At 35.9% G+C, this 72,089-nt stretch overlaps 5 protein-coding genes across 5 annotated transcripts in view; 2 read left to right on the top strand and 3 right to left on the bottom strand.

Moving 5' to 3' along the window:
• The window catches only part of LOC132554674 (contactin-like), a 17,559-nt gene extending 14,390 nt beyond the window's left edge, over positions 1-3,169 (bottom strand). Inside the window, exons 1-5 of the mRNA XM_060218985.1 lie at positions 3,034-3,169; positions 2,655-2,762; positions 1,893-2,228; positions 1,585-1,680; positions 1-173 (exon numbers count right to left, since the gene is read on the bottom strand). The exon at positions 1-173 is cut by the window's left edge and continues 61 nt beyond it. Of these exons, the coding sequence (XP_060074968.1) occupies positions 1-173; positions 1,585-1,680; positions 1,893-2,228; positions 2,655-2,762; positions 3,034-3,154 (834 nt within the window). The 5' untranslated portion in view covers positions 3,155-3,169. The remainder of the gene's footprint in view (positions 174-1,584; positions 1,681-1,892; positions 2,229-2,654; positions 2,763-3,033) is intronic.
• Positions 3,170-13,237: 10,068 nt separating this feature from the next.
• LOC132554645 (toll-like receptor 4) lies at positions 13,238-22,277 on the top strand. Its single transcript, XM_060218963.1, has 2 exons — positions 13,238-13,324; positions 19,096-22,277. Exon 2 carries the CDS (start codon positions 19,105-19,107, stop codon positions 21,688-21,690), a length of 2,586 nt encoding a protein of 861 aa, XP_060074946.1. The 5' UTR covers positions 13,238-13,324; positions 19,096-19,104; the 3' UTR covers positions 21,691-22,277.
• Positions 22,278-42,202: 19,925 nt separating this feature from the next.
• Positions 42,203-44,779, top strand: LOC132554673 (toll-like receptor 4). The gene has a single exon (XM_060218984.1). It carries the CDS (start codon positions 42,203-42,205, stop codon positions 44,777-44,779), a length of 2,577 nt encoding a protein of 858 aa, XP_060074967.1.
• A 4,337-nt stretch (positions 44,780-49,116) lies between these two features.
• LOC132554671 (toll-like receptor 4) lies at positions 49,117-51,666 on the bottom strand. The gene has a single exon (XM_060218983.1). The coding sequence runs from the start codon at positions 51,664-51,666 to the stop codon at positions 49,117-49,119; it is 2,550 nt and encodes an 849-aa protein (XP_060074966.1).
• Positions 51,667-55,433: 3,767 nt separating this feature from the next.
• On the bottom strand, positions 55,434-57,146 carry LOC132554670 (cysteine-rich, acidic integral membrane protein-like). The gene has a single exon (XM_060218982.1). The coding sequence runs from the start codon at positions 57,144-57,146 to the stop codon at positions 55,434-55,436; it is 1,713 nt and encodes a 570-aa protein (XP_060074965.1).
• Positions 57,147-72,089: the final 14,943 nt, after the last annotated feature.

Below are 72,089 nucleotides of genomic sequence, written 5' to 3'. Positions count from 1 at the left end.
GATTGCGGCGCCATTATTTGACGCCAATTCCACGATACAGAAGTATTCATCCTCGTCCTCTTTCGAAACGACCGAGAAGTACAGCTTACCATTCCTTGAGATGAAGATGTAGGGAGTTAGATCAGGTCGGACATACGACCCAGTCCTCCGCCTCAACCACTGGTAAGTTACCGCTGTAAAATATAATACAAGGATTTCTCCATGAAGATAACATACATTTTACCTATTCCATCCCTGAACAGATATATTGGATACAATGTCATATTTGTCATCAAAGGTCATCAAATACGCACTAAAACGTGAGGAATTTCCCCCGCCACTCATAATGCTTTTTGACAAGCAGTGCACACATGTACAAACTTTTAGGCAACTTACATATCAAACTTCAATTCTCCTCACAAAATTCGTAACAAGCTTGTGCTGATACCGAAAATCTGAAAAATCGTCCGTTCGATCACGATCCCTGATATCATGACTCCGCTCTTTATTCATTCTTTCTTATAATCAATACACATTTTAACTTATTCTAATAGAGAATTTCGTTTTGTTTGATTGCTTGTCGCAGAGACTGCTGACCAAACCTCTACATGGGTCTATTATCTCAGGTGGAAATCAAGGCAAACAATGAATAACGTGGTAGTGTCATAACATTCGTATATATTGTGTTATAGGCATGATAATTTGTCATCTCAGTGTTCAATGTACCGTGACGATTATAAATGATACATATACCGTGTTAAGGAGCAGTATTAGGCTATCAATATGTTATTTATTGACTGCACGTTTATCTGTAGTCAGTAGTCTTATATTTCTTAAATCAATGAAAGCAATTAACTAAAATAGGTGGTTCAGAGTAAACTCAACACTATACCTCTTACAATGCCACAAAAAATGACACTCTAAGAATGAAAGCATGTACATCAAAGTAGACGGAGAGGATTTCGAACCCACTGGACAAAAACTCCGATGAGGGTAAGAAATCACTATTTTGCTGGGATAAGACAGCCTGCACGCACAGGACATAAACACGTGCTAAACCGGAAGTTGTTAATTTGAGAAGTGATTGCTTGATGTTGGTAGTTTAAGATAAGTTTAATATTATTGTCAGACAGTACTTGATCATTATGGCTGAATCGTTACGTCTTTGTATAGTAGATAATGTATATTGCATATCGGTAAAAATATAGGTCGTTGTTTGCCTGATTTTTCCCTATTTGTCAGCATGTTTGTCTCGCTATTCTATTTATAGTATGTTGAAGAAAAGGGATTGAAAATGGATCATTTCCTAGTTTCACGGCAGGACAGAAAAGATTCTAGCCTCGGAGGAGATTCCCAGCAGCCTAACCCCTTGCAAAGCCTCGTATAAGCAGTCGTGAATCTCCTCCTCGAGTTGAGATTTATCTGTCCTATCCTCCACCTAGAATGCAAACGAAGTGCCTGTATTTGTGTGTGGAGGTATAGGATGGAGTTGGATGAACATTTGTGTGGATCTGAATTGCACATATCCATGTTACGTGCCTGGTGTGTGTGTATCACGGACCTGATTTATGAGCATGACGTGCGTGGTTTGTGTGTATGACATACCTGGTTTATGAATAGGTGCGGCGCAGTCGATCTGCGCACTCTCGTGAGACAGAGCGGTTACCGGTTCCCTGTCAACGTTTGAGAAGCTTCCTAGACCTGCGGATATTGATAGTAGCAAATGACAACAATGCAATACAACTTGATCATAGGTCGTCACTCTCCGTTATTATTTTCTTTTTATATAAATACCAACTATATTTCTCTATTTGATTTTAAAATTACAGAAAAAGTCGATTTTTCACTAAAAACATGCAAATAATGAAAGTCCACTGAAGAGAGAATTTGAATAAAGAAAGAATGTTACTTACTTCCAAAAGTAAAATACATTGTGTTTCCCAGGATAGCTCCGAACGTGTTTTCAGCGATACACTGGTATATTCCGGAATCATTACGCTCATTAGGATACTGTATGGTAACCTTTCCATTGGTTACTGTATACCTGGGGTCATTGTCAGGTGAAATTACAGTCTGTTTGTTTTCGTTGTCGATGAAGACAATGGTATAGGTTGGGGCAGGGTTCCCTGTTGCCACGCACTCGAAACTGGCACTTTCAGCTGTACCTACAGCAACCAGACTGGTGGGCTGGAGGATCATGTCTGGACCCCTTGGAGCCAACACGGGGTCAGTTAGGTCTGTCCCATAGGCTTTAACATAAATTATGTTCGATAGAGCTGTTACTGAGACTAATTAACAAGAAAGTAAATATTGGTCAGTTTTTGTTATGTGTATGCATGTCTTGATAATAATAACAGGGATGAAAACGGGATGTGTTAGAAATAGACATAGAGCTATAACATTGTCTCTCATATATACAGAGTGTGATTTAAATGGTTTTGTAGCTAAAGTGTTGATAATTAATAAGACAATAATCAAACTAAGCATCATCTCATATATAGTGTTGATGGACGAATACAAACAGAAAAATGTATCAAAACTGTGCCAGCTATAAATCGTTATATCATACATACAATACTTCAAACTCATTACCATTAGGTAGTACAGAGCAGACACGTGTTAACATATACATCTACATCCATACATTAATACGTGTTTGTTATATATATATTTACCGTAATCCCTGTGTGTTTGTACTATCCGATAAGCCTCGTTCATGTTGATTTCACAGATGTAAGGAAGTTCAGTGGATTCCACTTCGCGGCCCCAACGATATCCCAGAACTTGAAAATAGCAGACAAGATGACAATAGCACAACAACATTCATTTCTGCTCTAGCCATGATTTCAACATTTCATTTTCTTATAAATTGATTTTTTTTAATTCTTTTAACAAAAACACTCTTCTTTATGATTTCCACGATATCAAAAGTTTTAGACTTGGGCCAAAGAATTGATGCTTGTAGTGTGTTTACAGTCAGCTTGGAGCCAGATTACGTCTTGGGACTGATTTCTTTCTGTCTAGTCAGTCATAAGCAAATGGACAGATGATTACCAGCGTAAGTGTAGACGATGTGAAGACCAGGTTTAAACATCTCTTGGACGTTGAGCCAGTATTGGTCAGCCTGCTGAATTTTAGTTCCGTCTCCTTTCCACTGAAGATCTCCCATCGCCATGTCGTAGATGATGCCACTGGTGTACCAACGGTATCTACGCATGCCCAAACATATGATCAAGTCATATATTTGTATAATTAGTATTGAAGGGTGGTTTGCTATGTCAAGATCAATTAAGCTTTTTATGTGTTTTACGGAAACTTGGGATCTCGCTGTTTCCATACACACATATTTTTTCAATATGACCCAAACACTGGTGGATTTATTGAATTTAGAGGGAAATACCGTTGAAACACTGAGCATATGCTTTTTTCTTAACTTCATTTGAATTATCTGATATTACCATCTCTATGATGGATCATTATAACGACGACCTTTTCATAAAGTACAGCAGGAACTGCAGGTCTATGTCTGCATAGCATATATACTAACTTACTTAGTACAATACAGTTACATAAAGACCGAAATGTTCCGAAATGACTTCGAATTTACATATCAATTTTGATGTACGAAAGCTACATATGTGACGTCACATTCATACTCACGCGCCTACGTCATTGTTTTCAAGCCAGTTGCTGATGAAGTTGTGTTCTGTATTACTGTTAACGCTTAAGAGAGAGGCTCCGTCTACCTATCGTATAAAATATTAGTTTCCGTAGTAGACAAGAGAAATCCAACAGAGCTAGGCCCAGAAATGGAAGTTTTATATATACCTATATTAAACGGTTGTCCAACCTTTAATTTCCTACGAGAAACGATGTGATTATACAATACCGTGATACTTACAAAAAAGATGGAATTCTGAATGTTTATTTATTTGTTTATTTGTTCATTCATTTTTCATCAAAATGAACCGTACACTAAATTACATTAAGCGCTAGATTACATTGGTATACCTGTTTATCTGTATTTACGGTTTATCATAATTTTTTCGACTCAAACCTACCCCACACGCCTGTTTAGCACCGTCGTAATTCTGGTACGGATAAAACACGAACTTGTAACATTGCGTATCTAGGGGCACCCAAGGTTCCGGACAATCTGTAAAAGAATTGTTGTAAGAGTAACTATGACGTTAAGCAGATGGGGCGAGTAATATCCTTTACAAGCCTCCCATTGCACGACGAGAAGATGTAGGGACATTTCCTTGTCATAATAATTCCGTCAACATTGGTTTAACTAAATAATTCGATGACGTCACAATGCTAAGCATACATCGAACACCCCACTCCATCCCCGAATAGGTCTGCCTTCACAGCACATGCACGAAACATACTGTGAATTAACCGTCAGCATTCATTTCTCGAGACACAATATATATAACTACCTATATACTGATGATATATTACCAATAAGTCTCTACCGACAAACTGAAAAATACATGGAAAATTAAAGAGGAAATATATAGGTGTAGATGGCGTATTTCTTATCGTGGGTTGTATATAATCATTTGTATACTATTTAAGTGGTATACACACAGTTAAAGCAGTCGTCGAGATATGGTTAACATTACAGGAAAACGGAGTGACTAATGGTCTTTAGACCAATATAAAGTGAATCACCTGTTACTTCAGTGACACTAGATTTCAAGTGTTTCAAGATGTTAAAGGTCATTTTACTCTCCTCTTATGAGTGTGTCTAAGTATTTTATATACGTTTCGGATTTTAAATCACTTTTGTGAGAAAATTCAAGTTTTTACTTTAAACATATTCTCCACAGTGGTTTTGAAAGTAAAATCGTGTATTTTCGTGGCGATCAAGTTTCGTGGTTTCCAAAAAAAAAAAAAAAAATACACATGTTGGTAAGCACTGGATGTTGGGGTTACATCTTGCTCTCGAAATCCGCTAGAGGTATAATCTATATCAACTTTTATCCGCGTATTCTTTTATATGTAAATTCTTGGATTTTGAGTACCCACGTAATCAACGAAAATAAAATCCATCTCGAAAATCCATGACTTAACAGTATATCTGGTTGTTTTGACTAAAGTGACTGTTAAAATGGAGGTACAAATGTATTATTCGGAAGCTATCGACTTGGTGTGTTTATCAAGACTCGAACTGTGAAATATGATAAGGTTATCAAACATGTCGCACCCTACACTTCACTTATTTACATTACGTAAAATCACGAGGAACGTGGACTTCAGTGTTACTATGAGTCAGACGCTGTACGCAATAACAGTCTAAGTACTTATGGTGTATTTGTTCAACACTAAAAGGAGTCACAGGGACATATTAACGAAAACAAGAAAACCTGTTCACATAAGGAAAAAACGCGATCAACAAAGGCGATAAAAACGAGAGTCTGTAAACAAGAATGATACCTTTTAAAATCATCCGTACTTTTATTTAAATATTATCAATTTTTGTTTTAAATGTGCTATACTCGATTTGGCTCTCTAAATTAATGAAACAATGAAATGCAATAGAACATATTTTACCGTTTCTTGTCTCTAAAGTAACTAAACGTTCGAGGAGATATCCGATTATACAGACAATGGATTTCTTTCTATATCATATTTAATAATTAAGTTGTTTTTTGTATGTTATATATTTTTACGTTACCCCTGGATCAAAACATTTGTTACTCCGTGATTAATCATTCCAGATTTTAGTAACACAGTTTTATAAGCACAACATTTCATCGGATCACGTATTACTGAAGGTCATCTACATATAGACTGGTAGGAGGGATGAACTGAAGTGATGTATTTTCTCTGTTGGTACACAATCCCCCGGATCAGAAATGATATGCTGGAAGTGACAAAGGGATGTAAAACATTCTTTATTTGTTCACAAGATTCCGGATTCAGAAAGTTATGTCGAAAGTGACAAAATGATGTGATATAGTCGTTAATGGTACAAAATACTCCGGATCAGAAATTATAGCTATACATACAGCGATATTCCGTAGTCGATAACTGGAACAGGCAACTTAAAACAAAGAGGGCACGGGACATAGTGATTCAGTATCCGGATCTGTCGTCTGTAAATAAACATTGTGTAAAATGTTAAGTATTCATCGTGTGTAAAGCTCCTGACATATCTGACGACATTTAAAAGGGGGACAACTCATATAAAACAGCAAAGACAATGAAATCAAGATGGTGTCCTCATTATACTTATTGAAGTTAAAGTGCTGCATTTCAGCAGCTTGGGAGTATCATTGTGTGTCTGCAGCCATATGTTATAAAATTTATCTAAAACAGGTTCCGCAAATGAACTTGATAACTGACTCTATTAAATAGTCACCTGGTGATATATTGCTCGCGATATTCTAGATTTTGTTTTAAGAAGTAGGTACTAATCGCCAGATTGTATACCGATGTCCATGTTTTTTTTATCTCAATCATAAATCCTACGTGATTGATGGTAGATATTGGTGTAATTTAGACAGACAAATAATTTTTGTTCTATGTGTACAATCGTCGGAAAATATTATTCGAGTTGTGGAGATCCAGAAAAAAACTTCGAACTGTGGACATCCAGAACAACAAATAATATTTAAGTAACATAGCACTCTCTTTGTCTACACATCGTGATATTGTACTTTGGAGAATTTGTAAACATTACTTTAAACCCTTTCATTGTAATGGAATTTCGGTGAACAAACCAAGTTATTGTGATCCTATTTCATCTCATCTACTTACAGGTGAGGGAACTGTAGATGGTACATCAAAGCAGCAAAACTTAAAATTATGACATTAGAAATCTTACCTCTGTACTGCTAGTCTTGTGCAGTTTCAATGTCATTTCAGTATTTGCAAATGGCGAACGGTGTGTCCAATCATCAGCCGGAAGTAGCTGAGCGTTTCCATCTTTTATTGTTTTATAGCGCTATAAATGATCAATGCCTACATTTTATGATGTGCTCGATCAATAAGTTTTCCCACAGGATTTTACTGTCGTTATTTACAAGCGGAATGGATAATCACTCCAGCATACATGTATGTGTTACTACTGTTTTAACGCAATGAGAAGACATTTAGTTTAAACATATTTATTGCCAAAAGATAGACAAAGGATTAGGCACAAGTTATTGTGAAACAGGTGAAGTTAAAGAGCATCCCTACTTAATAAGTGTTTCAATTTCCTGACGACATTGATTTTTTTCAAAACCGAAGTGTAAATTTAATTAACATGATCCCCTCCACATTGCATTCGAATTAAAGGCTACACCTACATGCTTATGCTAGTCTGTAAGATTTAAAGCTTTCCCATCAATGTCTAAGTCTAAGTCTCCTTCGATATCAGTGGAATTTGAAACAAGTAGTTAAAGCCTCTAGGTCTCTATTTAACATTTCTTGAATTTCTAGACAAGATGAAGATGGATTAAGTAATGACGTATCGTCTGCAAAGAGGCGAGACCCGGATTCAAAAATTTTTGCTATTTCATTGATAAAAGTAGGAAATAAAAGTTGTCCTAGAATAGAGCCTTGCGGAACCCCTGCCTCAATGAGCCCTTCAGAGGAATATGAGCTGTTCAAAATATGTTTTAATATATATATAATTTTCTAGCAAAATAAGCATTTCGCATGAAATTCCGTACGATTTCAATTTCGCCAAAAGGCCTCTATGCCAGACCCTATCAAAGGCTTTGGATATATTGCAAAATACAATACATCTATGTTTTTTTCTGCAAGTGCAATACAAATTAGGTGGTAAATATCAATGAGTTGATGCACTGTCGAATGACCATGCATAAAACCAGACTAATATCTGTAAAACAAAGAATTTTCTATAAAATAGATGTAAAAATGTTTCAAAATCACTCTTTCAAAAACTTTACCAACAGTTGACAGCAAGGACATTGTTCTATAATTGGAAGGATAATGTCTGTCACCGATTTTAAACAACAGTATGATATTAGCTAAATTCCATTTGTTTGGATAAACCCCTGCTGATAAAGACATATTAAATAACATTTTGAACGGATTACAAATAGTATGGGCAGTAATTTTCAACATGTGGTGGCTGATTCCATCCACACCCGGGGCCTTGCCGAGCCTCAATATCCGTACAACATCGCGTATTTCTATCAAATTTAATCTAATTGAAATACTTTGTTTGTCAATGATAGGCTCCATAATTGGAACATCAGTGTTACTATCCTCAACTCTAACGATACCACAAAATATTTATTTAATAATTCAGCCTTATCTTCATCTCTAGTAGCTATGTCATTGGTAACAGGATATATAAGGGAAGGTATAGGTTGAGAAGTATCAGACGTTTTGATTAACCTTTTGATTAATTTCTAATAAGACTTTGGATCCGAAGACGAGTATCCGTCAACGATATCAAAGACATTTTCATAAGAAGTAACACGTGCATGCTCTTTCATGTTATTAACTTCGTTTCGCTGTGATTGAAATTTATGAATAATTACCAAACGTTTAGTTGACCTCGCTATTTTTTGCAGTCTATCCTTAATTCATGTGTTTTTCCTGAGTTCAGAGGTCATCCATGGCTTGTCATCAGGGTGTATATTTACTGCTTTACAGGGAATACATCTATTAGTAATGGACAGAAATATGTCCGTTAAACGATCACATGCAGCATTAACCGAGTCACAATTATAAGAAATGTCTATATATTTATAATTAGATATAAGTTCGTTGAATTTTGCAAAATTCGTCCTCTCGTACTGCCAAAATTTACGTTTATTGTTCGATTTAAAAAGACAAGGTAGATTAATTGAAGCCGTACAACCATCATGGTCACTAACTGATTTATATTTAGAAACTACAGAAGAGTCAATACAGGAAATGGAATCAGCAGTAAAGTAAGCTAGATCTAGTACGTCCAATACGAGTAAGTTAGTTAATGACAAGGAGTTAATAATATCAAACAGCACGTGATTATTTGAAGCAATGAGGAAGTCAATATTTAAATCCCCAGTTACTATAACATGAGGAGATATATTGAGAGCATTATTTACAGATAACCTGAAAATTGTCCAAAATGGTTAGTCAGAGTTTTCTGGTCTATAAGCCGTTCCAATAATGTAAATAGAGTGAGGAAGGGTAATTGTGGTCCATATTATCTCATAACCAGGATATTCTCATTCAGGCAAACGATCAACTTTCAAAAGGCTATTTATATAAACCAAAACACCACCCCCGCGAACATTTCTATCGAGTCTAAAAGGAGAATACAAACCTTCAATTAACATAACAAAATCATTGAAAATTCAAAATTTCGGAAACAATAAAACATAATATTAAAATGATAAATCAACGAAAATAGAATGCTATGCAATCGATGAAGCAATATAAAAAAAAGAGTTTACAGCAAAACAAAAATTATAAATGACGTCATCAAACATCTTCATAGACCTTAGAATAAAAGGTACCGATCGCTATACACAAAAAGTGATAAATGACGTCATCCAACATCTTCATAGACCTTAGAATAAAAGGTACCGATCGCTATACACAAAAAGTGATAAATGACGTCATCAAACATCTTCATAGACCTTAGAATAAAAGGTACCGATCGCTATACACAAAAAAGAATTACCCATTTTCAAATGTGAAACTTAAGCATGAAGTAGAATAGCGGATCGGTATCTTGAATATCATGAAAAAATCATAGTGTTCAAACCAGCATTTGAAACTGACAAGACTTATAGAAATACACTTAAACGAATAAACGGGACCTGTCATGTAAAAAAAACCCCACTGAATTGGCAAAAAAGAGCAAAGTGACGTGAAGCAATAATAAGACCAACATGAAGCAAGTCGATACAGTAAAACAATTTTACGGTTGTGATCGTGTGGTGACTGTACATATATTTGACACAAACTATGTAAATTAATCAAGGAAAAATACAGGGCATAAATAAATCATTTATAATTCATACTTGAAATTCAATCACTGGTAAGATTTGCTCATAATCAACGTAAAATGACTATATAACCTGACATAATGACCAATGTCTTGGACAGAACGCTAAAAAAACATGGGTTTGTACCTTATCTTGTTAGCGTGTGCCGGCAAATACCACTTCGTGTATACACATAATACGGTTTTGTTGTGAATACAGAAGAAAAAAATAATGATAAAACAAGAGTGCCGAAATAGGCAAGCACTAAGGACGGACGAACGGACGGACAATACCATATCTTAATACGGCATGATTTACGATGGGCTTATAAAATATTTAAAAATAGCAAGGTGTGAAGACTTTCACTGTGCTAGTGTCCCCTTACCCAGACGGCACAGGTAGCAATACTATACAGACACTCATATTCCTTCAACAATCAGATGTCCTGCACTCCCGTGCCATGATAATCTTCCACCTGTCCTTCTAATCCTTCTTGTAAGACATTGCCATCTACGTTTGGGGACCCCAGCACAGAGACAAAATGTCATTGTTTTGAAAACAAAATTAAGAGAAATAAAAGTATAGTATTTGATGAATAGACACAGCCATCCACTGGAGTCCCGACATTAGGTACACATGAATGTTAGCACTTAATTGCACGACAACATAGGATATAAATATTACACTTAAATACTACATAAAATACTCTAATCACTGATTTCATCAACACAAAGAATATATATACATATGTAGCATACATGGAATATACACGCATACATGCATACACGTACCGACCAACTCTTAACTCCACACCTGCACACACACACACATACACCGCAACCACACCACACACAACCACACACACACATACACCACCACCACACCACACCCAACCACACACATACCCACACACACACAAACACACATACACCGCCACCACACCACACACAACCACACACACACACACACACACACACACACATACACCGCTACCACACCACACACAACCACACACACACATACACCACCACACCACACACAACCACACACACACACCCACACATACACCGCCACCACACCACACACAACCACACACACACATACACCACCACCACACCACACAACCACACACATACCCACACACCCACATATACACCGCCACCACACCACACACAATCACACACACACACACACAACCACCACACCACAAACAAACAAACACACACACACATACACCGCCACCACACCACATACAACCACACACACACACATACACCGCCACAACACCACATACAACCACACACACACACACACACATACACCGCCACCACACCACACACAACCACACACACATACACCATCACTACACCACACACAACACACATCACATAGAATAGCGTGTATATTTACATATTAAGTTCATACCCAGCATACATACAGGTATGATGTAACGGATACTGTTTAACTCGTGTGGAATATATGTTCACCTAGCAACATGTTTAATATATATCATATGAGAATATACGTGCATTACGATAACTGCGCACACTCATTCCGTGTACGACTATCCATTGTACGTGTTCTATCAGTTTATTTACGAATAACCACTAGTGGTTATATTTGAATTAAAACCATAACTTCAAACTGAGACGTACCAATTTTCTGTAAATTGTAAACAAAGCTCATATAACTGATTTTCCATGGATTGTACAAAAGTACAGCTTATATAAAAACTCACTCACAATACCATACCCACTCGTTTCCATGTACATATATCATCCATACAATGATACCAAATGTGTTAGAAATAGAATTCTGACGCACACAAAGTATATATATTAACTCACACATATATACATACTTTGACATAGATGACGGGAGGGACTCATTTGTTGACAATAGTCTGTCGGTACGGAGTGAGGCTCTCAGTTATGAATGTTCTGTTCGGGTTGTTCTTAAGGTTCGACTTAGCATTAGCATCAGTATACCTCAGGACATGAACGGTAACTTTGTTGTTCCGAACTTTACCAAGGATGTGGCTTCTGAACAAGTCCCCCTCTGACAAAGAAACCCCAATCCCCCGACATGTATCCAGAACAGCCCGGTTGGTATCGAACTACCGAAAATGACCTGATATTGGAACATTGTGGAACCCGAGAACTGTGCGCCTCGAGTACTGCTGCTAATCATCACAATCAACTAATAGTTTGTCAACGCCTCTTCTACTCTACTGTTCACAGCTGAGTTAAGGTCAGAACTATCCGAGAGGGCCTGAGCGACAGTACTTTCAATAACTGGTCAGTTGTGATAAAGGACGTGGAGGGGTGGGGGGGGGGGGCTTTTCTTTTCCGTATTTAACCCATCGGTAGGGGAAAGTGGACTGCTTATCGTTTTTCCTTTGTGAAATAAAGATATTCCTGCTGTCTTCAAATCAGAAATACATATGACATCAAAATGTAGAAATGTAAAATATATAACACATGTTAAAAACAAATACTTGGGTAATAAATAAAGAAATTCCAAACCTGTTAATAGTATTGTCACATATTTGAGGTTGAGTAGCTCATCTGATCCATTCATCGCAACAACTTCACCGTATACGATGCATAGTGTTAATTCATTGATATTTTGGATGTTGCTTTAGATGGTGAGTTCTTCCTTCCTCAGTTGTGTTAAAATGTCAAAGATATATATGTCTGAATTGAGGCCAGGTGGACCATATGGACTAACATGTTTGTAAATTAAGAAATGTCGCATCATATGAAACCCGTTACAGTAAAAACAATTTGTGATATTCTAATTAAGATATTTTATATGTTAAAAGGTGTCAGCATTCTGTTTTTTAATCAAAATAAATAAATCTGTTGATTATTTAGTATTTGTCAGAATGATCCTTTGTAACTTAAGACAATAAAATTATTATAAATATATACAATACAATGATCGAAATACAGATGCATGAATTATATATAAAAATACAACCATTACTTCAGTCAATATAATGTTATTTCGACCTTCATGGTAGAACAAACATATTGACCGCAGGATCTTTTCGATAAATATACTTTGTTTACATGACGCAACATATCTTCCCTCAGATTCACAGACGAGACATGGCTGAACTTTGCATTAACTATCTCCTTCCTGAGTATAATGACTCCAGGATACACGTGGGAGTCTGTGTCTATACTGATTCAGATACGGAAGGTCATACATGTTAACCTTTCAAATCCGGTTAAAGAAAACACATGCAAAAGTTTCATGTTGCTATTTTAAAAGCTTTCCTGCTGCGAATCTGTACATTAATATGCATCAGTATATATCTACATGTACAAGTACTGCCGGCGTACATTTAAGCGATGTTTCAACATTGACACGAAGAAGACTTGACCAGCATTGTAAGTATTATCATCTGGTGGCTTCCCGAGTTATAGTATGCAGTATGTAACATATTTGTTTATTTATCAATCTATTCATTTAATATTCACAACTTATCCCTGTATGAAACCCACTAGTTGCCTACATATGTTACAAACACTATGTTTTTATTTCATTTTTGCTGCATAGTCTAACAGTCAGGTAAGTGTCACGATCATGTACCTGATCAGCAAGCGAGGCCCTACTTGAATGGGTAGCCGTTAGATTTCCGTTTTACTCTCGGGACACGGTACTTTTGGTGTCACCGACCTGGCCTGATGTCCCATTAGGTGTATCTAAACAACATGGTGAAGGACAGTTACACACAGACTTGCCTAGGGCTTGGGAGATGTCTTGTCCTGAGGGGACAGCACTATAACAACAAGAGGGACAGTTGTGTCTGCTGAGGCTACCAGTAGAACCCATAAGAGTTTAGGGAGGAAGCTCATCGACGAAGGCCGTCATGTTACGGTTAATAGATAATGGCATTTCTTGCGTAGCTATGTTTGAGTGCCATGCTCATATGTCGAAGTGATGATGGACCGCTCCGCTGTACTCTTAAAGTACTAACCTTCTATTGCAAATACTCTATCACCATTTACGTATTCCTTAGTGAATTATTAAAAGTTAATATGCAACAACCAATGTCATTTCAGTTCCCCAATATATCCCATTAATTTAAGTAAACATGGTATTGTTGCCTTGTTTACAGACAATAAGTTAAACATAAATAAATATTGTGTTATTATTGTACTTCCTGGTCTTCTTTTAGCGTATCATATTACTGATGGCTCATGGGTCATTACATCTAACATGGACATACGTTTTTCCGTGGTATGTCACGATACAGGCAAAATTTTGCATCTAATTGTTAAACCACCTCTTCATTTACTACTTGTGCCTAGTTCATGTTCAGCATCCAGTGACCACCTTTCATTATCAGCTTCTTTTGAAAAATCTGCTGGTACTGAAATACAACCATTACAGCCATTGATGCCACCAATGTATCCAGCACAGCTCTATCCACGGTTGCAGAACTTCCACCTCCAAAACTTGAAGAAGAACAAGAATAAATTAGTACATTCAACGTGTTGACATTTTCATATTTTTTGCAGAATTTCGTCGAATTGTCACTACTTTAATTGTAATTATTATCATTTTTATTTCACAAGTTTTTTTTACACTATGGAGAGGTTTACCTCAACACGGAGTGACCATTGTTGTTATAAACTCTACCATAATGTGTTGGAGACAGAGTTAGTGATGTGGTTTAACACACACAATAATAAATAATTCTCTATATCTCATACGGCACATAAAGTAGAACTCTTGAACATTTCGAAGGACAGGAAACCTCCGATGCAGTTCAATGCCGGATTTACAGAAGAAGTCTTTGTTTCCTGGTCCCTATCGTATCCATTGTCACCCTACCTAGTAAAGAAATCATCATTATAATTAACTTTTTTGTCTTAGTCTTTTGTGCAAGATATCACGTAGTACGTCAACCAAGAACTTTAAATCATTTTCGTACCTACATACTCATCATTTGATGAACATTACATTCATCTTCTGCCTTCTTCAAGAATTCCGATTTCGTATCTACGCCGTGTGGAACCATCAACTGTGGAATAGCTTAACTGTACTATCCATTTATTAACTGTACTAACCATTTATTATAACATTTCTTTTCCAAACTTTTCATTAATACGAAATACTTTTATTTTCATTGTATTGTAGATATTGTAAATGTTTTACATGTAATCCGTTCTATCTAAATAGTATATTTAACCCTTACAATGTCTATGTAAGTTACATTTTAAGTAGTACTTTGTATTTGTGTTCATCATTAATAAGTAAATATTTCTTAATCGGTTATGATAATAATCCATCTTTAATATCTAACAAAATATTCGTAATTACTAGTTTTATCTGGTTACAATGATCTAATTATGTATTTTTAAAATACTATCTTGAAATATTTAAAATTGCGCTGTTTTATATATCACTATCCTCAGAGAGTTCCAAATCAGTTTTGAATTTCAACATGTTCACACACAAACATTATTCACTCATTATATGGAGAATTTCACCCACGTGATATTACACGGGGATTTGAATGTTGAAACTCTACCATTTTATGTCAAAGTCGAAGTCAGTGACGTGGCTGTACACACAAAATATTTATATGAAAGACTTTGTTACCCCTAAGACATATTTACATATAACACAAATACATACTTCTATTCGGATGAAACTTTCCCGAAACATTTATATATATTTATAAATAAATGAGTAGGAACTTTCTTACTTTATTCCATTATCTCATTTATTGTACTAGTCATAGCCTTATAGTGAGCGTGACGTCATGGCTTAGTATAACAGACGGTGGTACGTCGTAACTAAGTATATTTATTCATTTTTTATTAAGTAATTGTAACACAGCACGATTAAATTTTTTCTTGATTATTGAAATTTACCAAAGTTAAACGATAGCTTTGCTATCCAGTTGATTTTTTTATCAAATTGTACATCTTTACCAATCACAAATATGTTCCATGGTTATAATTATAAAGGGACGTAATGAAGTACATAAATTTTCATAGATGATGTCAAATTGTAACTAATTTGAAATAAATTTTATACAAAGGGACGAATAAACTATTAAAAGTTAATATGTAAGATTAAATTATTCAAAATCGTGCTAGACATAAGTCAGATGTTTCATCCTAATGTATTTGCCTTTGTTAATTTATTGCTGCCATCTACTGTGAACAATTATATATATACCAGTGACCAGAGGTATTCTGTCGTTGCTGATCGACTACACATGTTCATGTATTAGTTCGTTCCCTGATTACATTAGTCATTACCTAAGGCCTATCTAAGCAGTCTGTATTAAGGTCAATGTAACCTTATATTGTTGTAAACAGCCGCATCTATTGTCATTTATGTGTGCAAGACCATGTCAATAACTCATATATAGTTCAATCCATGTTTACCTGTTAGGAAATGTGTATTAGTGCTTTATCAGTTAATTAACATGGCTAGTATAAATACGACCACCTTTCTAGCCAGAGTGTATCGGTACCTGAAGGCATATTTCCATAGCCTGAAGGCATATTTCTCAATAAACCTTCAACACCCGAACAGCGTTTGGACTTCTTCATCTCCACTTATCACCACACGAAACAAAGTATTATTTTATTATGTCAAAGGTCAATACACTTTATATGTTTTGCACTACCGAATAGATTTTGATCCTATGGTTATTTCTTAAATGCTTATACAACTTTGGTCAAATGTTTCTTAGGCATTCAGTTAAGCCGCTTATGTATACAGCACTTACTTGTTCGTTTCTGATTTGAAAGTGTATATTTCGTAAATAGAATAGAAATTCCCCTTGTTCGGCCCCTCAGAGTAGATTCTGCTTTCATGTTTATACATAGTTAAACACAGAAAAAAGTTATAATTAATTGATTAAAATTCATCCACTCATTGATAAACACAGCCATCTGTATATCTGTATACCATTACGTAATACTCTTACCGGCAGCACTCTAATACAGAATGCCAATGAATTCTCTGTGAGTTACCTTGGTACACAAGAAAGCCGTATCAAAATTTGCATAATGAACAGATAACAACTGATAGATAAACCAGTCACTTTATGCAGTACCTTATAATTAAGCTGTTCTGAAATAAGGATGTCTCGACAAATATCATTATATTCGCTGTGGAGGGGTTTGGACATGGTTGCCAAATACGTATGCGCTAATCCCCGTAGTAAGTTTCTCTACTCTCCAAAATGTTATCATATACTTGTTGGCCTGCACAACAACAGTCATGCACACACACCATATTTAAACTGTTAGTTGCATTATACTACTCTTTCAGTATTCGGTATACGTTTTGTTGGAATGACAACATTGGGATCTCGAAGTTGTCTTTTTACAACGTCCAGATAGCTAAAATGCTCTTTGTGATGATGCGTTTGAACTGTAACATGTTTTGTTGAACAAGTTTTATGGCTATTTATGGTATTTACAGTACAAAAATGTGTGTTTATTCCAATGCACAGACTGCTGTCGTTAATTTGCAGGGGATATTGTAGATAACACTCCTGGAGGTAAATCCGCCTTAGATAATATAGGTCAGTATTAACGCAGACGATGGAATACTAGCTTGATTATAACATTTCTAGTTGTGGGTTTAAACTGTTCACGAAAGTGGTAATATTTAAACTAGAAGAGATGTGAAAATGAAATAAAAATGATTCACATCAAAAACTATTGACTCAAACTTAGTTAATAAGATATTTTAATCTTCCCTCTTTTTGTTTTTCGTTTCTTTTCGTTTATTTCCTTTATTCAGTGTCAGTGTAATATTTGATATCATCGACAATGATGTAACGTTATAACTACAACTAGTTTTTATTGGAAAATCTAGTATAAAAATAACGTTGAGACATTTTGATATAAAATAACTACAAGTGGTAAGATTTTGTTTTGTAATTTTTAATTCTTGTATAATATCATATATAATACTTAAGATATCATAAACGAAGTCCTTAACAATAACATTACGTTAAATATCTTCCATATTTAGTATTGTAATGTCCTATAATCGGTCAGGGTAGGTGTAATACATCATTTCGTTTACCGTCTTTTCATCATGTTTATGAAGCATATGAAAAGACCTGTTTACGTAGTTAAATAGTAAAAAAGAGTGTTGCATACGGACACAATCAAGCCATCACAGATTGGTCCAGCCCGGGAAACACAAACCACCAGGTTTACGCCCCTCGGACACAACCATGCCAGCACAGATTGGTCCATTTCTCCGGCCCGAGAAACACAAACCACCAGGGTCACACACCTCGGACACAATCACGCCAGCACAGATTGGTCGATTTCTCCGGCCCGAGAAACACAAACCACCAGTGTCACACACCTCGGACACAATCAAGCCAGCACAGATTGGTCCATTTCTCAGGCCCGGGAAACACAAAGCACCAGGGTTACGCCCCTCGGACACAACCATGCCAGCACAGATTGGTCCATTTCTCTGGCCCGAGAAACACAAACCACCAGGGTCACACACCTCGGACACAATCACGCCAGCACAGATTGGTCGATTTCTCCTGCCCGAGAAACACAAACCACCAGTGTCACGCACCTCGGACACAACCATGCCAGCACAGATTGGTATTCAAGTTAATTATTCAGCATTAGATGGTTTATAAAGTTGATGTTTTGCTTATTAATTAATTGTGTAATACTGAGACAGGTTGTACACTCATTTTTGTTGAAAAAACCGTCGTATTATCAAACTTGGTATTTCCATGCACTTGTGTCTCATATTATTGCTTCACTGTATGGAAACTGTGTTCTTATCTTCTGTGATTAGATATGTATTAAAACAATATTCACGTATGGATACCGTCTATTACTTCTAAGTAACTGTGTAAAATATAGACTAATGAAAATAATGTTTTGTTTGATGTACACGCCAATAACCCATCACTCCGAGGTGGTTTTGGCGCTTATCTCCCTCAACCCATCCTGACATGTTAATCCCTTACATTTAGAGTTATAACATCTTAATTCAACAATGATAATATTAGGTGAACTTAGCATTCGTAAAGATATAGTGTTGTCTGCAGAGCACCCTATTATAATAGATTTCAGTCGCATTTAATTGTAGAATTGTATGATTATGACGAGACTATATTTTATACCCGTTCTACTTTCAGATATACAGCATGGGTTTAAGAGTTATTTTCATTCTTCTCGCTATCATCCATTTTGTCTGCTGTCGACCGTGTTCTATATCAGAAGATGGGAAGAGAGCAAATTGCTCGGAAAGGCACTTAACCCAGATACCAGTTCTTTCAAACCAGACCGAGGTTTTAGACCTCTCGGGAAACAACTTTACAACTCTGACAAACTCGTCATTTAAACATCTACCTCAACTAGAAACACTGAACATTAGCAGATGCCATGTTCATCACCTGGACGGACAAGTATTTGCAAGCCTTGGATACTTGCATCATTTAAGCCTGAGTCAAAACATGATTAACATTTTACACGAAAGATTTCAACACTTGCGTTTCCACAACAATCCTTTCCTGAAACATTTAGATTTATCCTTCAACACAAGGGCAACGTTAAAACAGATCGATAGTGTGTATCCGGACCAGGTATTCGCGTCGCTTTCAAGTGTAGAAGATCTCATCCTGGACCTTCTACCAAATCCCGTATTCGGGGAAGGCTTCAGTAACATGACAAATGTTAGGTCACTTATATTTCAGGATTGTACTATAATGCATCTAAAGAATGAAACATTCAAATATTTCATAAATCTGACGAAACTGACCTTCTTACAAATGTCTAACTGCCAGGTCCATATTGAACCATGGGTGAAAGTAGAGCCAGCGGTCCTACAATATTTCCACTCTCTAGAGTCACTTGATCTCTCCAGGACAATGATAACATTTCCTGTTGCCATGGATATGTTGTATGGATTAACTATGACAAAAAATCAGAGTTACCATGTAAGACATATGAAACTTTTGAATATATATAACGTAAATCCACTGATACTTTTATGGATGTACGATGTTAGCTATGCCGTTAAGGTCACGAAATCCATGACGAAGTACTTCAGACATCTGTGCATCGAAGATATAAATATTGGTAAAAATGGAATTGTGGAATTTGACGTTGAGGCGCTAGCAAATTTGAAACATATTTCTTGTTTGAGACGTTTTATATTGCGTGAGAATAATTTCTTGTTTGCATTTCCAAAATACAGTATTGATATTATGAAACTTTTTTATCACGCTGTAAATCTCCAGGAAATTGACTATTCTTATATGGCAATTCAGTTCTCAAATAATGTCGGAAATCAGTTTCCGAACTTTGCTGGAAATGTGAATAATCAGTACCTGGATCCAAATGCTTATCATACAGAAATAGAACGGCATTTATCTTTGAGCGAAATTGAACAAGAGGGGTGCATGATTCCGATTTCGTCAAAAAACTTGAGTCACATGCGGATGTCTCATCTGTTATTTCCGTTTAATTTCAAATGTAGCATCGATGTTTCAAAATCACCAAAGTTAATATACGTTGACATTTCTTATATGACTATAACTGATATGGACTTCAAAGTCAAAGGGGCAAGTCTATCGTACTTGGATGTTTCTGGTATCAGCTTTGGATACTCGGGAAGTAGATTCTTAGGAAGCCTCTTGAGTGTTAGAAAATTAGTCATCCGGGACGCAGACCTCGACAGAGCCTTCAGTAACGGTAACTATATTTTCAGAAATGTAAATCATATAGACGAAATAGATATGTCCTCAAATCATCTGAACACCTTACCAAAAGAAGCACTTGAGGGCCTAGAGTGTCTTCAGAAGATAACATTAACACAGAATTTTCTAAGCGAATTTCCTCGTGGATTATTTGAAATGACTAACCTGACACATATCGACATTAGGTATAACAAATTGTTGTCTCTCGATAAGCCAGCCCGTGATTGGCTGGATGATAGACCTAATATTACGTTATTGTTGGATGGAAATCGCTTCACATGTACATGTGACACTGCGGAATTTGTCTCATGGATAATGACAAAAGTCAAATTACACAGAAAGCCATCGAACTACAAATGCATGTTAAAAGACGGTTCCGTGACGAATATAAAGTATGTGTACGATAATCGAGACACCTACTTCAGAAACTGTAACGATCATTTGTTTTGGTTACAATTTTCTATATCAGCAATAAGTTTATTACTCTTGGCCATCGTGATATCTGTAGTTTGTTACCAGTACAGATGGAGAATTCTGTATTATTTCTACAGGAACTGTAAAATCAAACCCGGCTTGGAGGACATTACCACGTATAATTTTGATCTGTTCGTTGCTTACACTGCAGCAGATTCACCCTGGATTTGGCAACAGTTGCGACCTAAACTAGAATTACAACATAATATACAGTTATGTTTGCATGAACGCGACTTTGAAGTTGGAGAATCTATTTCGCAAAACATCGTGAACTGTTTGCAAAAGAGCAAGAAGATATTATTTGTAATATCAGCGGAATATATCAATGCTAGGTGGTGTGACTTTGAACTTGAAATGGCCAACATGGAACGGGTCCAGCGAGGTTGTACAAATTCAATTATTGTGGCTATTAAAGGAGAAATACCGGCGGATGGAATGCCTCGTCTTGTCAGAAATATCTGGCAACATGTCACATGTATAATATACCCACTCGATAAAACAGACATGGACGCATTTGAACTGTTCTGGTGTCGACTACACCACAGTATTATTTCCTAACAACTCTGTATATCAATATATAGAATTACGAAAGGCCTATCAACATCAACATATCAATATAGGATGATGAAATCTAATTTAAAAAAAACTATAGTTTTAATTTATTTTCCTAACATTACGTGATTCGACATCATGTTGCTTTAGCATTCTGCCAGAACATCATTGTGTAAGCTTGCATAATTGCTTGCAATAGGTTTTTGGCATAGCAATACAAGATAACTGATTGACGCCTTTTCATCATAACATATCTTCAAAGAATGAAACAACACCATATACATATAATTTGGTTTGAGACAAGATCAGGTATAAAATTGGGTACGATAGAAGTATGAAGTAAAACTGCTTTGTGTTCTCATCATAGCACCACGAGAATGGTTACACTGGGCACTTTCTGTAAATTTCATCGTTCGCACGTCTATCCAAAATCATCATCGTTATCATTAGACGAATGTCAGATGTCATACGAAAAACTGAAAATTGGGATCGAAAAGGGTTTGATCATAATACCATATTATATAACATATATGATAGAGATTGCTCGTATGTTGTATCTTGACATGATGAATAAAAAAGTTATTTGAAGAAATGACGCCAAGATTGAATATATATTGTTGCTTAAAGCATTCTCAATTAATAATTGTACATTTATTGCGATAGGTCCGCTTAATACATGCTTTGAAAGCGCCTTTTGTCTATAAGAACAACCTGAATTTATTGATAAAATAACATTTGAGTTATTTTGTTGCATGTGTAATATTTTGATAAACTCGTTAGGATATTACTTTAAGTATTTTTATGGTGCATCATTACAATATTTTGAATATTGACCTTTTTCTTTCCTTTCCGTCTGCTCTTTCTGTACTTTGGTATCTCTCTTGACATCCTCCTTCAATAAGACTCGGACTCACTATGAAGTTAATGATTCCGAAGATTGTATCTAATAGAACAAATAATATGGAATATTCAATGCCTTAAGGACGAAGGTGATATATTGACTTAATACTACTGCCGTGGCCACAGATAGTCATTTTCCTTGCAAAATCTGATATATTAAGCATGGACTAACCGTAAATCGAACACATTATCAATATCAAAATTTCACATTTATTACTGTGCCATGTGTGAAAAGATAGCAAGTTAGTCAGAAAGTTCAGAATTCTGTTAAACCGTAGTCTTTGTTTCCGGACGAAAGTGCCCTTACGTTTTAACCGTGTATTTGTCTGCTACCCGAAAACATTACCTATACATTTATTGCATGTATTATGACTTTTATTCAAACCTATGTGTAAAGTGTACGCTTATGGACGATGTATGCCGAGATTAATCATGAAAAGAGAATCTTTTCGACAATCTTTGAGATGTAAATTCCGAAAGTATTACGACTTCAGTTAAGCCATGATTGATTATCTTCAATTTAGTCAATGTGATTGATCATCTTAAGAGTTTAGTCAATAAAAGTTTTTATTTTTTTTTCGCAATAAGAGCACTGTAATGGACCTTACTAATCCTGATTTTTTGTTACCAGTTTGGTTTCGACTTTATTGTGATCTTTTGACCTGGGCGCGTCCATACTTGACTTACAGCGAAACACGTTCTGTAGCTATACGCAATTTGACTCATATGACGATACCAGCAAACTAATTATGGTAAATATGATGCAAATATGTCGATTTAAATGTTTGTATCTTGAAATATCCTTTTTGATTTTTCTGATGTTGATTTAGGTGTTTCGTTCTATTTTTAGATTTGTAAACGATTGTGTCATGATTTGTGTATCGGGTACAGTAGTGCATATGTATAAGCATTTGGTAATTTTGATGTAGGGTAATTTCATTGTATCTGGAGTATTGTGATTTTATTATTCTAAAGCAAGAGTACTTTCTTATGTTTGAAACTAATTTTTCGATTGATACAAGAAACTTAGTATGTTAAATTTTTGTCCTCAGTTAATCTTTTCTGCTTATGGAATCAGTGATCATGAATAATGTAAGTAGAGACGAATTATCATATGAGCTGGTATGTTTCTTGAACAACGAAGCTACAAGCACTATGACAAATGTTTACCTACAAATTATTATAACATAATTCATTAATCATTGAATTTGTTTAGAAACCTGAGCAATTTTTTTTTCAGTATATTTATACAACGGAATACTGTTTTAACTAGAGTGTGTTATAGAAGTTATCTCTCCTTCTAACTCTCGTTTCCTTGCAACTCTCAAACTGCCTTAAGACCGATGTCAATGTCATGGAGAGTTACATATTACACAGAATATGATGTCATCAAAGTAAGATTCATGCTACTTTTATGAGCGATCCCCAAAGCTGACCTATATCTATTTTTCCTACATGAATATCTCTAATATGGACATCAAAATACCTCGACTTCTCTGAAATAATCTTTGAATACTCAGGGGGAAGACTATTTAAAATATTGTGAGTGTTAAAAAGCTAACGATCCGCGACGCATTCCTGAACAGAGCGTTCAGTAACAGTAGCTTTATTTTCAGAAATGTAAATCATTTAGACGAAATTGATATGTCTTCAAATTATCCGATCACCTTACCAAAAGAACCACTTGAGCTGCACGTTAAAAGACGTTTCCATGAGAAATACGAAACATGTGGAAGAAAACCTAGATGTTTTCTTCAAAATCTATTCGTTTGGTCATCGTGTTAGATGTAGTTTGTCACAAAAGGTCCAGATGGGGAATTCGATATTTTTTTCTACATGAACTTTGACCCAGCTTAGAGCACACTACGGTAATTCTAAAAGGACACGCATATATTTTTTCAGTGCTTTTTCTGAATGTTCAAGTTTAAAGTTTAAAGACCATTTTTCTTGTGACGTAGGCTTAGTCACACTATGACTTAAGACTGTATACATATCATGTGTCCCTTTGATTTCCTCTTTATAGTAATCAAATTCAAAGTTATACTAGATAAACTGTTTCGAAATTGGATCTAATACAATAACAATATATATAAATACTTCTAAATAAGTATAAAATGAACCATCTTCTTTGATAACGTCATATATAAAGAGTATTCCTTTCCTGTACCATTCTTTACAGATAACAGGTTTAATTTTTACTTTGTAATACCCTGCAGAAGACTTTTCATTCTCGCCCGATCTGTCTTGTACCCCTTGTAATATACAAGATCTGTTTTCCTTTTTTCTTTCATCCTATACATTTATATATGTAGACAATGCACTAATAACACCAGACAAAAACGTAAAATTTACAAATGGCACTGTTATACCTATATAGCATAAATAACACATTGCTTGATATCTATAGTACATGCGTAGTATGGAGTGCTTGTAGACATTGCATCAACAATATACATCTAAAGTACATATCCTACAGATGTGTATTCTGCTTAATTCTTAGTTCTGTTATTAATCCTCAACAGATGAAGACACAAAACTAATGAATTTTATAGATTACTTTTAGATTTGTCCTTGTTCTTCACGTTCTACAAATACACTAAGGTAGTACAATTTCTGTTAAAGGATCAAGACCCACGTATGTCTCAGGGTCACACGTAAAGGATTCCAATTACTATATTTCGTATATCTAAGTGGAGAAGATCAAAATGGAATAGTTAAAATAACACCATTATATGATACCAAGGAAAAGTCCCGAATAGCACTACACCTGTATTTCTGGTGCGAGCGGCAAACTGGGGATGTAACTGCCATGACAACAGTACTACACCTGTATTTCTGGTGTCAGTGGTAAAGAGTGGATATAACTGTCATAACAACAGCACTACCCCTGTATTTCTGGTGCCAATGGTAAAGAGGGGATGTAACTGCCATGACAACAGTACTACACCTGTATTTCTGGTGTCAGTGGTAAAGAGTGGATATAACTGTCATAACAACAGCACTACCCCTGTATTTCTGGTGTCAATGGTAAAGAGGGGATGTAACTATCATAACAACAGCACTACCCCTGTATTTCTGGTGTCAGTGGTAAAGAGGGAATTTAACTGTCATAACAACAGCACTACACCTGTATTTCTGGTGCCAGTGGTAAAGAGGGGATTTAACTGTCATAACAACAGCACTACACCTGTATTTCTGGTGCCAATGGTAAAGAGGGGATTTAACTGTCATAACAACAGCCCTACACCTGTATTTCTGGTGCCAATGGTAAAGAGGGGATTTAACTGTCATAACAACAGCACTACACCTGTATTTCTGGTGTCAGTGGTAAAAAGGGGAAGTAACAGCCATAACAACAGCACTACCCCTGTATTTCTGGTGTCAGTGGTAAAGAGGTGATTTAACTGTCATAACATCAGCACTACCCCTGTATTTCTGGTGTCAGTGGTAAAGAGGGGATTTAACAGTCATAACAACAGCCCTACACCTGTATTTCTGGTGTCAGTGGTAAAGAGGGAATTTAACTGTCATAACAACAGCCCTACACCTGTATTTCTGGTGTCAGTGGTAAAAAGGGGAAGTAACAGTCATAACAACAGCACTACACCTGTATTTCTGGTGTCAGTGGTAAAAAGGGGAAGTAACAGCCATAACAACAGCACTACCCCTGTATTTCTGGTGTCAGTGGTAAAGAGGTGATTTAACTGTCATAACATCAGCACTACCCCTGTATTTCTGGTATCAGTGGTAAAGAGGGGATTTAACTGTCATAACAACAGCCCTACACCTGTATTTCTGGTGTCAGTGGTAAAGAGGGAATTTAACTGTCATAACAACAGCCCTACACCTGTATTTCTGGTGTCAGTGGTAAAAAGGGGAAGTAACAGTCATAAAAACAGCACTACACCTGTATTTCTGGTGTCAGTGGTAAAGAGGGGATGTAACTGTCATAACAACAGCACTACACCTGTATTTCTGGTGTCAGTGGTAAAGAGGGAATTTAACTGTCATAACAACAGCCCTACACCTGTATTTCTGGTGCCAGTGGTAAAGAGGGGATTTAACTGTCATAACAACAGCACTACACCTGTATTTCTGGTGTCAGTGGTAAAGAGGGGATGTAACAGCCATAACAACAGCACTACACCTGTATTTCTGGTGTCAGTGGTAAAGAGGGGATGTAACTGTCATAGCAACAGCACTATACCTGTATTTCTGGTGCCAGTGGTAAAGAGGGGATGTAACTGTCATAACAATTGCACTACACCTGTATTTCTGGTGTCAGTGATAAAGAGGGGATGTAACTCATAACAACAGCACTACACCTGTATTTCTGGTGTCAGTGGTAAAGAGGGGATTTAACTGTCATAACATCAGCACTACACCTGTATTTCTGGTGTCAGTGGTAAAGAGTGGATGTAAGTGTCATAACAACAGCACTACACCTGTATTTTTGGTGTCAGTGGTAAAGAGCGGACATATCTTTTCACGCATTAGTAACGACGTGCTCTTAGAAGCACTACATCCAGATTTTGTTAGAGTTTCGGACAAAGATATAGATTGTACATCTCAAATATTTATTCCAGGTAAGATTTCCAATAAAATTTTCTAAAGACATATTTATATACAAACAATTTTTCTATTCCGGTTTGATATGAATGTCTAGCTCATTTTCACTTAAATTATATTTGCAAATATTTCTGCCATTTGAAATTATAAAATGTAGTAACAACATATCGGCAATTATATTATTTACTCTAAACTATGCAATACCATATAATTTACTATGATACAATTTTCTGTATCTGATGTACCTTTAGTTGTGCTTTGTCTGGGGATGTGGGCGTTTTGTTTCCATAAACGTATCACACAGTGTGCCAAACACGTTTATTCCGGAAAACGTCATCTTATTCGCCTGTTTTTATCACAATGTTGCCGTGTAAATCGTACGCTTGCTTAGCATAATGGTTTATCGGTTTTTGTCTTTAATTACGTCCGAAAGAAATGCTTAGTATTAAGATTGACAATACTGTGCTCAAAGACATCTTTATTACGATCGTGCAGCTGTTTGTACAAAGTGCCATTACTTTTGTATTTTTCTAAAATATATATTCCGCAAATATTTATCTAAAGATTAAATAAGTTACGCTATACAATCCACTTTTGTGTTAACTAAAAGAGTACAGTTAACTCTAATTGATAGCATGCATATTTCTCGTAAGTGGGTATATTATAAACAGTTATCCATGTACCAGAAACACAGACATTGTATATATACAGGGAGTAAAGCTTTAAGTTGTCCCCCGTGTTCAAATGCGCGCATAAATAAGGTCTATTAGGTCTGTAAATCAAAAGATCACTTGAGGGCCTGGAGTGTCTCCAGAAGATTACAATAACCTGGAATTTTCTGAGCGAATTTCCTCGTGGATTATTTAAAATGACTAATCTGACACATATCGACATTAGGTATAACAAATTGTTGTCTCTCGATAAGCCAGCCCGTGATTGGCTGGATGATAGACCTAATATTACTTTATTTTTGGATGGAAATCGCTTCACATGTACATGTGACACTGCGGAATTTGTCTCATGGATAATGACAAAAGTCAAATTACACAGAAAGCCATCGAACTATAAATGCATGTTAAAAGACGGTTCCGTGACGAATATAAAGTATGTGTACGATAATCGAGACACCTACTTCAGAAACTGTAACGATCATTTGTTTTGGTTACAATTTTCTATATCAGCAATAAGTTTATTACTCTTGGCCATCGTGTTATCTGTAGTTTGTTACCAGTACAGATGGAGAATTCTGTATTATTTCTACAGGAACTGTAAAATCAAACCCGGCTTGGAGGATACTACCTCGTTTAGTTTTAATCTGTGTCATTTTTTTTTAAGAACTTGTCATAAAGATACACGATATATTTATATAACGCTGTAACACTGCGTCATAAAAATTCAGTTTTATGTTGGCATGTCAAATTCGTTTTTGTCGTAAAAATGCAAGATAATAATTACATTGCGTCTTTTTAGCATACTATTTATATGTATATATGCTTGATTGCATGACTCCTCCTCTGATCAATTTTTTGTCATGATTTTTTTTATCATAATTAATCTGATACGAATATGCTTTAGTCTGTAACTAGTTGTGTTGAAGAGGGCTTGGTTATGTGTTACAGTTTATTTGTTCGAAAGCTGTTATTTATTGTATTGTATTTAAGACATTATCAGAAAATAAGGTTATAAAAAGATTAAAAACATTCACGTGTCATTTGTTAAGATATGTCATGAAAAGTTTTCAACGCAACATAAGATGGGATTTTCCAGGAGGGCTACCTCCGTCAACATTTTATTTGATTTCATTTATACAGCTGTCTTGTTTGTTGAGATGAAAATCTACTTATACTTGTTTATTGATTACATAGTAAGAAAGAAGTGATGGACATATGGGAATTGTTTTATGACAACAATAAATCTCGAGTGTCAGTAAGTGACTAGCAAAACTGAACACCATAAGTATTAAAGATACATGAACCGAACTTGCATTTCAAGTCTATGTTTTACTTAAGGATTTACTTCCTAATTTGTTTACTAGGTGTGGAAAATTCAATAGCGCACGAGAACAGTGCATATCTTGTAAACAAGAGAGTGGTGCGTAACTTCCTCGTGTAAGTGACAAAACACAGCATTTCAGTAATTCTAATTTAAAATTGCCACCGTAACTTTCACTCAGTATTATAAGGTTTCATTTAAAGCCATAATAGAACTACATTTCAATTTCTATTTGAATAAAAAAAGCGTGATTTACTGGCGGTGCAGTAAAATCACCTTGAGCCATACAGACGTACAGGTGTTATATGAAATTACGTAACGCGAACATTGCCATGCGAAAGGCTGAATTGTTTCACATAGTGACTACACAACACAACTAGATAAGTTGATTGTTTTATAGTTGTAAACAACACAAAAGAAACTAAAACCAGAATTTACTTATGACAGTCTTATTTAAATGTGATATTCACTTGTGTATCTTTTGTGTAATCTTTCCGACATTGGTCTAAAGCATTTCTGTAAAACGCAGTCGTTTGTTTTTGCAGGGCAGAAGCAGTAATATAAGGTTACAATTAAGGACCCGATGCGTAATCAGGACCTTAACCTATATAAGGTATTATCACAGCAAGACAACAATACTAGACGGTAAGACTATATATTTCGTGGCAAGTTTTTATAAACGACCCATTTTCTCTTCAAGAGGAGTGCGCCTTGTTTATGACATTTTCAAGGGGTGCAGAGAGCAAAAGTGATCGTAAACTGTGGTGTATGAGATAACAAATATATATAGTATAAAGAGTAATTTACATTTAGGTATTGCAGATGATGTGTGACGTGCTTGAATCAAGGAGACTTAGATCGCTGATAGCATATTTGTATATATAAGATGTTATGTCACGTTCTCTTGTAACACAAGAACCACTCTAAAAGACATATTTCCAAATCAGACAGTAGCTCGTCACTCAATTCACTTAAATTTTCCATACGAGTACATAATTTTTCCATTGCACTTTTGGTAAGACGTTACCTATTTCCGAAATCATAAATGGAAGACATTATAAAACTAGAGTTCTGATTGACTCCTTTAGAAACGGCAATCACCTTAGAGATTTTCAGAAGAAAAATAAGGTTCTCTTTTCGTTTTACGTTGACTTCACAAGTACCGCATATTGGATAGGGAATGGCTGGTATTTAGTATTTAAAATGTGGCCGTGTGTGTGTTATGAGATATTATGCTTGTGATACTTTCCGCACAGATGGACGGAAATCAAACAGAAATGTGATTTTTGGTCAATATCTCTTGAAGCAATAAGCTATCACATCCCTAAGTAGAGTATAGGAAATACACGTCCGAAACATCTGATGTCACTTTTTGTCCATTTATTTTGTGTACTTGTACTATCGTATTCCATAGCTATGGCGTTTTTTACATGTAATTACACGACAATAAACAAATGCTCAAACTTGGAATTGGTCTATCCTCTTTTTTCAACATGCGGTTTTTGCGCTTGCGCAGAACTAGAATTTTCAATCATTTTCAAAATTCACGATCATAATTGTTTTTAATGATAACCAATACTAATACTGAGCTAACATTCAGGATCCTTTAGACTTTCCTTTTCCTGTATGTATAATTTAATTTGTCTCCTTCATCTAATACTGCTGGCAGGCAAAACATTAATATGGGGATTTGAATATTTTGCCATATTATTGAAGAAAACAGAATGATGAAAACCAAAGTAAAAAAACAAGGGACGATCGCAATACCGTGAACAAATATATACACATATATATCTTTCACATGACTAAAGTAGTGTGTTTAGTCAATACCTTACTGATGTGGTCTGACACCAGTTCATTTTACCTTTCCCCCTTTGTTGAGACCAGGAAGTCATTATATAAGTGATAGATATCTAGAACATGTTATACCTTATAGCCGTGCTCACCGGTAGCAGAATCAAGAAGATTCTTCTAAGGGTGTGGACACCGATACAGCGATCAGTGGTACTGGTAGAAAACGTTTATACCAGGTAAGAAAGCTGCAGGATTTTGTAATTGTCAATGTGAGCTTGTTTACATGTATTTCAATTTCTTGATAAAGGTTATACAAAAGACACACACGCGAATAACACCTTTTCATAATATAGAGTTAGATACGGTAGAGCCAAACCATGCATTAAACTGCATCATACAGCTGTTTCGTCCTTCTAGGAATAATCAGTCATGCTAAGGGCCTATATGTTTAAGCCTAGGAGGCGCTAAGGAAAATTCAAAGTGATCAAAAGCCCCATGATTAGATAAATTTCGCTATTTCAATACATCAGATAATTCTAAACTAGCGTCAAGTACATGTGTATTTTCTGAACCGTGCAACTATTGGAGTGAATTAAAACGTGGCGAGCAGGTTACGGCAAACCTCGGTGACTTAAAGTCCGTCAGCAGTGTCTACTATCTGCTATCTCAAAGGATGTACAAAAGACACACAGGTGAATGGCACCTCTTCATGATTTAGAGTGAGATACGGTAGAATGAAAAAATATCTAAGCATTCACCTCTCAGGTAAACAATGTTTTACAAATAGATTTAGATTACCCAATGCTAATTACATCGGTTAGAACAATTACACTACTTCCAGTCTACATTTGTTTAACATTCACGGCACCCTTGAATAACGTCTAAAAACAAAACGAATTAACTCTAAGAGATCAGAATGCTGTTTAAGATTTAATTTGGTTTTCTATTGAATGATTACTAGCAGTTTTGCAGCGTTTTTCCGTACATGTATATTAAAAACACCAACCCTTCTCTAAATAAACTTATACTTAGTCATTTGCTAAGTATTTGTAAGATGACCACTGTTAGCTGTATCTGTATACTTATCATGGTTAATGAGAAATTATTATGACGCTATTTCAACTGGGCTAAGAATATAATCATTTTGTTCCCTTAAGAAATTAAACTAGACTTAGGCTATTTCAAAATATGTCGTCATCGCATGTAAAAGGAAGAATTAAGACAATATATACATGCATATATTCCATGCCTTATCAGTCAAACAAAACCAACAAGAAACATAAGTCATGATCCAAACTCAAAGTAAGCTTAGAAACGTTATTTATCTTAATTGTTTATTCAAATCCTGTAAAGTAGCCTTTAAACAAATCGGAGTATTTACGACTACATGCAGCTTTTTAGCGATAACAAGCGTGCAGTGAACGTCCTGATAAAACCCGAAGATTTATTTTTAACATCGACCGATCACAAACCTTAGATACTAAGTATTTTCTGTTTTTTTTTTTTTACTTCACACAGAAATAAATGAGACATCCTCTTGAGACGATGCTATATGATACAAAGTTTGCTAAGAATTTGATTTATATGACTTCAAAATGAATTTTTAAAATCATTCGAATGCATGCATTATTGAAAGTATATTTCTGTAATCTCTTATATATTACATCACATTATATTGACATAGATGTCTATATATCGCCATGCGCAATCGAATTTTTTTTCGACATTATTTGTATTGTTCGTTTAAACACTCAACCTTATCAAGTTCGATGATCATTATATAGAAATAACATATTGATAGATAGCAAATAATGAATTGTTATTATTTAAAATATTAAAATTCGGATCAATGGTATGTATGACAGGTAATGAAGCATGATAAATTGTATATGAAGTATCTTATATATAATACCAAATCATTTGTAGAGCATATTTGGTATCTGGTGTGGAATATCAAATCATTTGTAGAGTATATGAGGTATCTGGGGTAGAATATCAAATCATTTGTAGATTATATGAAGTATCTTATATGGAATATCAATCATTTGTAGAGTATATGAGGTATCTGGGGTAGAATATCAAATCATTTGTAGAGTATATGAGGTATCTGGGGTAGAATATCAAATCATTTGTAGATTATATGAAGTATCTTATATGGAATATCAATCATTTGTAGAGTATATGAGGTATCTGGGGTAGAATATCAAATCATTTGTAGAGTATATGAAGTATCTTATATGGAATATCAATCATTTGTAGAGTATATGAAGTATCTGGAGTAGAATATCAAATCATTTGTAGAGTATATGAAGTATCTGGAGTAGAATATCAAATCATTTGTAGAGTATATGAGGTATCTGGGGTAGAATATCAAATCATTTGTAGATTATATGAAGTATCTTATATGGAATATCAATCATTTGTAGAGTATATGAGGTATCTGGTGTGGAGTACCAAATCATTTGTAGAGTATATAAAGTATCTGGTGTGGAATACCAAAGCATTTGTAGAGTATATGAGGAATCTGGTGTGGAATATCAAATCATTTGTAGAGTATATGAAGTATCTGGGGTAGAATATCCAATCATTTGTAGAGTATATGAAGTGTCTGGTGTGGAATATCAAATCATTTGTAGAGTATATGAAGTATCTGGTGTGGAGTACCAAAGCATTTGTAGAGTATATGAAGTATCTGGTGTGGAATATCCAATCATTTGTAGAGTATATGAGGTAGCTGGTGTAGAATATCAAATCATTTGTAGATTATATGAGGTATCTGGTGTAGAATATCAAATCATTTGTAGAGTATATGAGGTATCTGGTGTAGAATATCAAATCATTTGTAGATTATATGAGGTATCTGGTGTAGAATATCAAATCATTTGTAGATTATATGAAGTATCTGGTGTGGAATATCAAATCATTTGTAGAGTATATGAGGTATCTGGGGTAGAATATCAAATCATTTGTAGATTATATGAGGTATCTTATATGGAATATCAATCATTTGTAGAGTATATGAGGTATCTGATGTGGAATACCAAACCATTTGTAGAGTATATGAGGTATCTGGTGTGGAATATCAATCATTTGTAGATTATATGAAGTATCTGGTGTGGAATATCAATCATTTGTAGAGTATATGAGGTATCTGGTGTGGAGTACCAAATCATTTGTAGAGTATATGAGGTATCTGGTGTGGAGTATCAAAGCATTTGTAGAGTATATGAAGTATCTGGTGTGGAATATCAAATCATTTGTAGAGTATATGAGGTATCTGGTGTGGAGTACCAAATCATTTGTAGAGTATAAGAAGTATCTGGTGTGGAGTATCAAATCATTTGTAGAGTATATGAAGTAGCTGGTGTGGAGTATCAAATCATTTGTAGAGTATATGAAGTATCTGGTGTGGAGTATCAAATCATTTGTAGAGTATATGAGGTAGCTGGTGTGGAGTATCAAATCATTTGTAGAGTATATGAAGTATCTGGTGTGGAATATCAAATCATTTGTAGAGTATATGAAGTATCTGGTGTGGAATATCAAATCATTTGTAGAGTATATGAGGTAGCTGGTGTGGAGTATCAAATCATTTGTAGAGTATATGAAGTATCTGGAGTGGAGTATCAAATCATTTGTAGAGTATATGAAGTAGCTGGTGTGGAGTATCAAATCATTTGTAGAGTATAAGAAGTATCTGGAGTGGAGTATCAAATCATTTGTAGAGTATATGAAGTATCTGGAGTATATGTATCTGAGTATCAAAGCATTTGTAGAGTATAAGAAGTATCTGGTGTGGAGTATCAAATCATTTGTAGAGTATATGAAGTATCTGGAGTAGAATATCAAATCATTTGTAGAGTATATGAAGTATCTGGTGTGGAATATCAAATCATTTGTAGAGTATATGAGGTAGCTGGTGTGGAGTATCAAATCATTTGTAGAGTATATGAAGTATCTGGAGTGGAGTATCAAATCATTTGTAGAGTATATGAAGTAGCTGGTGTGGAATATCAAATAATTTGTAGAGTATAAGAAGTATCTGGAGTGGAGTATCAAATCATTTGTAGAGTATATGAAGTAGCTGGTGTGGAGTATCAAATCATTTGTAGAGTATATGAAGTAGCTGGTGTGGAGTATCAAATCATTTGTAGAGTATATGAGGTATCTGGTGTGGAGTATCAAATCATTTGTAGAGTATATGAAGTAGCTGGTGTGGAGTATCAAATCATTTGTAGAGTATAAGAAGTATCTGGAGTGGAGTATCAAATCATTTGTAGAGTATATGAAGTAGCTGGTGTGGAGTATCAAATCATTTGTAGAGTATATGAAGTAGCTGGTGTGGAGTATCAAATCATTTGTAGAGTATAAGAAGTATCTGGAGTGGAGTATCAAATCATTTGTAGAGTATATGAAGTAGCTGGTGTGGAGTATCAAATCATTTGTAGAGTATATGAAGTAGCTGGTGTGGAGTATCAAATCATTTGTAGAGTATATGAGGTATCTGGTGTGGAGTATCAAATCATTTGTAGAGTATATGAGGTATCTGGTGTGGAGTATCAAATCATTTGTAGAGTATATGAGGTATCTGGTGTGGAGTATCAAATCATTTGTAGAGTATATGAGGTAGCTGGTGTGGAGTATCAAATCATTTGTAGAGTATATGAGGTAGCTGGTGTGGAGTATCAAATCATTTGTAGAGTATATGAGGTAGCTGGTGTGGAGTATCAAATCATTTGTAGAGTATATGAAGTATCTGGTGTGGAGTATCAAATCATTTGTAGAGTATATGAGGTAGCTGGTGTGGAGTATCAAATCATTTGTAGAGTATATGAGGTAGCTGGTGTGGAGTACCAAATCATTTGTAGAGTATATGAAGTATCTGGTGTGGAATACCAAAGCATTTGTAGAGTATATGAAGTATCTGGAGTAAAATATCAAATCATTTGTAGTGATCGTCTAGAATCAGTTCAGTTAGAGTGCCTTCGAATTATAACTGAGCTAAGAAGAGGTACTATTCATAACTTAATCTGCAAGGAATCTGGAATTGTTACATTAAAAAAGGCGTTATCATCATCAATGTATATTATTCCTCAAAATACTGCAGCATGACTGTCCTCATTATCTGTATGAATGCATTCTACCATATTTTAACACTGATACTAATGCCCAACTCGGACACCAAAGATTGTTTGCATCTCCCTTATATAGAACTAACCTATATAAGAATAGCTTTTCCTAAGTACGATGACCTTATGGAACAAGCCAGACTGTAATTTCCTACAAATGACCTCATTAAGACCATTAAAACATGAATTATGTAAACAAAGTACCCGTGTGATTGTGCCAACATTTTAATGTATTTTGGTACTATGTCAACTACGTAACAATGCAAGCCAGCTTAACTATGATTTGTTTATGGATCATCTAACTGATAGTCCAAATTGTATTTGTGGTGATTATATTGAAGATGTAGGTCACTTTTTCTTTACTTGTCCGAAATACGTCAATGAAAGAAATTTTGCTCCAGTCTATATCTAGTGAAATTAGTAATATCAGAATTGATATTAATCTCCCTACAAAGGATGACATTGACTTAAGTGTTCATGCTAATGTTTTTATTCTCTCCTGTGTCTTGGAATACATAGAAAAATATGTATCATATTAATTTAAGTTAAGCATCACCATTATAAATTCATAAATTTACTGAAACCTGGACCAAATAATTTTTCGTATATATATACACACATTGTCGGTCGGGAGTCAAAACCTTGTATCTTCAAAACTCAACTTTTTCAGGAAAGCAAAAAACTGTTTTTTAACATTAACAAGAAATCAAGAATACCCTATGTGCATGAAAATGTTAGCAAAAATAATGGTTTATCATATCATTATAGTGTGCACTATAAATGAAATAGGGTTAAAGCTTGCACATCAGGTACGGGGTTTTGACATCTATATTATGGTAATGTATGCATATACAAGCTTTTGCAATACAACAAAAGGCATATTTTAATAACAATTTCTGTTTTTTTATCTGAACACAAGCATAAAAGAACATGCATAACTAATTTCTCAACTTCGTTGAGGATAAATGAAACAAACTGTAAGATCATATCTGTTAACAATGGTACAGTTTCACATAACAGGTAAAATAAAAGAACAACTTTGCATTGACAATGAAATGACTAGGTATAAATGTGTTCAAAACACTTTAAAGATGTAAATAATAGTCTTTCAACGAAGTGTGCAAGGCAACTTTTTCAACAAGACATAATAAAGTCACGTGTTATCAACAAAATATCTCATTCTGAAAATCGTAGACTTTTAGGAAATGCGCACGAAAAATGTTGAAACGAAACACGGTCTTTCTGAGGTTTAGAGAAACGGACATCAAAGAAAATTGGATGTTATTAGTTAACACACATGAGTCATTAAGGTAAACAATTCCTGCATGCAGTCACTTTGACAGACTTTCTATTCATGCTGGAGGCCATCGTAAAACCCATGGTAGTCACGCCGAATCACAGCCTTCAGATCCATCAGATACTTGAACTTTGTTGCCTTTACTTTGAGAGGTCCGGAATAAAGGGCAACAACATTCCCGGATGAACCGTCCGACACCTTAGCTCGTCTCGGAAAGTCTTGGTATTCCATCTCACTGTAATTGGTTTTGTATTGCATTGTTCCATCTGGACAGTACTTCAGTACTCTAAGACACATTTGTCTCCAGCCTTCACACCAGGGCGAATGGAGCTGTATAAGTTCACACTCGTGAAATCTTTAAAGAATGTGTGGTCAACATACTTAACGTCGTATGGTTTAGATGGCCTAGCAGACGTTATGATGTCGACGTAATTGGCAGGTGCAAAAATGGGTCGATTTCGCATTCCCCGTTCAATGGCACTGTGTACGGAGTCATACTTTATCTTAGTGTGGCCTTTTTCTAAATTTTTTTGATAAATGGTTATACCTTTTTCAATCGCAATGCTGAGGAGAGTGTTAGCCAATGTGATGTTCCTATTTTGGTACATACACCCGTCGCTGTATATGGTAAATGTCAAAGAGTTGCCAATCTCGCGATGTATGTAGTCGTGAATACAAGAGGCAAAAGTGTTCGCTGTAAGGTCACTTTCACCCTCATGCCAAAAGTAGCAGCAAATTTCTCGAGTTGCTAGATCATACAAAGTGCAGTTATGACCGGCCAACTTACACTTGTAGTACATGGCACTGGCCTTCAAATTGGGAGCCAACAGCACGGTCTTCAAATCTGTTGATATCGCTTTGCCGTTGCCAGATAAAGCATCCTCTTTGTCTCTTGCCTTCTCCTCTCGTGCTTCAAGTTTCCGCTGTATATGTTCCGCATACACCTTGTCATTTACATTATCGGTGTCGTGTCCACAGCAAATGTCACATTGATCTTTTTTCGGATGAAATATTGACACATTCTTCTCACTTATAATTTCCCGAAAGGTTCGTTCGCTTAGATGTTCATTTTCATAAATGTTACATAATTCTTTAAAAGACTGTATGTCGGGCTGTAAATGTAACCTGTTGGTTGATGTCCTGCAGTAATGAGATGGGAGTTTAGGTAAAGAGTCAATAAATTCTGCACCCAGCTTTCTTCTGTTTGCGTTGAAATCGCTTGATCGCCCTGGTGTTTTAGTCAGTACTGAAGATTTGTGTGTAGCATCACTTGAAACCTTTGTCCAATTCAACACCGTCCACTCCTCAATACTGAGCGTTGACAGGAACATATTCTTGCATACTTTAATGCGGATATCACCTTTTTTCAGATGGTAACACATAGAACGGTTTCGTCGTGACTGCCCTGTTTGCTAGGTCTTTCTTTCGGGTTTCTTTGAGTCAACCATTCTTGATACAAAAACCTTTTTCTGGTCCCAGTCCACGCTCCAATATCCATTAAAGATCTCAATTCTTTCTTCTTGTGAAAAGTCTTTACATGATGTCTTATTATGGCAAGATTTATTGCAAGTTGATGGACCAACAGACCTTGGAGCTTTGCTTTCCGAATACAGATACTTCTCGTTTTCGTTTTTCTTTGGTCCATCATATCGTTTGCCGCTCATACGCAAGAGTTTGTTTTTGTTTCTTTTCCAATTGTCCTCATTCCTTTTTTTCTTGTAACTTCTGTTTTGTTTATCTTCTGAATCTGTTCATCCTTCATCTGGAAATGCACCTTCTGTCTCTTGCCTTGTGTCACCACCTGTTCCTGTCCCTTGCCATGTGTCACCACCTGTTCCTGTCTCTTGCCTTGTGTCACTACCTGTGCTTGTCTCTTGCCTTGTGCCACAACCTGTTCCTGTCTCTTGCCTTACATCAATATCCACTGTGATCTCTTTCCTTACATTGCTGTCTACAACTACTTCTTCCCTCACTCCACAATATATGATTTTCCGTTCCCAAACACCATCTCTGAATATGTCTTCCGTTATTTCCTCACCCAGAGCTATCTGTTCTGGTATTCCATCATGATCATTCATTACACAACCATCTGTCATTGTCCGTGGCCTTACACCTCTCACATTATCTGACTCTGTCCGCTCTCCTAAGTCTTCATCTGGTATAATGTGCCCCATATAATCTACATCAGATTCTGTACTATCAGACCCGTCCAGTTCAGAATCCCTCTCATGACATGATAAATCACGGGCTCCACTTGGTGAAGAGTTGTCCAACAATCTGAATCTATTCATTCTTTTTTTCTTTGGTGGAATTCAATCCGGGTCTCCGTCCTCAAATATATCTGAGTCTGTATCATCCTGGTGTTCTTTCTTATTTTTAAGCGCTAACTGCAGACAAATATTTCCTCTTGACAGCGTGTACTTTGAGAACCGCTAAGCATCCATTGTTACACATTGGATGGAATCTAAATTCAATTGTGATATATGTACCGTCTTTCTTCTTAATTGTTATTGATCTTGGAGTAGTTTATAAAAGAATAATGCTTTCCTCTTTGAACAAATTTCCCGCATTCCCGATTCCACAGAATATTGCATATGTTCTGTCTCTCTGGATGTACTGTAATGTCTTCCTTTTGTTTCAACCAATTGTTATTAGCAGGCAGTGTGTTCCGAGAAGAAACTGGATCATTCAGCGCCCATTTTATTCCAAGTAATTAAGTCTAATTATGAACACTGCTATTAGGACCAGAATTCCTAAAATTATTATGTTAAATGTTAGTGTTTCCCAAGCAAGTAAAGACTGAAAGTTTATCTTGATTTACTCGACATAAACCATCTACAGAAATCACACAAATAATGTCCAGCCTCAATATCATCCTCCGTTGCGTTAGGAGGTATGTTGTCTATGCACTTAAAATGGAAATGTCGGGTATATGCAGAGCAAATTAGCCATATTGGTCCATCAGCATCGAATAGTAAAGTTCGCTCTTGTTGTTCCAGATGCCCGGCATCATTTGGGGTTCATGTACATATAGCACATATTCCTTCGTCTTCGGAGTCAGATCCTGATACAATCTGAAACCCATTAAAATCAAGTAAACACACCAGTTAAAGTCAGTCGTCATACAGCTTCTCTAAACATGTTATATTTCATAGTTTTATCATTTAGACTATTCTGAAAACATACTTTTATTTCAACAGGATATTTGATAGAATATGTCGACATTCAATGTTCTTAATACAAATAAAACTTATTTTTACATGTATGCAAAACCACGTAAGTCATAACTGTGGGTTGCAAAACCTCACAAGTGAAGTATTTTCCGCCTCGTTACTACGGATTATAACAATCAAAACCACGTATGTGCAGAAAGTTACAAAACAATAATATATTTCTTGTATTGTTTATTAATACGACAAGTACTTGCTACAGAGCTTTTTCTAATTCCTTTTCAATCATTTAAGCAATATCTTAACAAAAAGATACCTCTCAAATCTGACGAGCATGACATGAAAGATAGCACATTTTTTCTTGTATGATAACTTGCCTTTCTCGGAAAAAAAATAAACTTAGGATGCATCTTATTTAGTTGACAATAATTGTTTGAACAGTAGTTAATCAATAAAACTCACATGTTGGTCGTGTTCTCGTCTCCTCTCTCCTTCTCTCATTTTCAGTGCATTTGCGAGGTTTTGATACCCGTTAATTTTCACCAATGAAAATACAAGTTTTTGTCACATGACAAAAATAGTTACTTCTGATTAGTCTATAGTTACAAGCTTTTAATACATGGTGTAGTATGGCGGGAAGGTTACAATTCATGCAAAACCCTGTTTTCAGAAAAATGCAAGTTACGAGGTTTTCACTCCCGGTCGACGACATATATGTATGTATTATTATTATTATTGCAAAAAATACTAAACAGTTTTGAAAGGTGGAAAATATATTATATTAATATACAGCTAGATTCTAAGAGTATGATATTTAAAAAGGCTGAAATATGTATTCTTTCTATATATATTTATTTATATATTCATGTTTCTTATTGGTTAACGAAATGTTTGTATAATTGTAAGGAAAGGGCTATTATAGGCAATGCACGTTCCCAATCCATTTGTTAACGCTAACAATAAAATAATTTTGAAATGAAATCCTTTGTAGAGTATATGAAGTATCTGATGTGGAATATCAAATCTTTTATATGAAGTATCGGATTACGATGCAAGATAAAATTCAGTATAACACTTCTGTCGTCAATAGTACTTTGCGTTATAGTTTGCTATGATTGAATGAAATACACAAACATCACCCAAAACAAATTCTGCACTTGTTAAAGGAACCAATTAAAATGTTACAAACATATTCTGGTATATCTCGATGATTACTGCCACTGCAGTGTTTGATACGATTGTAAAACGACATGCGTAATTAGCATATTTTGATACAGATTTGAATCAGATAAAGTAACCTTTCATTATCTTAATGTGTTCTGGTATCGGTGGTCCAATGTGTTTATTGTTGATATCGCGAGCAAGACAGATGAAACGAGACACGAAAAATTTTGCACTTAGGGTTGTTTAAGTGGCTCAGTTGCTATGAATAGCTGTAGTATATGTTGATTTATTCAAAAAACGTTGTATTTGTTTGCTGCCATCTTAATAATGCAATATCTAAAGCAACATTGAATGCATTAGCTTTTTTATTTTTCTAAACCTAAAATCACATAACCATGATATTCTTTTGAAACATGAAACATATTCATTTCAGTTGAGCATGTTTTTCATATTATTTACAGTACTAATTCTTAACATTTGTATTTCACTGTCAGATCTAGAGCATGGATTTGCAGCTTCTTGTCTTCTCTCTGGCTACCTTCCGTTTTGTCTGCTGTCGGGCGTGTTTCGTATCAGACGATGGGAAGAGAGCAGATTGTTCGAATCAACATTTGTACGAAATACCCAACCTATTCAACGGGACTGAGTGGTTAGACCTCTCGGAAAACAATTTTACAACTCTGACTAACTTATCATTTGCAAATCTGCCTCAACTGAAAATACTGAACATTAGCAGATGCCATGTCCATCACCTGGACGGACAAGTGTTTTCAAACCTTGGAAATTTGCAAACTTTAAGCCTGAGTCAAAACATGATTAACATTTTACACGAAAGATTTCAACACTTGCGTTTCCACAACAATCCTTTCCTGAAACATTTAGATTTATCCTTCAACACAAGGGCAGTGTTAAAACAGAACGATGGTGTGTATCCGGACCAGGTATTCGCGTCGCTTTCAAGTGTGGAAGATCTCATCCTGGACCTTCTACCAAACCCTGTTTTCGGGGAAGGCTTCAGTAACATGACAAATGTTAGGTCACTTATATTTCGGGATTGTGCTATAATGCATTTAAAAAATGAAACATTCAAATATTTCATAAATCTGACGAAACTGACCTTCTTACAAATGTCCAACTGCCAGGTCCATATTGAACCATGGGTGAAAGTGGAGACAGCGGTCCTACAATATTTCCACTCTCTAGAATCACTTGATCTCTCCGGGACAATGATAACATTTCCTGTTGCCATGGATATTCTGTATGGGTTAACTGTGACAACCAATCTGAGCACTCCTGTTAGGACAATGAAAACTCTTAATTTATATAACGTTAATCCACTGAACCTTTTGTGGTTGTACGATGTAAACTATACAGTCAAGGTAACAAAATCCATGGCAAAGTACATAAAACATCTGTGTATTGAAGATTTGAACATAGGTAAAAATGGAATCGTGGAACTGGATGTAGATGCGGTAGAAAGTTTCACGGATAATTCTTGTTTGAGGCGTTTGATATTGCGTGAGAATAATGTCTTATTTACGCTTCCGAAATACTTGTTTATTATTATGAAATTCTTAACACAAGCTGTAAATCTCCAGGAAATAGATTATTCCTATATTGCAATTCAATTTTCAGATAATGTCGTGGATATCCCGAACACTCCTGGAAACATGAACCATGAATATAGCTCTGATGAGAGAATAGAATGGCATTCATCTGCGAGCAGGCAAGAACAGGATCGATGCCTTGTGCCAATCTCGTCAAAACGTTTGAGTCGAATCCGATTCTCACACTTATTGTTCCCTTTCTTTTTCCAATGTGACATCGATGTTTCACAATCACCAATGTTGACGTATGTTGACTTTTCTTACATGAATATTGCTAGCATGGACTTTAAAGTGAAAGGAGCAAATCTCTCCTTTCTCGACGTCTCTGGAATAAGCTTTGGATACTCGGGCGGTAGATTATTTAAAAATCTTGTCGGTGTTAAAAAATTAGTCATCCGCGACGCAGATCTTGATAGAGCGTTTAGCAACGGTAACTTTATTTTCAGAAATGTAAATCACTTAGACGAAATTGATATGTCCTCAAATCATTTAAACACATTACCAAATGAAGCACTTGAGGGGTTAGAGTTTCTACAGAAAATTATTTTAACCTGGAATTTTCTTAACGATTTTCCTCATGGATTGTTTAAAATGACTCATTTGACTTACATCGACATTAGGTATAACAAGCTGTTATCTCTCGATAAGGCGACGCGTGATTGGCTAGATGAAAAAGCTAATGGTATTACTGTGTTATTGGACGGAAATCGTTTCACTTGTACGTGTGACACGGCGGAGTTTGTTTCATGGATTATAACGACAAAAGTCGAATTTAAGAAAAAAACACCGAACTACAACTGTACTTTAAAAGATGGATCGATATCCAATGTAAGATATGTGTACGATAATCGAGATATTTTCTTTAAAGAATGTAACAGTCATTTGTTTTGGTTACAATTTTCTATATCTGCAATAAGTTTATTAGTCTTTGTCATCGTGTTGGCTGTAGTTTGTCACAAGTTCAGATGGAGAATTCTGTATTATTTCTACAGGAACTGTAAAATCAAACCCGGCTTGGAGGACACTACCTCGTATAGTTTTGATCTGTTCGTTGCTTACACTGCAGCAGATTCACCCTGGATTTGGCAACAGTTGCGACCTAAACTAGAATTACAACATAATATACAGTTATGTTTGCATGAACGCGACTTTGAAATTGGAGAATCTATTTCTCAAAACATCGTGAACTGTTTGCAAAAGAGCAAGAGGATATTATTTGTAATATCAGCGGAATATATCAATGCTAGGTGGTGTGACTTTGAACTTGAAATGGCCAACATGGAACGGGTCCAGCGAGGTTGTACAAATTCAATTATTGTGGCTATTAAAGGCGAAATACCGGCGGATGAAATGCCTCGTACGGTCAGAAATATCTGGCAACATGTCACATGTATAATATACCCACTCGATGAAACAGACATGGACGCATTTGAACTGTTCTGGTGTCGACTAAACCACAGTGTCATCTCTTAGTATCCCGCCATGGGAATGAGTAGTCAATGTAATATGCTTAGTCCAAAACTAGCTTCAAATTTAAAGGAGCGAACATCTCGTTCCTTGAAGTCTCTTGAACAAGAGTTAGATACGTGGGCAGTAAGCTATATGAAAATCGTGTGAAAAACAATGTGATCTATAATTTAGACCTTGACAGACCGCTCAGCAACGGTTAATGTATTTTCAGAAATGAAAATTGCGAAGATGAAATAGAGTTGTCCTCTAAACGAGGCATGTAAGGGTCTAGGGTATCTTCAGGAATTTCTCATAAACACTAAGATAATTGATATGAGCAAATAAATCGTCATTAAAATCATGCATGATGGAATGTATATATATATAGGTATTATCTTTTTGTGATGATCTATGCCTTTCATGTAGTTAAAAGAATCACTTAGAGTAGTAGATAAGTCGTGAAATCAGCGTATACTCTCTTGCAAAATATTGATATTGCCAGCTTAAATATATGTTTGTTGTTCTGTATAAATCAATAAAGTAGATTTTGTGTTGCTGAATTCTTGTCTTATTTATTACCGCTATTTGAAACTGATTTTTCACCACTGAAAACCCATATTAAAGTATGAAATTCAAACTCAACTAATAACGTTTGCATAGATGTATTGAACAAAACAATGAATGACATAATGTGCATGCACAGTCAACATGAAATAGTTGTTTAAGAACTAGTAATATAATCTATGTTGTATATTTTATGGACATGATCGGAAAAGCATATCTGAATTCATATGTCGCCAATTAGTCTGAAATCAGCGTTATTTGGTTAAATAACGAATCATCGACAGTACGTTGTACACAAGAAAAACTTCCCGTATATAGGTGATAAAGCGTCTCATCGGGTATTTTGTAATTGTATGTAAATTTCGTGTAGATAATTCTTCTGTAGATGGCCTTTTGAATGTGATTGTAACGAAAGTAGTAACTGCCATGACCATTCGCATTATTAGCCATCGACGTCAGTTGACATAAAAGATAGCGACGATACGGTCAGTCTCCAGAAGTGACTGTGTAGTGACAAGAGTAACACGGGATTGAACGAAAGCACTCCTACTTGATTCTCGGACTCGAAAGAGGGGCATTGAGTCGTGGAATGGTCAATGTTTTGGCAGAGGCAACATACAATTTAGATTATATGTTTGAAAGCAAGTTGGTGACACAGACACATTGGACCTCTATTTTATACAATGAATCTATCAATGCCCGATAAATGGGGAGATCAAAACACCACTTAATCTTAGGATCAACAATTACAGAAACGCCCAGACCTGCCTGTAACAAGACATTGCAAATTGCAAAGCCATCCGTGGCATGACATGCAAGTTATACCCATTGAAAACTGCAATAGATTGGGTGACCAGCAAGGCATCAGTAAGGAACGACACTGGATCAACCAACTCCAAACCTGCTACCCACTCGGCATGATCGATAAGGAATTTTATGGAATTTTCGGCCTTATAACTACACATACATTCACTAATTTGTTTACAATTGATCTTCTTATTTTTAATCAAACAATTGTTTATTTAGTGTGTGGCCGAGATGTACCGGTAGACTAGTTTCCTCGCAGTGTGAGGCAATTGTTTTCGTTGTGATTACATATACGCTTCTTGTCGACAGTGCAAAATACACCGAGTTTTATATGATCTAATTGCAGTATAAATACATTATTTTTTCAAGTAATGTACAAGTTGTTCTGTATCAGAAGTGTCTTGTTTTATTATCTATAAGCTTCCAGTGTATCAAGTTTCAACCAAATCCATCAATTCGTTCTCAAATTATTGTCTGAAAACTAAATTGTGACAAGATTCTATTTTTAGTAACAGTGACCTTTGTAGTTGATATTTTGACCCAAAACAAAATCCCACACTATATTGTCTTATAAACTACCATTGTATGAACTTTGATCCAAATCCATCAATCTGTTCTCAAGTTATCGTCTGGAAACCAACATCCGGACAGACAGACGGACAGATGGAGACAAACAATATAGTCCCAACCGATTTCACCGGCAGGGGACTAATAAGTGAAACAGCGAGGTTTACTCACGTTTTGGAGACACGTCTGTTTACTTTCGACGTTAAAAGAGCGTTTCATGTAATATCAGTTCAAACCATGGGAGATAACTCCAATTATTTCACTACAATACTATCCTAGTAACCTCAGTGGTAGCTTGTGATGTACCGCCTGCCAGGAATGTCTGACCAGACTGGTATGCAGTAGCAAATCATCTCTCGTTCATCGTGGGTAGCAGGTTTGGAGTTGATGGTCCACTGTCGTTACTTGCTGAGGCGATGATGGTCACCCGAACTCCTGAAGTGGTCAATGGGTACCATCTGTATGTCATACCATGAATGGCTTGGTATGTTACAATTTCCTGTTACAGGCAGGTATCACTATACGTGCATAAAAGTGTTAAAAACGTATTCATAATGACTCTATATTTGGATAGTGTATGTGTTATGTGATGATACTACCCGTTCAAAAAATTCCTGATAATTGCAAGGGAGACAACCTGCAAGGCTTTTTAACGTATATATATTGCAATATGTCCACTTGATATAAACATGTTACACTTTATGAATATTGTTTTGTATTTTTTTTTTTTTTATATATAAATGAAACATGTGTACCGTAGATATAGATATCCTTTTCGGTTTATTGTTTCTTATAGTCTTAAAGCATCTGTGGGCTTTTTTTACCAAAATTTTTGATAACTAATTGAAATGCTTAATGTGCAGAAACTTATATCTTCATGGTAACTTATTCATTTTGTAAAAGGAAAAGTAACGGTTGATTTATAGGGTCAAGACCCCTTCAACGGCTGATTGTCCGCCGTCGCCTCCTAGTTTCACATTAAGGTTCACCACTGACGAGTCCTAGTAGAGAACACAGCTACACGATGCAGTTTAGTTCTTTGTCTGGCTCTATTCTATGTTATCCTAATTAGTAATTAGAAATAACACCATACACAGCGATTCAAAAGGAAACAACGTCAAACAAACTAAAAAGACACATGCTAAAAATCTTGAATTGATATATTTACACAAAAGATCACAATGGTACCTCATAGTCTATCATATAGATTAACACCATTCAGGTTACATAAAATTTTACAAATCTCACTAGTTTCAAATAGCCTTTAGACTTGTAACGTTACGATAAAAAAATTCCCGAGTATACATAAGGTCAATGCAGCCCAATAAAAATGTTTAACAGTGAATGGCTCATCACATCCATTGCACCGAGGATTATCTTCGCTTTCCAATATATATGAATGCGTAAGGTGTGTATGGCCCATCCGAAGACGAGCAAGAACAACTTCGACTCGGTGATTGTCTCTATGGCATGGAGACCATTTACCGATGATAACTTTTACGGAGTGCAATTCATTTTTGGTATATGTATTCTATTCCTAGTCCAGAAAAATACTATATGGGATGACATAAAATTTCCTGACACAATGTCGCTCTACAGCAAACTTGATTTTCGAAAAACTCAGCAGTGAATACAAAGTTTAAACAGGAATTTGATCGATTTAAGTTGTCTTTTAACGAATAAAGGAATATAGAGTTTTTCTTCAGATTCATCCATAATGCTTCAAAATATTTTCACAAAAAAAAATCTGTTGGACTCACAACTATGTTTAGAGTCGTTGGAAAGTGCTTTATTTTGAATTTCTTTTATTTCATTGTTTTTTCATTTACCACCTTTGTTAAGGAATCTTCAAGATTGAACTATCAGGTATATACGAAAAATCTAAATTTATTGGATCAGGGGGCTAATGTGCCTCTCCATCTAGATTTTGACATTTTTTCGATAACATGGTTTCACCCGTTAGGCCTTAACATCACTGACGAGTCTCTGAAGGACGACACGACTTTGTGATGCAGTTTAAATCATAATTTGGATACACAAAATTATCTTTCATCATTTTTACAAATCGTTTTTATACTTATATAATTAATTAAAAACCAAGCGAATACCGACATGATAACACAATATTTATTCACTTCACAGCAATACATGAAAAGAAGATTTTTACGGAAGCATTTGTTTAAATAAAGAAACTGTGAAATTGTGATTTTATCGTACGAAGGATTGATCGTATTCTGCTGTTCTGATGACAAATGTTATAAAAATCACGTATACAACAAATCTCCACGAGCACAGTATGCAGTTGATGGCTAAAAGTAATACTGACCATCAATATTTAAATGTGAATATGTTAACCGTTTGTTGAACTCTCATTACAGTTTCACTAATTCATAACGCTTCTTGTCCTATTTCGTCGTGTAATATTACAGTAATGAAAGTTTCTGTCGCAGTTCGTCCCAGAAATTGTCTATGTCGTTTTCTTCCTCTGGATAAGTGATGGTTGAACAGTATTTATACGCACCAGTCACATACTCCGGAACTCGACGGAAGTCTATATCTTTAAATATCATTACCAGACAGTCGCACTTGTTTCGATTCACAACACGCTCCTTAATACAAGTGTTCAATAGAAATTCACACCAGTTATCCATTATAAACTCCTCAGTTATCACAAAGACAAGTTTCTCACAATTTGGAAGACATTCTGATAGCTGTCTTAATTGGTACATTTCTTGGGAGAAGTCTCTCTCTTGCCAGCAAAATCGCACGCCGTGTTCAACCTCAAGTTCTTCAATTTTTGGGAAAAACGAATTGCGACTCCACCAGTCATCCTCCGAAAATACAATAAATGCTTTATACATATAATTCATTACACCATTAACTGGTGGTGCTTGTTTGTTTATCTTTCTCCAGAAATAATATTGTATCTTCCATCTATATTTAAAAGAAAATGCCGAGCTAACCAGAAACAGGAGTAATATACTTATTCCTGAAATTGCAAAAACTAGCCAAAAAGACTCGTTTTGACAACTTCCCAAGTAGAGTTGATAATTGTCATTGACATGACGAAGCATGACGACGGAACCGTTGGGTAGGATACAGGAGTAATTGTTGTGATGATCGAGCATTACCCTGGTGTCGCAAATCCAAAACACAAAGTCCAATGTGTCGCACGTGCACGCAAAGGGATTCCCATTCATTAGCATTTTAATGTTTCTTTCGGGCCGTGAGTTCATCAATTCCAGCCATGTCCTCGTCTTTTTCCTAAGATATGTCAATTTGTTGTGCCGAAGATCAATTTCCGTGAGATTTCTCAAACTGTAAAGACCGTCTGGGAAATCACTGAAGAAGTTCCAAGATAAAATTAAATTATTGACCCCCTCCAGGCCCTGTACACTTTCCTCTTCTAGTGTGTTTAAATGGTTCCATGACATGTCTACCTCTTCTATCTTTTTAACATCTTTGAAAACATAATTTCTGTTACTGAAAGCGTGATCTAAATTTGCATTCTGAATGACCAGTCGATGAACCCATGTCAGGCTACCTAACAAAAGTCGTCCTGATGTTGCGAAATCCATACCGGATACGTTCATGTACTTAATACGTCCTCCTCTGATACGGAAGTCGGTGTTTAAAAGAGTTGTTTGAGAAACATCTAGTAAATATAACTCAGGAGAGCTAGACAGATCAAAGTCGCAGTCCAGATAAAACGGAAAGACAAGATGTGACAAACGTAAATAACGCATATTTTGTCCAAATTTAAAAGGCATCACACATCGAAATGACGATTGTTTCTGTGGGGCTGGTAATTTTTTTACGTCATCATTCATCTCTTTTGGAAATTTTATTGCCACATACGAATAATCGAGCTCTTCAAGATGAATACTCTTTGTATAAAACGTCATTACACTTAAGGCAAAATGGGGAAAGGTGAAAATAAAGTTGTTCTCCGATAATGAGTACCGCTTTAAGCAGCTAAAATCGTCAAATGATTCTAATGTGCCGACTTCTATTTCGACAATTCCATTGTTTCCTACGTTAATATCTTCCACGCACAATTGTCTGTAGTATCTAGTCATCTCCGTTGTCACTTTAACAGTGTAATCAACGTTATACATCCATAGCAATATAAAAGGATTTACATTATACAGGTTCAACACTTCCATTTTTCGAACTCGATTACTGCTGTTTGTTGTTATGGTTAAACCGTATAGAATATCCATGGCAACTGGAAACGTTATCGAGGTGTAAGAAAGATCGAGATACTGAAGTGATGTGAAATATTGTAAGAATGCAGTTTCAATTTTCACAAAATATCGATTATTAACTTGACAATTCGACATATCTAAATAGGTCAACAATTCAAGGTTACGAAAATTTCTAAACGTATCATTTGCAATGTGCATCAATACACAATCCTTGAAAACAAGTCTGTTGAGCTGTGTCATGTTTGTAAATCCCGGTCCAAATATAGGATTTGGTAAAAGGTCCACACGAAGTTCCTGAAGATATGTTAACGATCCAAAAACAGTGTCTGGATAAATAGCGTCGTCGTTCAAAGGTGAATTAGTATTGAATGATAAATCCAAAACCCTGAGTTTAGGATTAAAAGTAAATCTGATTTCGCCAAATTGCTCTTGTAAAATGTTTATTTTATTGTGTCCAACCGAAAGATTCCGAAGAAGTTTAAGACCAGAAAATGTGTCCTTATCGATGTGTTTGATTTTATTCCAATTTAAATTTAAAAATTTCAGTTTTGTTAGATTTAAGAACATGGTTTTGTCCAATTGTGTTATAACATTTCCTGATATATCCAAATCTTCTGTGAGATTCGAGAGGGGTGGAATATGATCGTAACCACGATTTGAACAGTCAGCTTTTGTCTTGTCTATTGAAACCTCACAAGGAAGGCAACATGAAAGGGAGATAATCAACGAAACTTTGAATAACACCAGCTGCAGATAAGTGTTCATCTGAAAAAGAAAAATATAAAAATGAAAATATTCAATCCAACGTTCAAAAAATTTTCGGGATATCATGTTTAAACTGAGGATTATTATTGTATCAGGGCTAAGCTTGCAAACGTCAGAAACATCAGTACGTGTCACGCCCAATATCATGCTATTATTTTCATGAACACGCCACCTTGGTCTCAACCGTAACATTTTCACCTACCTTTGTTGTCACCAAGTAATTAGTGAGATGGTGTCCGGCTCCCGATTAAAAATATCAGTCCCTAACTTACATAGAGCTTTCAGTTTACGAAATAAGCTCGCCTTACCGGCCTGTTTGTGCTATGTCATATGATTAAATTACTCTGATAGTTTAATCTTTAATATTACAATATGAATGGAATTCCCGGAAATTCCATGGTCCGTTGCATCATGTATCTGCAAGTGTTGGACTAGATGGGGAATTCACCTGGAATAACTTCACATATGTCCCCAAACATCACGTGTGTGCGGATCAATATTTAAGCGTCATTATGTTATGTATTTATATGTTATATTGTCAGAATCGTTTAGATAATACTATAAATGTTGTGAAAATAGCATTGATCATATTCAGACATAGCCAGCTTACATTATGTCCCAACATACAGGAGAAAGATACTGACCCGTTTCGTCCAATAAATGTATTTTATCATACTATTTTTGCTAGGTTTGTCTTACCTGCATGGGTAAATAATTGTGTTAAGAGATTACTGTGTTACTTTATGAAGACATTATAAGTGTATGTCTGTAAGAAAATGGGATCACGTAACATTATATAACATATCCATAATTTATCTACACTACACGCGTATGTTTATAGTTACTCAAAAATGTTTTTCGCTAGGATAAACATGATTATTGCAAATTGTATAAATTTATAATTATTAAAATTATAATCAATCTATAAGCATGCAAAGTGTGTATACATTGGATCTTGCTATTTTTTCAGGATTTTTATGAACACGCCACCTTGGGTTCTGGCTTGTTAACGTTAAAAAACAGAAATGGAACCGTTAACATTTTCACCTACCTTTGTAGTCAACAAGTAATTAGTGAGATGGTGTCCGGCTCCCGATTAAAAATATCAGTCCCTAACTTACATAGAGCTTTCAGTTTACGAAATAAGCTCGCCTTACCGGCCTGTTTGTGCTATGTCATATGATTAAATTACTCTGATAGTTTAATCTTTCATATTACAATATGAATGGAATTCCCGGAAATTCCATGGTCCGTTGCATCATGTGTCTGCAGGTGTTGGACTAGGTGGGGAGAATTCACCTGGAATAACTGCTAGCTTCTATTTACATATGTCCCCAAACATAACGTGTGTGTGCATCAATATTTAAGCGTCGTTATGTTATGTATTTATAAGCGAGCCCATATCCTTACTGTTATATTGTCAGAATCGTTTAGATAATACTATAAATGTTGTGAAAATAGTATGATTATATTCAGACATAGCCAGCTTACATTATGTCCCAACATACAGGAGAAAGATAATGACCCGTTTCGTCCAATAAATGTATTTTATCATACTATTTTTGCTAGGTTTGTCTTACCTATATGGGTAAATAATTGTGTTAAGAGATTACTGTGTTACTTTATGAAGACATTATAAGTGTATGTCTGTGTAAGAAAATGGGATCATGTAACATTATATAACATATCCATACCGTAGCTACACTACACACGTATGCTTTTAGTTACTCAAAACTGTTTATGCTAGATCGAAAAAGAATGAATGTCAGACCTATCGGCGTAATGTATCACATGGCAGGAATGGTGTCCTAGTGGAATATATCATTTAGGACCAGCAAGAATTAAGAAATCTTAAATGAATACAATAGACTTACCTTTCGCCGTATGGGTAAAGCATTACAGCGGCTCACGGTTCAGATCAAAAACACATATACAATGACGCGCTCTATATATAACTATTGCAGCCTGCGCTGTGTCACGGTTCTATATATAAACTTTCGACATATGTGTTTTAACCATGCCGGGACAATAGAATTGTTGAACTAAGCGGCAACTTTTAAACCGCGTGGGATATTAATATCAAACCACCCTGATAAAATCGGCCATATTTCTCTTTCGTTGTTATTAATTAACGTGTTCCAGGCTTTGGCACATTACTGTAACCATGAGTGAGTCACCAACATGTTTTCAATTACCTGACATTTTGTGTTAATAATATGGTCAAGGGGACATATTCCTGAAACATTTTATTAATATTTTTATGTCTAAATCAAAGATGAAATATAGGAGGACGAAACCATAAAATCATATTTTTTTTATTTATACATATGTAATTATATATTGAACAGTGAACGATTTTAATGTATATGGTCTACATAACATTTAGCCCACAATCACACAAATAAAGTCGTACTACTATTATCGTTATCAGCACCATCACACATCAATATCAGCACCTTCACAGCAGCAAGCCATGATCACACATCAGTGTCGGCAACATATCACACGTCTACGAAAGGAAACAGTCATCGTTATCATCAGCACCACCGCACATCAATATCAGCACCTTCACAGCAGCAAGCCATGATCACACATCAGTGTCGGCAACATATCACACGTCTACGAAAGGAAACAGTCATCGTTATCATCAGCACCATCGCACATCAATATCAGCACCTTCGCAGCAGCAAGCTATGATCACACATCAGTGTCGGCAACATATCACACGTCTACGAAAGGAAACAGTCATCGTTATCATCAGCACCATCGCACATCAATATCAGCACCTTCACAGCAGCAAGCCATGATCACACATCAGTGTCGGCAACATATCACACGTCTACGAAAGGAAACAGCCATCGTTATCATCAGCACCATCGCACATCAATATCAGCACCTTCACAGCAGCAAGCCATGATCACACATCAGTGTCGGCAACATATCACACGTCTATGAAAGGAAACAGTCATCGTTATCATCAGCACCATCGCACATCAATATCAGCACCTTCACAGCAGCAAGCCATGATCACACATCAGTGTCGGCAACATATCACACGTCTACGAAAGGAAACAGCCATCGTTATCATCAGCACCATCGCACATCAATATCAGCACCTTCACAGCAGCAAGCCATGATCACACATCAGTGTCGGCAACATATCACACGTCTACGAAAGGAAACAGTCATCGTTATCATCAAAACCATCGCACATCAATATCAGCACCTTCATAGTAGCAAGCCATGATATCAGTGCAGTATCGGCAACATCACATTAACAACACATCAGTATCGACAACATATGACACGTTTTAGCAAAGCAACAGTCATCGTTATCATCAGAATATTCACAGTACATCATGTAACCATCAGCATCTTTACATATCAACTTCATCATGCACCATCATCAGAAATATCACACCTTCTAGAAAGTGATAACCAACATAATTAACCTTAACATCATCATTATAAATCAGCAACATCATCCTATCAACGTCAGACACATACCAACGTCAGACACATACCAACATCAGACACATACCAACATCAGACACATACCAACATCACCAGCATCACACGTCTTAGAGAAGCGACAATCATACTAGTATTAACAACACACTTCAAACATCAGCAAAATCACATCTCTTCAAAGACAATAATCATCGTCATCATTTGCATTATCAGGTCCCAATTATCAACACCATTTTACACTCGTAGTAAAGCAGCAATAATCATTCATCAACTTCATCACATTCACTCAAGCTGCACTAAACATCGCAATCGCAAACATCATACGCACGCAAGCTGCACTTAACATCAACATCATCATACGCACGCAAACTGCACTTAACATCAACATCATCATACGTAGGCAAGCTGCATTTAACATCAACATCATCATACGTAGGCAAGCTGCACTTAACATCAACATCATCATACGTAGGCAAGCTGCACTTAACATCAACATCATCATACGCACGCAAGCTGCACTTAACATCAACATCATCATACGTAGGCAAGCTGCATTTAACATCAACATCATCATACGTAGGCAAGCTGCACTTAACATCAACATCATCATACGTAGGCAAGCTGCACTTAACATCAACATCATCATACGTAGGCAAGCTGCACTTAACATCAACATCATCATACGTAGGCAAACTGCACTTAACATCAACATCATCATACGTAGGCAAGCTGCACTTAACATCAACATCATCATACGCACGCAAGCTGCACTTAACATCAACATCGCAATCATCATACGCAGGCAAACTGCACTTAACATCAACATCATCATACGCACGCAAGCTGCACTTAACATCAACATCATCATACGTAGGCAAACTGCACTTAACATCAACATCGCAATCATCATACGCACGCAAGCTGCACTTAACATCAACATCATCATACGTAGGCAAACTGCACTTAACATCAACATCGCAATCATCATACGCAGGCAAACTGCACTTAACATCAACATCATCATACGTAGGCAAGCTGCACTTAACATCAACATCGCAATCATCATACGCAGGCAAACTGCATTTAACATCAACATCATCATACGCACGCAAGCTGCACTTAACATCAACATCATCATACGCACGCAAGCTGCACTTAACATCAACATCATCATACGTAGGCAAACTGCACTTAACATCAACATCGCAATCATCATACGCACGCAAGCTGCATTTAACATCAACATCATCATACGTAGGCAAGCTGCACTTAACATCAACATCATCATACGTAGGCAAGCTGCACTTAACATCAACATCATCATACGTAGGCAAGCTGCACTTAACATCAACATCATCATACGTAGGCAAGCTGCACTTAACATCAACATCATCATACGTAGGCAAACTGCATTTAACATCAACATCATCATACGTAGGCAAGCTGCACTTAACATCAACATCATCATACGTAGGCAAACTGCACTTAACATCAACATCGCAATCATCATACGTAGGCAAGCTGCACTTAACATCAACATCATCATACGTAGGCAAGCTGCACTTAACATCAACATCATCATACGTAGGCAAGCTGCACTTAACATCAACATCATCATACGTAGGCAAACTGCACTTAACATCAACATCATCATACGTAGGCAAGCTGCATTTAACATCAACATCATCATACGTAGGCAAGCTGCACTTAACATCAACATCATCATACGTAGGCAAACTGCACTTAACATCAACATCATCATACGTAGGCAAGCTGCACTTAACATCAACATCATCATACGCACGCAAGCTGCACTTAACATCAACATCATCATACGTAGGCAAGCTGCACTTAACATCAACATCGCAATCATCATACGCACGCAAGCTGCACTTAACATCAACATCATCATACGTAGGCAAACTGCACTTAACATCAACATCATCATACGTAGGCATGCTGGAATCATTAATTATCATCATCATCCATGCACAGGCTTCCTCAGTCATCATTTGGTTAACATAAGTATGGACTCATAAAAACAGACGTTATCATAATCGACAATATTGTTGCTATGGTATACATTATCCTCCAATGAATTTGTAGATATACTTGCAAACAAAAAATGATAAAAAAACACAGTTATCTAAACAGCATAAAACCAGTACACCACTTAAGATAAATATTCCTATTAGTATAGGCACATAAACAAAAACATGTGTTGGGGTTTTTTGGGGTTTTTTTTTTTATTTATTTATTTATTTATTTATGTAATGGAAAGAGAGGGGGAGGGAGCGAGAAAGATGGACTTACAGAGACAAAACTATGTAAATAGTATAAACAGGGTAACAATCAAGTATAAGCATCACCATTATTTTTATATTTATCAATTTTGGCAAGAAAAACTGCATGTCTAAGGGGAATGTTTTTTTAAAGAAGGAATATTTTGTTCGATTCTGTTTCCATTCTTTATTGATTCTTTCTAAATAAGGGGTATCCCTTTGCTGTAGCAATACATTTTTTAACCTTATAATGATCCTTAATTATATTTACCAATGCGTTTATGTCAAGAGAATTCTTAAAACCTCTTGAATTATAAATATTATGTTTAATTTTAATGCTAATTTCATTAACAATTTTGCGATACATATTCCTAAGTGGCCAGAAAACAAAACTAAAGGACTTTTTTGTTGATAGTGAATGGGATTAGTAGTGCTTCTAAGAAAATTTCGAAGCTTAGTAAAAGATTTTTGACTTTTGCACATTCCCACAGTATATGTGTTGTTGTCTCAGATTAACAGAAAGCACATGCTTGACTATCAACAGAGTTTGTCTTCTATTAAAATGAATTTGTAGTCAAATTGTAATGTAGAACTCCATACTAAAAACTACTGAAGTTTAGAATTATTAGTAACTTTAAATGGTAACGAGAAAATGCCTGTCCATGTGGAATCTTCGAGATTAAACAGTTCAGCCCATTTTCTTTCTACCTGAAGGAATTTCATTATTTATTATATAATATTTATAGATGTCATTTGTTTTGTTTTATTTTGTTTTTGTTTGTTGTCTTTTTTAAAGAAAAACACTCTTATGTTGTAAGGAATAAAAGCAAAGAAAAATGTGAATTTTCATTCACATCGAAGTCAAAATTCTTCTTAATAGTGTTTAAGATTCCTTGAAATCTAAGGACTATACCATACTTTTTCAGAAAATTCATTAGAAGAAGAGAAAGTTATTGTTTTGTTATCTTGGGACATATCATTTATTACTCTAACACCTTTTTTGAAAACCAATTTTTGTAGAAAACAAAATTCCCACCAATAATCACACTTGAGTTGTACCAGAGAGGGTTTTTCATAGGAGAGAGTTGTCTCCCTTTCACCGTATACTAAACCATCAGTAATTTTCCCATGCTTTAAAACCAGCGCTCCAAAACTTATTTTTACATTTTTCCTGACAATTTTTATATACTCACTTCCACCGTTCACTGCAAGATCAACATTGATTTCTTTTAAATAAAATTTTCTACTAACTTGTAGATGATCTTAAGAAGAATTTCCTAATCCAACCTAGTTACAATGCATTTATGAAATCTGAAATATTTATCATCTTTAAGCCTCCTTCAAATTAGTTTCTTTTATTATAATACTTCTTTTTATCAGTTTTCCCATTCCACAAAAAGTTGAAAATAATTGTATTTAAATGATAAATGAAATTAAAACCTGGATTTGGAAGGGCATTGATAAATGATTGAATTGTGGAAATACAAATGACTCAATACTATGTATCTTTCCAATTGGAAACAGTAATCTTCAACATCAAGCCTTGATTAGAGATTTTAGCTTTATCATTTTTGTCATAATTTAGTTGAGGAATTGCATGCAAGTTAACACTAAAATCAATCCCTAATAGAGAGAATTTATCCCTTCACCACTGTAAATTCAGGTCTAGTAAAAAAAGTGTCTGTACAATAGCTCTAACTACCAATTCAAATCATTTGTGTTTTGCTGGTATTAATTGTAACCAGAAACATTTACAAAACAAGTTAAGCTCAGTTATAGATTCACGTAAATATTTCTCTGATCCATCAAGTAAAGAAGAATCGTCAACGTACTGGGATAAAAGTATTGGAAAATCACCCACAGAGATCCACTTTACTGGGACAGAAGTATTGGAAAATCACCCACAGAGATCCACTTTACTGGGATAAAAGTATTGGGATAAAAGTATTGGCAAATCACCCACAGAGATCCACTTTACTGGGATAAAAGTATTGGAAAATCACCCACAGAAATCCACTTTACTGGGATAAAAGTATTGGAAAATCACCCACAGAGATCCACTTTACTGGGACAGAAGTATTGGAAAGTAACCCACAGAGATCCACTTTACTGGGACAGAAGTATTGGCAAATCACCCACAGAGATCCACTTTACTGGGACAGAAGTATTGGGACAGAAGTATTGGAAAGTAACCCACAGAGATCCACTTTACTGTGACAGAAGTATTGGAAAATCACCCACAGAGATCCATTTTACTGGGACAGAAGTATTGGAAAATCACCCACAGAAATCCACTTTACTGGGACAGAAGTATTGGAAAATCACCCACAGAAATCCACTTTACTGGGACAGAAGTATTGGAAAATCACCCACAGAGATCCATTTTACTGGGACAGAAGTATTGGAAAATCACCCACAGAGATCCACTTTACTGGGATAAAAGTATTGGAAAATCACCCACAGAGATCCACTTTACTGGGATAAAAGTATTGGCAAATCACCCACAGAGATCCACTTTACAGGGACAGAAGTATCGGCAAATCACCCACAGAGATCCACTTTACTGAGATAAAAGTATTGGAAAATCACCCACAGATATCCACTTTACTGGGACAGAAGTATTGGAAAATCACCCAAAGAGATCCACTTTACTGGGACAGAAGTATTGGAAAATCATCCACAGAGATCCATTTTACTGGGACAGAAGTATTGGAAAATCACCCACAGAGATCCACTTTACTGGGATAAAAGTATTGGAAAGTAACCTACAGAGATCCACTTTACTTTGACAGAAGTATTGGCAAATCACCCACAGAGATCCACTTTACTGGGACAGAAGTATTGGAAAGTAACCCACAGAGATCCATTTTACTGGGACAGAAGTATTTGAAAGTAACCCACAGAGATCCATTTTACTGGGACAGAAGTATTTGAAAGTAACCCACAGAGATCCATTTTACTGGGACAGAAGTATTTGAAAGTAACCCACAGAGATCCATTTTACTGGGACAGAAGTATTGGAAAATCACCCACAGAGATCCATTTTACTGGGACAGAAGTATTGGAAAATCACCCACAGAGATCCACTTTACTGGGACAGAAGTATTGGAAAATCACCCACAGAGATCCACTTTACTGGGACAGAAGTATTGGAAAATCACCCACAGAGATCCACTTTACTGGGACAGACGTATTGGAAAATCACCCACAGAGATCCACTTTACTGGGACAGAAGTATTGGAAAATCACCCACAGAGATCCATTTTACTGGGACAGAAGTATTTGAAAGTAACCCACAGAGATCCATTTTACTGGGACAGAAGTAATGGAAAATCACCCACAGAGATCCACTTTACTGGGACAGAAGTATTGGAAAATCACCCACAGAGATCCACTTTACTGGGACAGAAGTATTGGAAAATCACCCACAGAGATCCACTTTACTGGGACAGAAGTATTGGAAAATCACCCACAGAGATCCACTTTACTGGGATAAAAGTATTGGAAAATCACCCACAGAGATCCACTTTACTGGAACAGAAGTATTGGAAAATCACCCACAGAGATCCATTTTACTGGGACAGAAGTAATGGAAAATCACCCACAGAGATCCACTTTACTGGGACAGAAGTATTGGAAAATCACCCACAGAGATCCACTTTACTGGGACAGAAGTATTGGAAAATCACCCACAGAGATCCACTTTACTGGGACAGAAGTATTGGAAAATCACCCACAGAGATCCACTTTACTGGGATAAAAGTATTGGAAAATCACCCACAGAGATCCACTTTACTGGAACAGAAGTATTGGAAAATCACCCACAGAGATCCATTTTACTGGGACAGAAGTAATGGAAAATCACCCACAGAGATCCACTTTACTGGGACAGAAGTATTGGAAAATCACCCACAGAGATCCACTTTACTGGGACAGAAGTATTGGAAAATCACCCACAGAGATCCACTTTACTGGGACAGAAGTATTGGAAAATCACCCACAGAGATCCACTTTACTGGGATAAAAGTATTGGAAAATCACCCACAGAGATCCACTTTACTGGAACAGAAGTATTGGAAAATCACCCACAGAGATCCATTTTACTGGGACAGAAGTAATGGAAAATCACCCACAGAGATCCACTTTACTGGGACAGAAGTAATGGAAAATCACCCACAGAGATCCACTTTACTGGGACAGAAGTATTGGAAAATCACCCACAGAGATCCACTTTATATTTTGTTTCTCTTATTCTAATTGTTGATATTTTCGCGCATAATATGAAGGTGTACGATGCGATTTGATTCGCTTTGAAGAAATTTGAAAAGTTCTCTCCTTGATTAATAACCGAAGTGGCATTTTTTTGTGTGCAGAAATTCGACCCATTTCCTCCACAAAGCCCAAAACATTAAGTGTTTTATCTATAAATTCCCATCAAATGTTTTCTCAAAGTCAATCATCAACAGCATTCCCGGTATGTCATATTCTTCAATAAAATGAATAATATCATAACTAAGCCTAGTGTTTTCACCTATGTAACGCCCCGATAAAAAACCAGGTTGATCATTGATGATAAGTTTATCTAGAACAGATTTTACCCTATTTGATCATTGATGATAAGTTTATCTAGAACAGATTTTACCCTATTTGATCATTGATGATAAGTTTATCTAGAACAGATTTTACCCTATTTGATCATTGATGATAAGTTTATCTAGAACAGATTTTACCCTATTTGATCATTGATGATAAGTTTATCTAGAACAGATAAAAAATAAATAGGTCGCAAGTTTTTCAAAAATTGTCTTTCATCCTTCGGTATACCAGTGATAATTTCTTGTCTCTGTGAAACTGTTAGTTCATTTGGAAAATATCCAAAATTAAGTGATCTAACAATAAAATTGCCTTACTGTTTCCAGAAACATTTTTTAAAAACCTCACCATTGAAACCGTCCGAAATTGGGCTCTTGTTATTTTTCATTTTACTTGGTGTTTTTTCTAGCTTCTTCTAATGTGATAGTACCTTCTAGATCTTCAGATTCCGTATAATTAAATCTTGGAACATTAAACTATTTATAAAATGACCTAAGTTAATATCAAATACATTATCACAAACACCATATAAATTGAGCTTCATTTAAAATTTAAATTTGGTCATCAGTATTATTCCTATCCTCTAAATACTGTATATGGTTTCTCATTGATACATACTCTATTTCTTTGTGCCACATGACGCTGGACGTATTTGATGCTTGTTAGTTTGCCTGTTCCGTTATGGTATACCTCGTTCTCATTTGAGAACGTAACATTACTTACTTGGATTGATCAAAGGCGGGTGTCGTGTCGATGAAGCTGAAGACCTTTACTCTTCCTGAACACATGGTCTTATTACCCTGTACTTTTTCAACAGTCTCCCTGTAAATCTTTATGGAACTATTGAGTTTGAATTATGATTATGTTGCCATGTTGGTATTTTCTAGTTTGTTTTTTTTTCAGTTAACGGTTTTAGAATACATGCTCATTCATGTTTATGAATCTTGTCAAATTTGGAGACTCTTTAATTCATTTTGTCCAACACGAGGAATGTGTGTAAGGGTTCTTAATAGTAAATAGTGATAATCACACATCTAGTTACGCTAATCAATATGTTCTCTAACATAAAATTATAACAGCCAGTGTTTGAGATTCGTTTGAAATGAAACAATCAATTTTAAGTAAACTTATCTAGCGCTTCTCCCCTTCTCGTTATTGACACTTACCGGAACCTTTGTTGACTCCTAGGTTTAAACAATGTTGGTCCTTAGTATCATTGACGAGTCCTAGAAGGACGAAACAGCTGTATGACGTAGCATCACTGACGAGTCCTAGAAGGACGAAACAGCTGTGTGATGTAGCATCACTGACGAGTCCTAGAAGGACAGAACAGCTGTATGATGTAGCATCACTGACGAGTCCTAGGAGGACGAAACAGCTGTGTGATGTAGCATCACTGACGAGTCCTAGAAGGACGAAACAGATGTATGATGTAGCATCACTGACGAGTCCTAGAAGGACGAAACAGCTGTGTGATGTAGCATCACTGACGAGTCCTAGAAGGACGAAACAACTGTATGATGTAGCATCACTGACGAGTCCTAGAAGGACGAAACAGCTGTGTGATGTAGCATCACTGACGAGTCCTAGAAGGACGAAACAGCTGTGTGATGTAGCATCACTGACGAGTCCTAGAAGGACGAAACAGCTGTATGATGCAGCATCACTGACGAGTCCTAGAAGGACGAAACCTCTGTATGATGTAGCATCACTGACGAGTCCTAGAAGGACGAAACAGCTGTGTGATGTAGCATCACTGACGAGTCCTAGGAGGACGAAACAGCTGTGTGATGTAGCATCACTGACGAGTCCTAGAAGGACGAAACAACTGTATGATGTAGCATCACTGACGAGTCCTAGAAGGACGAAACAGCTGTGTGATGCAGCATCACTGACGAGTCCTAGAAGGACGAAACAGCTGTATGATGCAGCATCACTGACGAGTCCTAGAAGGACGAAACAGCTGTATGATTCATGTCCATTCTTTATCTGGCTCTGCTGTATCTAATACCAAGTTTCTACTGAAAGGTGTTGCTCTCTTGTACAGGCATTTGAATATTTTATCATAGGTAACGTCGGTTCGTGTTTTGTATAAGTTTTGACGAATCATGGATTCTAATATTGAGTTGCTTTGTTATAAATCTCTATTCATTCCCCATTCAAATCCCAGTACATTGCCTTAAGATTTTGCTCTAACACATACTTCAAGAAGTGAAATTTCATCAAAGCAACTGGTGGTGTGAATACGTTGTAAATCTGTTTAGTATAAATTTACTTTTTTTTAAAAAAATCAGTGTAGATATATAATTTTTTTATCACAGAACAATAATACGGGTCGCTGTAACAAATTGGTTTTGGATTTCAACGATATTTGTTGGAGAGGTTCCATTAAGATATATAAATGAAATTTCAATAAGCATGTATATTACGATGATATGATATCAATGACAGTGACTAGAATCTACAATGTATGAACCAATTGAAGTTGAGCATAACTCCACAAACGTAAACTGTATGACAACTTTGTGTTCAGTAGAGTCTTGTAATTATTCCACCTTCACGTGTAAACGTTCCAGATGGTCAGAATGAATAGAAAATAATATCATTTGAAATAGGATAGATAATGTTATCAATGTCGTTATATCAATTTTTAAACAATCCGGTTTCCGTCCTCCTCGGCCTCTACCAGTGACCGACGACACAATATATCTTAATGTAGGTTTCAACATATAGCATTAACATTTATAACTCAGTCCCAAAGTTTCATCTACATCTTTCAACCTCATCTCGCCAGATAATTTGACTTGTAACCAATCATAGTTAGGCATGGAAACCAATATTACGTCACTTTTAGTGTGTTGATGCCGTTTCAGTACATAAGCAGTACACATATATATATTATAACAACTTAACCGCAGTGTCGTGCAATTATGTGACAAACTCGGATTCATTACATAATTGCATGTCGAAGCGGTCACTTAATATTAAAAATCTATACCTAACCTAGTGCAATAATGTAACAAAATGAATTATCTATATAATTGCAGCTCACCATGGTTAATCAATCCTGAAATAAATATTTTGTATCAATATTAATTCTCTTTTAATGCTTAAATTACATTTTAGTGGTAAGAACTTTTCCGTTAGAATAATGTGGTTTTCCATGAAACCATTTTGTCATTGAAATTATATGCGATGCAAAACACAACCTGAATCACTGTGTACTGATTTCAGTACTAAAGTCAAAAATGGATTCTGCTGCAAGATTTTTTATGAGAGAAAACGTCATTACGACATTTAAATAAATCTTAATTTCTCCTCTTTTGATTTTGTTTTGATTGTCCACTATGACTTCATCCAATGTTATGAACAATATTGTCCGTAGGAATTTCACACTGAACCAGTGTAGAAAGTATCATGTCCACGATAAAGGTTTTCTCCCCGAGTAGAATTTGAAATTTTGTTAAACATATTCACGAGTTTCCTCCCTTGCACCAGTCCGACCGGTTTGGAGGCGCATTCCATTAGGAAGTACTCCCGACGAACGACGATATAGTTGATAATACATAAAGAGTGACAAGTTCCCGTGGGTATGCCAGTAATCTGATCAGTCCGAAATTCAACCTTCCCAACGTTCTCGTGACATTTCGTCTTGACTGTAGAAGTACTTTTCATGAAAAAAATCGCCCAGTATAGTCAATAACTAACAGTTGTACCGTCGTTCAAATTTCATTGTAAAGAACTTTGTCAAAATCTTAAAAAGCATCCTTTAGTTTGAAATTAGATAGGGTTGTGTTCATACTAAAAATATCTAATGATAATATCCATAATATCCTCGTCTCAATTACACTCAAGCACTTATTCAACAGAACCTTTAACTGTTTTAGATATACATTCCAACTCATTGTCTTTCCAAAAAAGTCAATTTATCTTAGCATTTTTGTCGGTGTGTATATCGTCATTAATTATGTATTAAGGAAAAGTAGAGTTAGAAAATGAATATCTTAACGAAGGGGTAGTTCTTAACTTATCTAAAGTCAGCGTAGTATGAAAGCAATTGGCAAATAGCAGCTTTTATATAGGAGTGACTCCTTAAATCTTTGAGGCATTCTTGGAAAAAGATATGTATTGCATAGAACACACGTCTTCTCACTTTATCCCAGTTTCTCCATTACAGCAAATATACAATAGAGACACGTTATATATCATCACCCAATTTCTTTGATAGAACAATATCTTAATACGGAACATCATTACATTGTATATTCTGGATTAATAATGGAAAAGTAGAACTTTCTATCTCAGTCATTATAAATGTAGGCCCCTATTACCCAAAGCTTCGGTTATGTTGACATGTGGCAAGTGAAAGTTTTTAAGTATGGATTAAACCAGATGGTAGTTACTTTTATCATTACATAGTTGTAGATTTGTTATAGCAGGCTATACCGATCTTTTCCTAATATCAATTTTGCTTAAGTGTCCTTGATTTCTAAGTAGCACAATGTTTCACAAACCAGTTATTAATTCTTTCCAAGCTTTGAACAACAGAGGACAGAAGGTTACATTACATCTGACCACCTCACTGCTTTAATAATTACTATGTAATTTACAGCAGTAGACAGAGTAGGAAATTCACTTAACCCTGTCTTACAGCAGTGGAAAGAGTAGGAAATTCACCTAAACCCTGTCTTACAGCAGTAGACAGAGAAGGAAATTCACCTAAACCCTGTCTTACAGCAGTAGACAGAATAGGAAGTTCACTTAACCACGTCTTCCAGCAGTAGACAGAATAGGAAGTTCACTTAACCACGTCTTCCAGCAGTAGACAGAGTAGGAAGTTCACTTAAACCCTGTCTTACAGTAGTAGACAGAGTAGGACGTTCACTTAACCCTGTCTTACAGCAGTAGACAGAGTCATTTGGAACCTTGGCTGAATAAGTAATCAACAAAAAACAAACAATGTCAAACTACTCGGTAATTAACTCATTAATGTTGAACACACCGAGGTACTGGTAACAGTCGTCTACCGTCAATGGCAGAGTGATGCTGCGTGTAAATAAACACACACTTGTCGATCGTTCTACCACGTCTTGTAACGACATATAATACATCCGCTAGAACAAACAAAAAGTGTTATAATGACTTTTCGGGACTGTGTTTACCTCACTCTTCTCCTGCTTTTATCTTCATCAACATTCGGCTTTGTATAAAAAAGCACGGAAGAGAAAAAAGGGAGACCTACATCGCTCTGCAATGAGAATTTGATTCCCCGTTTAACGAGTGTTATTCAGTATGGGGTACATTATTTGCAGTTTTGCACAATCGTTTTGGAAAAATTAAGGATATTATAGCAAACGGAAAGAGGAAAAACAGAAGCTGTTTATTATGAGTTAAAAACTCAATTAACACGAATGGTCGTGACACAGGAGTGGGTAGTGTACATAACACTGTTACTGACGTTATATCATTTTTCTTAATGTGTTCATGCTATCATGATAAGGGTAATTCGACAAAATAGGAAAATAGCAAAACCAGATAATATTTATTATGATATACAAAATCAATTAACATCTATACACTATGAAGGTTTAACAGGAAATTATTATGTAATTAAGACTCCTGCACGGGTATAACGTGTACACATTTGATGACCGCGACAGTGTAGGATAGACTTTATGAATTCCAGAACAATTTACAGACATGCATTAAGGAAATAACTAGAGTTCTTTTCTTGTCATGTTCTCTTTGATTTGCTCTACACTTGGTCTGTGTTATGTCAAAAATTGTTGATGCAGTTCTCGAAATGGAGACAATGTTTGAGTTGCAAACCCTCTAACATACCTTAATACTTTTGCTTACTCAATGTCAATAGAGTTTCACATTCCTGTTAGCACAAAATATCGTTGTATCAATGTACTTGTTAATTGATGTCACATTGGATTCTGATTCTTGATTTTTAAAGCAATGATGGAAAAGAGCTTTAAGATATACCATCTAACTAGGCCTTAATATTTATTTCAGGGATGATAGAAAAAGATCGAAAGAAGATATAAGTAGAACAACATTGAAATAATCTAAAAACAAAGACATTCTGACAACATTAGCCAATGAAATAGATCATGATTCGTCCATGATTATAATACAGCGAGGGTATGTATTTTATATCCACAGTCATACGTACCTACACTACACGTCTTGGTTAAGTCTTTTTGTAAAAATGAGATATATAAACCATATACTAAAACGTTTTTCTATATTTAACATATCTGTGCATTCATTTATCAACTTAATATAAGACAACACTTATCGAGATATAGATGGAAGGAAGCAGGTACTTGGTATCACAATAGGGAACAGTGTTTCAAACCAGAATGCACATCTGTCGACACTATAATATCGTTATTGTTCTATGCGGTTGCGACATATCAGACGTCCATGTATTTCTCCATATTTTCGTCTTAATTAATTGCATTGAATTTGAGTTTGAAAATCGCACTATCGTTTATCTGTTGACATGTCATTAAGATGATGATCATGACTCATAACAATACAAAGGTACAACCTTTGTATTGTTATAAACAGATGTTCAAACAATATCTTTTTTGTGAGTTCTGTTTGAAAAGTCGCCAAATATAAAAACAATATTAGATATACACATGGGAAGATGTTTTATCATCTTCTCTTTATGATGTCAATATGTCGTGATTTACTGTGTTCTATTTTTATCTGTAATATTTTTCATGATCTATTTGTCTGCGGATTTTTTTTTCAAACTTACATATCTTCAACTACGGAGAGAGAATAGTTATTTAGAATGTAGAATCAGATTGTGTTGCAGACAAAAATATGTCATATAATGTGCATGTTAAGCCCAATTAATATCAGGTTTATATTTACAGCATCAACAACATTGGTTAGTGTGCCTGTTCCGTTATTGTACACCTTCTTCTCATTTGAGAATGTGACATCACTTACTTGGATTAACCTAAGGTTGCATGGCAGGTGTCTTGTCGATGAAGCAGAAGGCGCTTACTCTTCTGGAACACAATGTTTGTTGGATAACATTTTAATCGGCAATGATAAATATAGACCATACGAAACGGATTTCTGCAAACTTTAGTTGTATGTCTTGATATATAAAATGGTGCCCAACTCTTCTGTGCATTATCAACCATTTCAACTATTGCATTTTATATATTTCCTGTTATAACAGTCATTTTTAATATATCTATAGATGTCATATTTTATGATTTGATAATATACTGCTCATTGTTTCAGAACATGAACCAACGTACGTACCCACCGTTACAGAACCATGTATTTACGTACCCACTGTTACAGAACCATGTATTTACGTACCAACCACTGTTACAGACACCATGTATTTACGTACCAACCACTGTTACAGACACCATGTATGTACGAACCAACCACTATTACAGACACCATGTATTTACGTACCCAGTGTTACAGACACCATGTATTTACGTACCAACCACTGTTACAGACACCATGAATGTACGCACCAACCACTGTTACAGACACCATGTATTTACGTACCCACTGTTACAGACAACATGTATTTACGTACCAATGTTACAGAACCATGTATTTACGTACCACTGTTACAGACACCATGTATTAACATACCAACTAATGTTACTGACACCATGTATTTACGCACCAACCACTGTTACAGACACCATGGATTTACGTACCACTGTTACAAAACCATGTATTTACGCACCAACCACTGTTACAGACACCATGTTATTTGTACCAATGTTACAGACATCACGTATTTACGTACCCACTGTTACAGACACTATGTATTTACGTACCAATGTTACAGACACCATGTATTTACGTACCCACTGTTACAGACAACATGTATTTACGTACCAATATTACAGACACCTTGTATTTACGTACCAACCACTGTTATAGACACCATGTGTTAACGCACCAACCAGTGTTACAGACACCATGTATTTACGTACCACTGTTACAGAACCATGTATTTACGTACCCAGTGTTACAGACACCATGTATTTACGTACCCAGTGTTACAGACACCATGTATTTACGTACCAACCACCGTTACAGAACCATGTATTTACGTACCCACTGTTACAGACGCCATGTATTTACGTACCAACCACCGTTACAGAACCATGTATTTACGTACCCACTGTTACAGACGCCATGTATTTACGTACCAATCGCTGTTACAGAACCATGTATTTACGTACCCACTGTTACAGACGCCATGTATTTACGTACCAACCACTGTTACAGACGCCATGTATTTACGTACCCACTGTTACAGACACCATGTATTTAAGCACCAACCACTGTTACAGACACCATGTATTTACGTACCAATGTTACAGACACTATGTATTTACGTACCACTGTTACAGACACTATGTATTTACGTACCAACCACTGTTACAGACGCCATGTATTTACGTACCAACCGCTGTTACAGACGCCATGTATTTACGTACCCACTGTTACAGACACCATGTATTTACGCACCAACCACTGTTACAGACACCATGTATTTACGTACCAATGTTACAGACATCATGTATTTACGTACCACTGTTACAGACACTATGTATTTACGTACCCAGTGTTACAGACGCCATGTATTTACGTACCCACTGTTACAGAACCATGTATTTACGTACCAATGTTACAGACGCCATGTATTTACGTACCAACCACTGTTACAGACGCCATGTATTTACGTACCCACTGTTACAGACACCATGTATTTACGTACCTACTGTTACAGACGCCATGTATTTACGTACCAACCACTGTTACAGACACCATGTATTTACGTACCCACTGTTACAGACGCCATGTATTTACGTACCCACTGTTACAGACGCCATGTATTTACGTACCAACCGCTGTTACAGACGCCATGTATTTACGTACCAACCGCTGTTACAGACGCCATGTATTTACGTACCCACTGTTACAGACGCCATGTATTTACGTACCCACATTTACAGACGCCGTGTATTTACGTACCAACCGCTGTTACAGACGCCATGTATTTACGTACCAACCACTATTACAGACGCCATGTATTTACGTACCAACCGCTGTTACAGACGCCATGTATTTACGTACCAATGTTACAGAACCATGTATTTACGTACCCACTGTTACAGAACCATGTATTTACGTACCAACCGCTGTTACAGACGCCATGTATTTACGTACCAACCACTGTAGCCAATGTTTCAGAAATGTATTCATGCATCTCTGTTATATTTGCAAATGTACATTGTGGTTAACATAAATGAATCTTGTTGTAAATTATTGAATAAGCGTGTACATGATACTATGTGTTATACTATTACTGTCATGGTGTTCGATAGTGTTATCTAAATCAGACATCGCAGTATAGGTATCATGAAGGTGTTTTATTTACTTTTACTCAGCCGATATACTAGTTAAACCAACGGTAATTATACATGCATCTTAACTTGCTCTGATTCGCAATTTATACAATAAAAACAAAAACCTAATTATTCAATGGCAAATTATTCGTGGAAAAAAGACTTGAGAAACACGTTTTTAGTTATAATTTATAACTCATAACATCTCAAACGTTCCAATGAATTTGACGAATGGCAGCACGGACCTTTGCCGCCGCTCGTCTGGGTATCGCATATGTGAGTCAAGCGTTATATTGATGGATCGGTGGTACTAGTACTTCTTCATCACTTGGAATTAGTTTGTCAGTTTGTCTAAAATAGAAGTTTTATCTTTCTTGTAACGGGTTTCTTCGTGTAACGCCTTCGTGATATTTCTCTTTGTTATATGTAGAAAAGTTGTAATAGGAACTTTTTGTTCGTTGATGTTAACTTGACAATGCACTCAATCGATTTATATTCACACAGAAAACAACGAGACATTCATATGTTATATACTTTTCATTTTAAAGCATTTTTTATCAAAGACGATGCATTTCCATAACTATGAACTTCCTAAGCTTGTACTTATATGTGTAATTCATTTCAAATATCTTTCATGATCTTGATTTTGTCAACA

This window comes from Ylistrum balloti, unplaced genomic scaffold, assembly GCF_031769215.1.
Source record: "Ylistrum balloti isolate Yb309-2 unplaced genomic scaffold, AGI_CSIRO_Ybal_v1 Utg370420, whole genome shotgun sequence".
Taxonomy (NCBI): domain Eukaryota; kingdom Metazoa; phylum Mollusca; class Bivalvia; order Pectinida; family Pectinidae; genus Ylistrum; species Ylistrum balloti.
This window is presented reverse-complemented; position numbering and strand designations above follow the sequence as displayed.

Excerpts from the sequence above, each read along its gene's own strand:
- LOC132554670 (XM_060218982.1), bottom strand. The coding sequence starts at position 57,146 with ATGACTGAGGAAGCCTGTGCATGGATGATGATGATAATTAATGATTCC.
- LOC132554645 (XM_060218963.1), top strand. The coding sequence starts at position 19,105 with ATGGGTTTAAGAGTTATTTTCATTCTTCTCGCTATCATCCATTTTGTC.
- LOC132554673 (XM_060218984.1), top strand. The coding sequence starts at position 42,203 with ATGGATTTGCAGCTTCTTGTCTTCTCTCTGGCTACCTTCCGTTTTGTC.
- LOC132554671 (XM_060218983.1), bottom strand. The coding sequence starts at position 51,666 with ATGAACACTTATCTGCAGCTGGTGTTATTCAAAGTTTCGTTGATTATC.